At 39.4% G+C, this 72,089-nt stretch overlaps 3 protein-coding genes across 3 annotated transcripts; 1 reads left to right on the forward strand and 2 right to left on the reverse strand.

Moving 5' to 3' along the window:
- Positions 1–20,810: 20,810 nt before the first annotated feature.
- On the reverse strand, positions 20,811–21,740 carry LOC126071153 (olfactory receptor 18-like). The gene has a single exon (XM_049875412.1). The coding sequence runs from the start codon at positions 21,738–21,740 to the stop codon at positions 20,811–20,813; it is 930 nt and encodes a 309-aa protein (XP_049731369.1).
- A 17,147-nt stretch (positions 21,741–38,887) lies between these two features.
- LOC126072088 (olfactory receptor 7D4-like) lies at positions 38,888–39,826 on the reverse strand. Its single transcript, XM_049876754.1, has one exon. The coding sequence runs from the start codon at positions 39,824–39,826 to the stop codon at positions 38,888–38,890; it is 939 nt and encodes a 312-aa protein (XP_049732711.1).
- Positions 39,827–60,495: 20,669 nt separating this feature from the next.
- On the forward strand, positions 60,496–61,446 carry LOC126071154 (olfactory receptor 7D4-like; the record flags this gene model as incomplete). The annotated part of the gene is made up of 1 exon (XM_049875413.1): positions 60,496–61,446. A coding segment is annotated over one exon (951 nt), but the record flags the coding sequence as incomplete, so codon positions are not given.
- Positions 61,447–72,089: the final 10,643 nt, after the last annotated feature.

Here is a 72,089-nt window from a genome sequence, read left to right on the forward strand (position 1 = left end):
AGAAATGCCAAGCATGTTCTTCCCTTTTGGTTTTCTATCTCCAGCTCTTTGCACATGTCATTATAAAACTTTACTTTGTCTTCTCAAAGTGCCCTTTGAAATCTTCTGTTCAGCTCTTTTATTTCATTTCTTCCCTTTGCTTTAGCTACACAACATTCAAGAGCAAGATTCAGAGTCTCTTTTGACATCCATTTTATCCTTTTATTTCTTTCCTGTCTTTTTAATGACCTTTTCCTTTCTTCATGTATTATGTCCTTGATGCCATTCCACAACTTGTGTTCAGTCATTAGTGGTCAATAGGTCAAATCTATTCTTGAGATGGTCTCTAATTAGAGGTGGGATATTCTCAAGGTCTTACATTGGCTCTCGTGGACTTGTTCTAATTTTCTTCAACTTCGATTTGAACTTGCATATGAGGAATCGGTGGTCTTTTCTGCAAGTGGCCAGTGGCCTTTTTTTTGACTGATGATATTGAGCTTTTCCATCATCTCTTTCCATTGATATACTCGATTTGATTCCTGTGTATTCAGTCTGGTGAGGTTCATGTCTATAGCTGCCATTTGTGTTGTTAAAAATGATATTTGCAATGAAGAAGTCATTGGTCTTGCAAAATTCTATCATGTGATCTTCAGCATCATTTCTATCACCAAGGTCATATTTTCTAGCTACTAACCCTTCTTCTTTGTTTCCAACTTTTACATTCCAGTTGCCAGTAATTATAAATGCATCTTGATTGCATGTTTAATTAATTTCAGACTGCAGAATTTGGTAAAAATCTTCAGTTTCTTCATATTTGGCTTTAGTGTTTGGTGTGTAAATTTGAATAATCATTGTATTAACTGGTCTTCCTTGTAAGGATATTATCCTATCACTGGCAGAGTGGTACTTCAAGATAGGTCTTGAAATGTTGTTTTTGACAATGAACACAATGCCATTTGTCTTCAATTTACCATTCCCAGCATAGTAGACCATACAATTGTCTGATTCAAAATGGCCAATACCAGCTCATTTCAGCTCATTAAGGCCTAGAATATCAATGCCTATGCATTTCATTTCATTTTTGACAACTTTCAGTTTTCCTAGATTCATATTTTGTACATTCCACTCTCCACTTTTTAATGAATATTTGCAGCTGCTTCTTCTCATTTTGAGTTGTGCCACATCAGCAAATAAGATTCCGATAGCTTGACTCCATCCCCGTCATTAAGGTCGACTCTACTTTGAGGAGGCAGCTCTTCCCCAGTCATATTTTGAGTGTCTTCCAACCTGAAGGGCTCATCTTTCGGCACTATATCAGACAATGTTCTGTTGCTATCCATAAGGTTTTTACTGGCCAGTGTTTTCAGAAGTAGACTGCCAGGTGCATAGACTGCCAGGTCCCTCCAGTCTGTCTTAGTTTGAAAACGCCGCTGAAACCTGTCCACCAAAGGTGACCCTGATGGTATGATAAAGCTTCCCGTATCACAGTAACACACAAGTCACCACAGTATGACAAACTGGTAGACATGTGGCAGAGCCACAGCTTAGAACCTGTTAAATTAGAATCCCAATACATGAGGCCCTTGGTGATCCTAATGTACATCAGGTGTGAATCACTGCCTTAGGATATTGCCATGCACTCAATAAATGCTCCATTAAGGTTAGCTATTATTATTATCATTAATTCCCAGTACCCCTATTAAATATGTAAATGTTTAATAATATTTGCTTCAGAACTCATACTTTATAGAAATTTAAAATAGTCCCATTAACTTTTAAGTTTTCTCCTATCCCTGCTGATCTCATTCTCCAGAACACCCATCCCCAAATCCAGCCATTGACACAAGCTTAGGGGGAATATCTACCTGATAATGTTTCCTTACTGTTGGTATTTTTTTATATATCCATAAACATTTTTCTTAAAAAATTACCTAAGTAGTATCATGGTACTCGTATTGTCCCTGAAATGTCATTTACCATGACATTCTATTTTAAGTCTTGTCTGTGAAGCACATTCATCTGGTTAAAACCTAGTTTAAATAATACATAGTATTACCTGGGGGATGAACTTCATTTTATTTTTCAATTTCTTATTAGGACAATCCTATGACAATTCTTATGCCTCTTTCCATTCACACAAGTGAGAATTTCTATAAGATATATGAATAAGGGATCGTTGTTTGAGTTGTGACAACCAATGTGTATTCAATTTTTCTATTAAGTGTTAAATTTTCTTTCCCAATAGAATAATCAACTACATGTTCTTATCATCAGTGTATATCTCATTGCTGCTGAGCCAATTTCAACTCATAGTGACTCCATATAACAGAGTAGAACTGCCTCATAGGATTTCCAAGGCTGTAATCTTTATGGAAAAAAAAAAATGACGTAGTGGTTAAGTGCTACAGCTGCCAACTAAAGGGTCGGCAGTTCAAATCTGCCAGGCGCTCCTTGGAAACTCTATGGAGCAGTTCTACTCTGTCCTATACAGTCACTATGAGTCAGAATCGACTCGACGGCACTGTTTTTTTTTTTTTTTTTTTTTGGTTAATCTTTATGGATGCAGACAGCCACATCTTTCTTCCATAGAGCAGCTGATGGGTTTGTTCGAACCAACAACCTTTTGGCTAGCAGCCAAGTGCATAACTACTGTGTCACAAGTTATAGAATCGCAAATATCCCTGAAGTCTAGCTAGTAGTAGTCATCATTCCAGGGTAGCTCTACACAAAGTCCCTGTCTCTATAGGGAATAACATTTCCATATCTCAGATTTCCAGAGTGGGCTGTAAAATGAATTGCTACTCACAGAAAACCCTTTGACCACAATATCCATGCCACAAAGACTCCTATAAACTAGGGCCTCATCCGACTAATTCCCAATGAATTCACCAAATCCCAAGAGGAAAAATTGATGCCTCAGCCTCCATTTGCTATTTTGAACCAAAGCAGGTGCGGCAGGAAAAACATTCAGCTTTGGTGGAGGGGACAGAGCCCAGGAACAAGGTCTGAGTCCCATATCTTTCATCCACTGGAATGTTGGCACTTAATATTCAATCATGATTTTCTAACCAGAGTTGAAATCATTATTGGAGCAAACAGTTTATTGGTGAAATTCAATGCCATGAAAGATTCAGGCACTTTATTTGCAGTTATATGGCAGAGAGTTAAAACCTATCTTATCTGAAGAAACTTGAGCATGAATAAATGGAAATCCTAAAATATGTCTCAGTCCACATAGAAAGATTTTTCTTCCCCTTCTCTTTCTCCTTCTTCTGTTTTCATTTTTATGAAAATCTATTAAATTATTAAATATAATATTATCAATCCTATTAAATGGAAAATAATAGATATCATAGAAAATTCATGACATAGACACACACAAGCCCTATAACTATCTTATTTATGTATCTGAGCAGTGAGACTCCATTCACAGGCACCTAGCTAATAGATACTCTGACTTTCCTTTCCTCCTTCTTGGAGACTCCAGACAGAGAGATTGGAGGGAAACAGTTCAGTCCCATTCATCTCTCTAGTCCTACTGGTATCCCAGGATGGGAGGAAAGCACAGGCAGAAAAGCACCCAGTGTGTAGAAGCCACAGTGACTATGCTTTGTTCCTGTGAACTAATAACAATAATTAATATTTAACAGAGACATTTTGTTTTGGTGCCCTATACTGTGCCAAGTTGGTGTAGATTCTAGCAAAGCAGAAATGAGTAAGACTCGATCATATTTCCTCTGAGAACTTCAACTGGAGTGACTCAGGAAGAGAAATAGGAGGTTGGGATGACAGGTTAGAATATTGGGTAGGTGCTCCTTAGTATCACAGTGGTTAAGCACTTAGCTGCTAACCAAAAGTAGGCAGTTTAAACCCACCAGCCTCTCCACAGGAGAAAGATGTGGCAGTCGACTTCAGTAAAGATTACAGCCTTGGAAAGCTTGTGGGAAAGTCCTTTGTCCTATAGTGTCACTGTGAGTTGGAATCGACTTGATAACAATGGGTTTAGTTTTTGGCCCAGTGATAAGGGACAGTGATTTTTCAGTGGTACAATTCTTACTTTTCATGCAGAAGCCTGGGTTCGATTCTCAGCCAAAGTACTTCATGCACATTAACCACCCATCACAAGATGGAGCCTTGTGTGTTGCTATGATGTTGAAAACGTTTCAGTGGAGGATCCAAAAACCAGGCAGTGAAAACACTATGGATCACCATGATCTGATCCCCTGTGGATGGAATCCCACTGCCCAGAATCAAACCTGGATTCACCCCTCTCTACACCAAAATATTGATTAAAAACGTAAAATTGCTATGCTCCATTCCTCACCTATAAAATAATAATAATCTCCGCACCTATATCTTAGGGGTGATTATATAGATGAAATGAAAAAAAGCTACATAAAACATAGCTCAGAGCTTGGCACCAGGAAACCCTAAATACAGATTGGTGATACTGTAATTATTGTCATCATCACCATCATTATCATCATTGTCAACTTCATGATCATTTAGGAGTGCTTAGTGGACAGCTTAGAGGGACTTATTTCCTGCTCTGATGGTGGCAACATCTGTAGAAGCTAAAAATGGTGTTAGAGAAGAGCAGAAGTCTGAATGAAAGCCCTCAGATATCTGTACTACAAAGAACATAAACTTCATAAACCATATAGCTGAAACATTTTATTCTAGGCCCTCCGTCCTGACTATCCCAACTGTGCTGTTGGTCTTGATGATGAAAAACAATACCCTTGGCTGTTCCTCCTTTGTTCCTGTCTCCCTCAGCACTCACTGGGCTGCATGGTGTCTCTGCTGGAGCATGGCCAAGGAGTGTGAATCCATTGCTTCTCCCATGCTTGGTAGGCGATGAGGGCTGAGGCTTGTTCCTCAGGACTGGCAGGAAGAGAGATTCAGGCATAGGCAGCCTAATGTGGATGACAACTCTGGGAGCAGGAGACACACTTACATAGCCTGCTGAACTGGGACAGGCATACTGTAGGGCTGGAGGCACAGGCTAATAATTTATAATCGAATGGTATTGAGAATGCAACTCACAGAACTCATAATTAGCCTTACTGATCTATGTTCTCCCAGTCTCTGAGGTCTTTTTAACAGATGCAGGAGGAAAAAAGTGAATGTCCTGGAAGAGTCAGGGCTCTTCCTCTTCTCCAGAGGAATAAAACCTGTATTCTCAGTAATGTCTGGTAAACTGTAGGGATCTTAGCATGAAGTTCAGACTCTCTTTTTCCTAATTTGAAGAATAAGTGAGTGACTTTGATATCAACAAATACAGCAAATTGATGGAATGATTTAGGGAGAATGAGAGTGTCTATACTGAGAATCTGATACTACTCCCATATCTCATTTATAATTTCTATCTCTGAAGAGAACATCCTAGCTAAGTCAGTTCGTGGAAAAGAGGGTTGTAAAAAAGAAGTATTCAGGCACCCAGCACTGGGTCTATATTTTGGATTCAAGCAATTCACAAGTAAAGTACTCAAATATGATGTTCATAATCTTCAGCAATATTTCTCAGCTGTGACTAACCCATTCTTCTCAGAACTCTTTCTTTATTGGTTTCTCCACTAGTCATTTGTTTTGACACACATCTACTATAGGGACAGTGGGTGGAAGAATGTTAGAATACTAAGGACATTTTCTGATAACAAATCTATAAAGACAGTAAAATATCTTTATGAAAGAAACATATGGAATATTTAATATCCTTCTTTAAGAAAAAAAATCATTTGAATTAGAGGACATTATGAATCACTCAAGGAAGGCAGTGGTAGAATTATCACTTCCAACCTTTATCGTAGAATTTGGTGAAATTCCCGGCCAACATACCTCATGTGCAGCCTCCACCCATCTGTAAGTGGAGGCTTGCATATTTCTGTGATAACGAATGGATTTCAGTGAAACTCCCAGACCAAGACAGAGGAGGAAGAAAGGTCTGCCAACCAACTTCAATAATCAGCCAATGAAAATCCTATAGATCACAAGAGTCAAGTAATTTAGACCAGAAGTTTTAATCAAAGGTATTTCAAAGGTACATCTTTTAATTGATTTCAGTTTCCTGACTATAAATGGAGTCCAAGACTCTGAGTTATGTCTCTCTTTGAGATCGAGGGGAGTTAATTACAAGAATAGATGAATAAGTGGACAGCTGAGACAAAATCCAGGAGTAGGGGCATGAGAGAGGTCTGTCCAGAATTACCATTTACAAACTCTTTCTGTGATTCTCACTTGTGATCTCAGCTATCCTTCCAGTAGTTGTTGCAGCAAAGGACAATCACTGGAAGAGCACAATGAATAGCTTGTAGTGACCAGAGAATCAGAAATAACAGGGTGGATGGGCTGGAAAGAATATTGACTAGGTACCCTTTGTCTGGAGTACCTAGTCAATTAGGTACCCTTTGTCTGGAGTACCTAGTCAATTAGGTACTCCAGACAAAGGGTACCTAGTCAATATTCTTTCCAGCCCATCCACCCTGTTATTTCTGATTCTCTGGTCACTACAAGCTATTCACTGCCCAGATTAAAAAATGGCTTTGTCCCTTTCTAGTCCATGACCTGGTACGAGTTACATAAAAAGTTTTCCTCCTGTCCTCATCTGTTAAATGCTAATAATTTGTGTTGCTCTTTTTGGAAGGTGGTAGGGAAGATGTAGGAAAACTAGTTATATGGAATTTTAGCTCAGAGACTGGCACCAGGACACCCCCAGTAAAGGTTCCTGATAATGTAGTTACATCATCATTCTTACCATTAACCTCACCAATTATCATTATCACCCCCTTATGATAATTTTAGATTCTTAATCTTACATATTCTATTAAACTGAAAAAAAAAAACGATGTCATTGAATGTTCGTAATAATAAAAACAAACAAAGCACACATTTATTCTCTCAGGAGTTAACAGAGATCTATACAGAAGGTCTAATAGTACATCAGATACTTAATGTTTTGATATCAAAATGTCCTCACTTTTTCTTGAGTCAGTGAATAATATACTCAACATCAAACAAAGTGGATATGTACCAAATCTAAGCAAAATTCTGAGTATATAGAACAAAGATATTCAGTCTCCGCCTTTAAACTGCATAAGGATTCATTTTGTAAGGATAAAATTGTAAGGTCTTCTGTCAGGCATTTAGGTTAAATCACACGTTAGGTCTCAAAGTTTCTCATCAGTGAAGTTGGTTGAAGATATAAGCTTAGCCGTAAAAGGTAGAGTAACACAGTTACTGCACAGGTTTTCAGAATCCACATTGCTACATCAGGAATTATGTGTAGCATCTCTAAAGGACAGTCAGATATCCATGTAGTGAAAGACAGAAGGATCCCCAAGACAAATTCATCATGATAGAAGACAGAGAAGTATGGTTACAAAGTAGATTCCCAATGAGGCCATTACTAGAGAAAAGAATGAACCTCCCTTTGCTACCATTACAGTCACACAGAAACTGGAAATATGATCCACAATCTTAAGTGCCAACTGTATACTCTTAACTGAGGCATATGATTGGCAACTACCCTTTTTCAGGAGTACATTTGTAAACTTCCCATTGCAGACAGAAGATTTCGAAGAGCAGCTTGACAAGACAAAATATTCAAATGAAATGCACAAAGACCTGGAGTTAGAACACTAAAATGGAAAAACACATTGGACATTTATCAAGATGAAAGAACCGAAGAAAAAATCCAAGACTGAGTTGCAATACTGAAAGATTCTGTGGGCAAAATGTTGAAGGACACATGAAACATCAAAAGTAGATGGAAGGAAATAACAGTCACTGTACCAAGAATTTTTTTTTGTACCAAGAATTTGTCTACTTTCAACCATTTCAGGAGGTAGCATATGATCAAGAACCAACAGTACTGAAGAAAGAAGTCCACACCGTGCTGAAGTATTGGCTAAAATCGAGCCTCCAGGAAATGACAGACTACTACCTGAGATGTTTAAAAAATAGATGCAATGCTGGAAGTACACACTCATCTACTAGAAACATTGAGAAAAATCACAGGATATCAATGTTTATGCTTTCCATTTCATATTTGATAATTTCCAATTTTCCTAGATTCATATTCGTATATTCCACATTCCAATTATTAATGGATGTTTGCAGCTATTTCTTCTCATTTTCAGTTGTGCACATCATCAGATGTAGGTCCTGAAAGCTTGACTCCATTCAGGCCATTAAGTTTGATTGTACTTTGAGGAGACATCTCTTCCCCAGTCATCTTTTGGGTGCCTTCCAACCTGAGGGGCTCATCCTCCGGCACTATATCAGACAATGTTCCACTGCTATTCATAAGGTTTTCACAGGATACTTCTTTTCAGAAGTAGGCCACCGAGGCTTTCTTACTAGTCTGTCCTAGTCTGGAAGCTCAGCTGAAACCTGTCTACTGTGGGTCACTCTGCTGGTATTTGAATACTGGTGGCATAGCTTCCAGCATCACAGCAGTACCCAAGCCCCCACAGTATGACAAACTGATATGTTGGGGATGGACACTAAGTAGCTATAAAGGGGGGCTTGGTGGAGCAGTAATTAAAGTACCTGGCTGCTAAGCAAAAGGTCAGTAGTTCACACTCACCAGCCAGACCGTGAGAGAAAGATGTGACAGTCTGCTTCCGTAAAGATTACGGCCCTGGAAACCCGATGGGGCATTTGTACTTTTCCCTATAGGATTGAGGCTTGACAGCAACAGGTTTTTAAACTGCTCCCTGGAGCCCTGGTGGCAGTGGCCAAGAACACGGCTGATAACCAAAAGGTCAGCAGTTCTAATCCACCACTGCTCCTTGGAGACCCTATAGGGCAATTCTACTCCGTCTTATAGGGTCACTATGAGTCCAACTGATGGCAATTTTTTTTTTTTAAGGAGCCTTAATGGTGCAGTGGTAAGCACCTTCTCACTGAAAGTTCCTTGCTTTGAACCAGCCACTCTGCAGGAGAAAGATCTGGCAGTCTGCTTCCATAAAGATTGGAAACCCTGTGGGGCAGTTCTACCCTGTCCTGTAGGGTCTCTGTGAGTCAGAATCCACTCAAGGGCAATGGGCTTAGGGTTTTTTATCGTTGTTGATAGGCAAACAGTTTTAATCTGCTGTAAAATGTATTTTAGTTCTTCAAAAGGCAACACAATAAGTTCCTTCGATTTGGAGTGTTTATAAATACCCTATAAGAGCTGTGTAATAAAACCTCTGCCTTCATTTTTTGGGATGTTTGACTGCTCTTAAGCCTCACTTTCCTGTTGCTTTCTGCCTTACCCCCGAGTAAACTGATAAAACAACCCAAGTGCTCACTCTTTTGTCCCTGGCAGTAGATTCAAATTGGGCAAGGCCCTGCTGGTGTGCTGGAACTCTCAATCCCGGCCCACCCATAACCACAGTAACAATTCCAATGAGGCACTTTCTTTGCTGTCTTAAGGCACATTTGGACCAGCATGAGAACCTGCCCTGGTCTCCCTAGGCAGCCTGCTTATATGACTGATAAGCCTTTTCATATAGTCTGTGTGAGTGTGGCCTCATCAGTCACACTACCTTAACCAAATTTGGGGAAGTAAGGGTGTCCACCCTAATTCTGCAGAGTGTTCACAACAACTAGAACCACATAAGCTGGACTCTAAATTAGAACCCCACCATGTGTCTGTCAGTTTGCCATACTATGATGGCTTTCATGTTACTGAGATAATGGAAGCTTTGCCACCGATATTTCAAACACCAGGAGGGTTACCCTTGGTGGACAGGATTCAGCAGAGCTTCCAACTAAGATAGACTAGGAAGAAGTACCAGGCAGTCTACTTCTGAAAAAAACTGGCCAGTAACAACCTTACAAATAGCAATGGAACGTTGTCTGATATAGTGAAGGAAGATGAGCTCCTTAGGTTGGAAGGCATTCAAAAGATGACTGGGGGAGAGCTGCCTACTCAAAGTAGTCAACCTTAATGATGTGGATGGAGTCAAGCTTTTGGGACCTTCACTTGTTGATGTGGTATGACTCAGAATGAGAAGAAACAACTGCAAACATCCATTAATGATTGGGATATGGAATGCATGAATTATGAATCTAGGAAAATTGGAATTCATCAGAAATGAAATGGAATGCATAAACATTGATATCCTAGGCATTGGTGAATGGAAGCGGACTGATATTGGTCATTTTGAATCAATCATATGGTCTACTATGCTGGGAATAATGACTTTAAGAGGAATGGTGTAGCATCCATCATCAAAAAGAACATTTCAAGGTTTATCCTGAAATACAATGCTGTCAGTGATAAGATAACATCCATATGCCTACAAGGAAGACCTGTTAATATAACTATTATTCAGATTTATGCACCAAACATTAAGGCCAAAGATAAAGAAATTGAAGATTTTTACCAACTTCTGCAGTAGGAAATTGATCGAACATACAGTCAAGATGCATTTGTAATTACTGGCACTTGGAATGCAAAAGTTGGAAACAAAGAAGAAGGATTGGTAGTTACAAAATATGGCATTGGTGAAAGAAATGATGTTGAAGATCTCATGGTAGAATTTTGCATGACCAACAACTTCATTGCAAATACCTTTTTACAACAACATAAATGGCAACAATACAGGAATCACATTGACTACCTCTGTGGAAAGAGACAATGGAAAAGCTCAGTAGGAGTCAGAATAAGGCCAAGGGCCAATTGTGGAACAGCCCATCAATTACTCATATGCAAGTTGAGCTTGAAGAAAATTAGGACAAGTCCACAAGAACCAAAGTACAATCTTGAGTATATCCCACCTTAGAGGCTATTTCAAGAATAGATTTAACTCATTGAACACTAATGATCGAAGACCAGAGGAGTTGTGGAATGACATCAAGGACATCATACATGAAGAAAGCAAGAGGCCATTAAAAAGGCAGGAAAGTAAGAAAAGACCAAAATGGATGTCAGAGGAGGCTCTGAATGTGGCCCTTGAATATTGAGTAGCTAAATCAAAAGGAAGAAATGATGAAGTGGAAGAGCCGAACAGAAGATTTCAGAGGAGATCAAGAAGACAATTTAAAGTATTATAATGAAATGTGAAAAGATCTGGAGATAGAAAACCAAAAGGGAAGAACATACTTGACATTTCTCAAACTGAAAAGGCTGAAAAAAAAATTTAGGCCTCTAGTTAAAATATCGAAGGATCCTAGAGGGAAAATATGAAATGACGCAGGAAGCATCCAAAGAAGATGCAAGGAGTAAATGGAGTCATTGTACCCAAAATAATTGATATGTGTTCAACCATTTCAAGATGGATCGAGAACCGATGGTACTGAAAGAAGAGGTTCAAGCTTCACTGAAGGGATTGGTGAAAAAAATAAGGCTCCAGGAATTGATGGAATACCAATCGAGATGTTTGAACAAATGTATTAAGAAAAACACTAAATCAGCTCTGGTGGGGGGAAGGAGGCTAGGGTGGGAGTCAGGAGAACAAGGTCTGAGTACCTTAAATTTCATCTGCTGGAAGTTTGGCATTTAATAACAAAGAGAATATTTAATATCTTTTTCTCTTTAAGAAAAAAAAATCAATTAGAGTTCACCATGAAGCGGTCAAGGAGGGCATTTGTGGATCAGTGGTCAAATTCTCACTTCCTATGTCAGAGGCCCAGTTGAAATTCTTAGCCAATGCACCTCATGCGCAGCCACCACCCAAATGAAAGTGGAGGCTTGCGTGTTGCTATGATACAGAAGAGATTTCCTTGAGCTTCCAGACTAAGACATAGGAGGAAGGATATCCAGGCAATCAGCTTCCAAAATAGCCAAATGGAAATCCTGTGGATTGCAACAGTCTCACCTGCAACTGCTCATGGGAATGATACAGGAGTAGGCAGCACTTCCTTCTGTTACAGGTGGGATTGCCATGAGTCGGGAGCTAGCAACAGCAACACGACCAAATGCGCTTTATTTCATCCATATGTAATGCAGTATATTTTCTGATTTGGAATATTTATAAACAACCAATAATAGAACCATGTTAACTGGATTTTAAATTAAAATAAAGAATTTCTAATCAGAGATCATTTTTGTATGCCAATTCTCTTCACAGACTGTGAGTAAGCAGTCCTTTGGATGAGCCAACACCTGTGGTCTTCCCTGTTCCTCCCCTGTTAGCCTCTATGGGCTTTAGAAACAAACCATCATACCACAATCCCACACACAAAAATGTTTGTCCAAATGTTAGCAGGGTTAAGGAGATAGAATCCTAGGCAAGGTGCCAAGGTATCTGAGTGCCTTTTCATTAGGTGGTCAGACAGGAAAAATTTCCATGTAATAGTTCACACAGACTAGGGGTATAACATAGCTGGGGGAGGGCTTTTTCTCTGTCTCCTCAGCTATGATGCTAATGGGCAGCATGCGTACCTTTGAGCTTACAGCCCTACCTGTCCGGGGGAGACTGGCAGTAGGCAGGCTTCTAGGAAACTACAGGTAGGTTCCATTTTGTTCCTCGGTTATGATGTCAAATGGGGGGCAGGTAGATAGTAGGCATGGAAGAAAGTGTATCCACTATGACAGCTAGGGGAGATAGGAGGGTCGTATCACTATCCTGTTTAAGTCTCTCACCCATGACACAAAATGGAGTGTGCATGAAAAACTAGTCATCACTGCCTGGACAACTTTTGAGCCAGGGGGTCTGCTCTCCTGTTGTATACTGTCCTCTTTGTATTGTATGTAATAAAATCTGCTTTCCATGTGTTATTGTGTGTTCAGGCTCTGATCACAAGGACATGATGTTTATGGAGCAATCCATTTTTCATTATTGATGCCTTTTTCTAATGTCCTCCTGGTTCTTTGGAAATCAGGTACAACGTGGGAGTGCATTGCAAATTTGCGATGTTGCACTGCAGTTGTGGCACAGCAGATAATGTTGTCCCTCAGGGATTTTCAGCATTCTTTGGTTTTCTGACATTCATCTTCCATAAAGATACGTGCTCACTCAAATATGTAGGTTGTCTTTAAAAATCTTTCAAATATAAATCCTAATCCTTGGCTTGAATGGACATTATATTTCGATAAATGTGTGTTTTCTAAATGTGCAAAATCATACAGCACCCTTGAACCCAAAGATGGCAGTAATGTACATATGTCAATGAGTAAACAATAATTAACTTCTAAGAACCACTGTTTTCCTATGTTTCAAAATATATTTGTATCACTGCTAAACCATCTCAGGAAACTTGATGCTGAGTTCACTTTATCTCCATTTTGTATTGGCTTGAAAAAGTATATTAAATGTATTTATATCCTAAATATTTGCCAAGCCTTATTTTCTCATTAAACAACTCTCTTATTTACAGCTGAAATATTTAGAATCAGGGAGTTACCACAGCCATACCTGAAACCTAGCCATCTTATGCCGATTTAAGAGCTTTTCAAGTCAACCCCTTCTGATACGGAGATTGCAATTTTCCTCTTTTCAGCCTTCTGATGACAACTCAGGTCTTCATTTTTCTTGGAATATCACAGTATGGTTTAATTTGGGAAAATAAGAGTGAAAATAGCAGAGAACAATACGAAAAACACCTGGGTAGTTTGCACATTCATAAAAACACTCATCTTAATTGAACTTAAGTTTTAGGGTTGTTGTAAGAAATTAAATAATACATATAAAATGTTGAAACCAGTGCTTCTCAATGTTAGTTGATCGTTATAATTACCTACAGATCTTATAAAATATACTAATGAACTGGCCACAGCCAAGAACCAATTAAATTAGATTCTTTGCATGTGAAACCCTTAGTCATCAAAAAGCCCAGCCAGGGTTGAGAACCATTACTTTATAATATTGCCAGGCACTTAGTAAGCACTCCAATAATGTTACCCGTTTCTTTTTTTTTAAGATTTACACTCACTGACCATATTATGTTAAATGTTATATTAAAAATAGAATTATTTAACAGTATTTGCTTTAAAGCCCAAATTTTATAGGCACTTAAAATATTACCAATAAAAACTTGAATATTGTAGATATCCCTGCATGATGCCATTCCTCCAGGTAGTTGTTTGTCAAAGGCAAGCACTGCCATACATTTGGTGGGTACACTTCCATTCAATGTTTCCATAATATTAGTATGGACTTATGTATTCAGAAGCATTTTTCTTGAAAATGTGCCTAAATAGTATATACTACACACCTCGTCTCCCAAGAATCCCCATTTACTACACCATCAGGTTGAAAGTGTCCCTGTGAAGTACATATGATGCATGGTATTATCTGAGAGAGGGACATCATTTTATCTGCCCATTTCTTATTGTGACAATCCTATGAAAATTCTTGTGCCACTCTTCATATCACACAAGTGAGAATTTCTATATGATGTGTGCTTGGAGTGTAGTTATTTGAGGTATATAAATCAATGCATGTCTAAATTTACTCTGAATTACCAAAATTTATTTACCCAAAAGAATAATAAGACAACCAACTACATGTTCTTTTTGTCAAGGCAGAGAATCACAAACATCCATGAAGTTGCATTACTAATGGTCATTTCATGATAGCTCCAGATAAAAATTATCATCCTGTATACCCAAAACAGTATTTTCTTATCTCAGAGATTTTCAAGGTATATAGTAAAACGTTTTACTATTTCAAGACAATCTTACAATAAACAAGATTCGAGCTATAAAGTACCCTGTAAACCATTTGGCCCATTCCCTTAATTCACAGACCAACTCACCAAGTTGTTTAAGAAGAAGAATCATTCATTCAGCCTCCATTTGCTCATCTGGAACCAAAGCAGGTTTGAAAAGAAATGCAATCATTCTGCTCCAGCTAAGGAAACAGAAGATTGCAATAGGAATCGTGAGACCATGATCAGAGTCCAGATATTTCAGACATTACATTTGGAGTGCATGTAAATCTCTCAACTTCTCTGAGCTGGATATGGGGAGAATAATACTCATCTTCAAGATAGATGTGGCAGCTAATGAAGCTTTGGCACTTAATAAATATTTGCTTGTTGTTTATTTAATCAGAGTTTGAGTCATTATGGGAGTCACGTATTTAGTGATGAAATACTATCCCAGAGAATATTTAATGTCCTTTTTTCTTTATTTGATTATACGAGAGTGGCAGATGCCCGTCATTTCCTAGGAAAGTGGAGCATAGAATGCATTGAAATCTTAAAATGCATTTAGGTCCACACCATAAGTTATTTCCCCCTTCTCTTACTTCTTTTTTTTTTTTTATCTTTATGAAAAATAATTGAATATTGTACATTCTATTAAATGGGCAATAATAAGTCCCATAAACAGTTCATGATATAGATACACTCATGTCCTGTTTTATCTTGTCTCCAGTCCTATGGGACAAAGTTGGAGGGATGAAAGCTCAGTGTGTGAACTCCACACAGCCTACACTCTGTGAACCAAGGAAGGGTCTATTCCATATTTAACACAGCTTTGTTGTCGTTATTGTTGCCTAATCTGTGCCAAGCACAGGATAGGCTTTGGGAAATCAGGAATGAATGAAACCCAGTTGTTTCCTTTCAAGCATTTGATATCTACTTGTATAAAAATGAAAATAAAATGTTCTATTAGGGATCTAGAGAAAACCAAACCTTTAGATCGCAAGATATTTTAGTCGAATAGTATGAATCTCAGACTAATAATATAAATAATAATACTTAAAGATCCCTGCAATGTGAAAGTGAGAAGGATAGGCAAGTTCCCCCTGAGAAAAGGACATTTGTATTTCTCTTCTCCCTCATCCATTATTATCAACAAGTCCTCAAGGGTTATGATAACATGAATCCTTTTGGTTAATTACGAGCTCTCAGCATTGAGTTCTCAAGGCCACAAGCTCAAGGTGATAAATCTAATTTTGTTTTACTATTACATCATGCATCCATCATATATCAAATCACAAAGATAGCTTTCATTATTTATTTAACAATCACTCACTGAAGTTGTACCAACTAGGCATCAGCTCAGGTGACAATGTTAAGGCCTAGAGATACAAAGAACTTGCTCCATGGCACACATTTCACAAGTGGAGCAGAGAGAATTCAAAACTAAGTTTTCAATCTCTGACACCTTTTAATTGATTCCAAATTCCTGACTAGATATGTCTCCCTTTGATACTGAGAGGGGCTACATTTAAAGAATAGAAGAAGTGGATAGCGAAGACTAAGTCCAGGAGCAGGGGAAAAGAGAGTGGTCTGCCCAGAATTATCATCCACAAATTCTTTCTGTGATTGCCACCTGCGATCTCTGATATCCTTCCTATAGTTAATGAAGCAGAGGATACCCTCTGGAAGAGTACAATTAATAGCTTTCGGTGACCAGGGAAGAGAAATGGCATTGTAGGTGGACAAGGCAGAATATGGCCTGGTGTCCTTTGTCTGGAGTCAGACTGTGCAGATTCAAACTTGGCTTCACCCCTTTCTAGCCCAAGACCTGGTACAAGTTATATAAAAAGGGTGTGTCCCTATTCTCATTTGTAAAATGACAATGATGTGTGTTACTCCTTTTGGAAGCTGGTGGTGCAGATGCAAGAAAATAAGTTACATGGAACTTTTAGCTCAGAGCCTGGCACAACGAAGCCCTAAGTAAAGGCTCCTGATAATGTAGTAACATCATCATCCTCATCATTAGTATTATCACCCCCGCGCCTTATGATCAGTATGGAGTCCTTGGGTGGTACAAACAGTTGATGTGCTTGGTTGCTAACTTAAAGGTTGGAAGTTCAATGTTACACAGAGAACCCCTTGGAAAAAAGGCCTCGCGATCCAATCCCCAAAAAATCAGCTATTGAAAATCCTATGGCACACAGTTCTACTCTGAGACACATGGGTCACCATGATTTCAAATCAACTCAATGGCAAATATTGGTGGTGGTGATCTTATTTGTAGAACTTATAAAAATCCACCCATTATTCTATGGTTTTTAATCTTGCATGTACTATTAAATTGAAAAAAAATTGATGTCATTGAATGTTCATAATAATAAAAACAAACAAGGCATACATTTATTATCTCAGGAGTTAACAGAAATCTATATAGAAGGGCTAGTAGTCCATCCAGTACTGGATGTATTGATATCAAAATGTCTTCACTTTTTCTTGTGAGTCAGTGAGTGACTTCTTCAATTTTAAACAAAGTGTAGATATACCCAATCGATGCCCTAACTAAGGTAGCTTTTGAGTATAAAGGCCAATGATACTCAGTTCCTGCCCTAAAACTGCCCAAGGTCTCACTATGCAAAGATAAAATTGTAAGATCTGCTGTCAGGCATCAGCTTGAGGCACACTTCCAGTAACAAAGGTCCTCATCAGCAAAGTTGACTGGAGATTCAGCTTAGTGGTAAGAGGCAGAGTAATTGAAAGTAGTTGCTGCACAGACTTTCGGAGCCCACGTTGCTGTATCAGGAGTTCTGTGTGGCATCTCTAAAGGAAAGACAGAAGACGCCCCAAGACAGATTCACCAAGACAGAAGAGAGTGAAGCATGGTTACAAAGTGGAATTCCAAGCAGTCTGCAAATAGAGAGATAAAAGGACTCCCTTTGCTGGAGACATCACCCTTTTCTATGTTAGAGTAATGAAAAACAGATAAAATTAAAGTTATTCATAGTGACTTGGGTAACAATGATTCTCAGGAACAATTAGAGTCGTATAACAACTGGAAATATGGTATCTCCAGCTTCAACTTCAATTGTACACCCTTCTCTAAGGCATATAATTTACAACCAAACTTTTCCCTGAGCACATTTGTAAGCTTCCAATTGCAGGCACATGACAATGTATCTTTATTCTCCATGTTATGATTTATCAGTCAGAGTTCAATCAAGACGAAACCACACTAGTAATTTTAATGAAAATGATTTAATTTAGGTAATTAGTTAAACAGTTACTGAAAGAATAAAAGGTATAAAAGAAAAAAGTGGTAACCCAGAGATACTACCTGCAGGAAGTAGCAACCACACCAAAGGATAAGAAGAATAGTGAAAAGGTTGGGGAGAATAGTGAAAAGGTTGGACTTTTTTTTTTTTTTGGAGTGGGGGTTGGTTATCTTGACAGATGACTATAGAAAGAGCCTGGCAAGAAAACCAGGTGGAAAATCAGAGCAGTGGTATGAAGATTTCCACACTGGCATCACAAAATATAGTACAGAAAGGGGAATTTGGAGCAGAGAGACAAGGGCTCAATAACCAGCACATGTGATCCACTCTATGGCATATGGTCGCAATGAGTAGAAACCAACTAGGCAGCACCTAACAACAACAACAATATGGTGTAGAAGGAGAAGATATATGAAGAAATATTACCAGGAATATTGAGAAAAGCTATATTGCCAGTTGCTAGGGTAAGTTCCCTCATATCTTCTCTCTTGTGAGCTCTGATGACTTTAAGATCTTTAGCATCTTCTCATGAGGAATAAAGGACACAAGACATATTAGTCATTTTTGAACTATGGCTCCACTGAGATCAGTAGTCTTCAACCTTGGCTGCCACTAGTACCTGCCAGGGTGCTTTGAAAAATACTCTGTCTTACCCCACACCCCACTCTAAATAAACCAGACGCTCTGGTGTTGACACTCAGGCATGAGTATTTTTTAAAACATTTTATTGTGTTTTAGGTGAAAGTTTACAAAGTAAATTTGATTCCTATATAAAAATTCTTATACAGCTTGTCCATGACTTTAGTTACGTTTTTAACAATGTGTCAACATTCTCATTATTTTCATTCTTTTTTTTCTGTTTCCATTGATCTATCTCCCCTTCCCTACCTTAGCATCTCATCCTTGTTTTAGGGTAAATATAGACCATTGGATTTCATACAGTTTGTTATTTAAGGGATCAGGTGTGTGTATTTTTAATGTGCACAAGCTGATACCAATATGAAGCCAAGATTGAGGGAACAGTAGTAAGGATCACATGTCTGTCAGTCTGTCATATTGTGGTGACTTCTTGTTGCTGTGATGCTCTAAGCTTTGCCAGCAGTGTTTCAAATACCAGCAGGGTCGCCCTTCATGAACAGGTTTCAGTGAAGCTTTCAGACTAAGACAGACTAGGAAGAAGGACCTAGAAGTCTACTGCTGAAAAAATTGGCCAGTGAAAACCTTATGAATACCTGTGATATGCAGATGATACAACCTTGCTTGCTGAAAGCAAAGAGGGCTTGAAGCACTTACTGATGAAAATCAAAGACTACAGCCTTCAGTATGGATTACATCTCAACATAAAGAAAACAAAAATTCTCACAATTGGACCAATAAGAAAAGTCATGATAAATGGAGAAAAGACTGATACTGTTAAGGATTTAATTTTCCTTGAATCCACAATCAATGCCCACGGAAGCAACATTCGGGAAATCAAACAATGTATTGCACTGAGCAAATCTGCTGCAAAAGAGCTCTTTAAGTGTTAAAAAGAAATCACTTTTTAAGAGAAATGCAAATTAAAACTACGATGAGATTTCATCTCACACCAGCAAGGCTGGCATTAATCCAAAAAACACAAAATAATAAATGTTGGAGAGGCTGCGGAGAGATTGGAACTCTTATACACTGCTGGTGGGAATGTAAAATGGTACAACCACTTTGGAAATCTATCTGGCGTTATCTTAAACAGTTAGAAATAGAACTACCATACAACCCAGAAATCCCACTCCTCGGAATATTCCCTAGAGAAACAAGAACCTTCACACAAACAGATATATGCACACCCATGTTTATTGCAGCTCTGTTTACAATAGCAAAAAGCTGGAAGCAACCAAGGTGTCCATCAACGGATGAATGGTTAAATAAATTGTGGTATATTCACACAATGGAATACTATGCATCGATAAAGAACAGTGACGAATCTCTGAAACATTTCATAACATGGAGGAACCTGGAAGGCACTATGCTGAGCGAAATGAGTCAGAGGCAAAAGGACAAATATTGTATAAGACCACTATTATAAAATCTTGAGAAATAGTAAAAAAGAAAAAAAAAAAAAAAAGAAATCACTTTAAGGACTAAGGGACACCTAACCCAAGCCATGATATCTTCAAACACTCCATATGCATGCGAAAGCTGAACAATGAATAGGGAAGAGTGAAGAATTGCTGCCTTTGAATTATGGTGTTGGCAAAGAGTGTTGAATAGACCATGGGCTGCCAGAAGAACCAACAATTTTGTCTTGGAAGAAACACAGCCAGAGTGCTCCTTGGAAGCAAGGATGGCAAAACTTCGTCTCACTTTGGACATGTTATCAGGAAGAACCAGTCGCTGGAGAAGGATATCATGCTTGGTACAGTAGATGGTCAGTGAGAAAGTGGAAGACCCTCAATGAGATGGATTGATACAGTGGCTGCAACACTGGGCTCAAGCATAACAACACCAATTGTGAGGATGATGGAGGACTGGGCATTGTTTCATTCTGTTGTACATAGGGTCACTATGGGTCAGAACTGACTCAACAGCACCTAAAAGCAAGAGCAAGCATTATCACACCCAAATTGTTTAAATAAATGAGATAGATATAAAAGTTTTATGGACAGAATCATGAACTATGGAAAAGGTGGAGGATTATATTTTTTTTAAAGAAACTGCATTTCACCAGGATGCCTGTCATAGATGAATACAGAAGGCACTATGAGTGTCGTGTGACTCAGTTGGGCAGATACTATGTTGTACAGCAGGTTCCAGAACACTGTGCAGTCCCAAAAAATGTCCCAAATAAGCAATATAATATTGTGATATGAAAAATCAAGAGGAATGAAATCCATGGGACTACACAAATTATGAGACCAAAGGAGCAAGTATTGCAGCACCACATGTTTGGTTTCCCTGCCAAATATAACACACTCACCACAAAAAAAGCCACAGGTCTTCAAATTAAGACATTCTGCTAAGAAGTCTCTGCAGTGCTCTCTTGATGTCTGTGTTCCTCAAGCTGTAGATGAAGGGGTTCAGCATGGGGGTAACAACAGTGAACATCACTGAGGCCACTGCACCCATCCTGAGAGAAGGTGAGACAGCTGAGCTCAGGTATAATCCAGCGGCCGTTCCATAAAACAAGCAAACAACTGACAGGTGAGAGCCACAAGTGACAAAAGCTTTAGACTTTCCACCTGATGATGGGACTCTCAGAATGGAGGGAACAATTCGAGTATAAGAGAAAAGAATCCCTGAGATTGGAACACCACCAAATATAGCACCAACTAAATATATTAATATGGTATTAGTGGAGGTGTCAGAACAGGCAAGACTGAAAAGTTGAGGAGGGTCACAGAAGAAACTAGGGATTTCCACATCTGTGCAGAATATAAGTTGTGACACCATTATGCAGTGTAGCTGGGAGTCAAAAAAACTGATGAAAATTGACACCAGGACCGGCACACCACATAGACGGGGGTTCATGATTACTGGGTAGTGCAGGGGATGACAGATGGCCACAAACCGGTCATAGGCCATCACCATCAGAAGTAAACTGTCCAGATATCCAAAAAGATACAAAAAAGCCAACTGAATCGGGCAGCCTGCGTAAGAAATGTCTCTTTGGTGTGAGTGAATATTCATAAGCACCTTTGGGACTGTGGTAGAGGTAAAACCAATGTCAGCTAGGGACAGGTTGGAGAGGAAGAAGTACATGGGGGTATGCAGGTGGGGGTTGGAGATCACAGCCAGGATAATAAGCAGGTTCCCAGCAATTGTGACCAGGTACATGGACATGAACATTCCAAAGAGGAGGGGCTGCAGTTCTGGATCCTCTGAGAGACCCAGCAGGAGGAATTCAGAGATACGTGTAAGATTCTGAGGTTCCATGTTGCAGAGACACCTTTTGGGAAAGAAGATAAAGGATTGTAAAAGGAAACAAGCAAATGGTCACCTAGCTCTGTGTTTCTATTTTTAATTCAGAAAATTCACAAGTAAAGCATTCACACTTAAGGACCAAGCTCCACGTTCAGCAATGTTTCCCAGTTGCGGCATACCCCATTCTTCCTAGAACCCTTTCTCCTTCATTTTTGTACTATTATTCATCCTTTTCTATCCATACCCACTTCAGAGACACTCAACTGAAGAATGTTAGAGGAGCAAGAACATCTAGAGACTCCAAATCCATACAGTCAGTAAAATATCATCCCTATGTCATGGATTGAATTTTGTCCTCCAAAAATATCTCTCAACTTGGCTAGGTCATGATTACCAGTATCGTATGATTGTCTACTATTTTGTCATCTGATGTGATTTCCCTGTGTGTTATAAATCCTATCACTATGACGTAATGAGAAGGATTAATGGCAGTTGTATTGATGAGATCTATAAGATTATATAGTGTCTTGGACCAATCTCTTTTGAAGTATAAAAGAGAGAAGCGAGCAGAGAAACAAGGGGACCCCATACCACTAAGAACGCAGCACCAGGAGCAGAGCACATCCTTTGGACATGAGACTCTTGTGCTAAGATGTTCCCAGATCAAGAGAAGATTGATGACAGGAACCTTCCTCCAGAGCTGACAGAGAAAGTCTTCCCCTGAAGCTGATGCCCTGAATTTGGACTTGTAGCCCACAAGACAGTAAGAGAATAAAGTTCTCTTTGTTAAAGCCATCCACTTGTGGTATTTCTGCTATAGTAGTAGCAGTAGGTGACTAAGACACCCTCTTAATGAAGGAAGTGTATGGAATAAGAAATATCTTTTTCCCTGTAAGAATAAAATCAGTCTAATTAAAGGACACTAAAACACTCTAAAATGTATTCTATTTCATCAAAATTCGATGCAATAAATTCCTTTGACCTTCTTTAGGCTTTCAAAACATACTGGATTCTAATTTTTTTATTGACATGGAAAATGTATTAAACATTTTCCCCAACAACAACAACAATGAAATCCTTCGGGATATTTATAAACATCCTTTTTTTTTTTTTTTTTATAAGGGCTATTTAATTTAAAAAAAAAAAAAAAAAACTGCCTCTATTTGTTTGAAAGTTCTATTGCTGACAGCTCTTAAATCTCACCCTCCCTGCCTTCTGCCCACATCTGGGCAAGCTGATAAGACAGTCCAGGTGCTCTCTCTTTTGACGTTGGCAATAGATTCAAACCGGGCAAAGCCCTGCCGATGTGCTAGAACATTCAGGCCAGATTCATCTCCTAACCACAAAAAAATCCCTTTCCAGGCCCTTTGTTTGCTCTTTCAAGCCACATTTGGACCATCTCGGGAGCCTGCCAGAGTCTCCCTAGACAGTCTCTTTTTTGAGTAATAAGCCTTTTCATCCACTTTTGGTAGGTATGTGTGTGGTCTCATTAGCCTCAACATTTGAGCCAAATTCTGCGTAGAAGGGAGTCCATCCTAACTCTGTAGAGCGCTGAGTCTCTTTCTTCTCTCTAGTCCTGCTGGACCCCTCTGGGAGGGAGGAAAGCAGAAGCAAAAAAGCAACCAGTATGTGAACAACAAATTGACTACACTTTGCTCATGTGAATTAAAAAAGGACAATCAATATTTAACAAAAATTTCTTGTTTCGGTAGCCTACACTGTGCCAAGTGTGGTGTAGGCTGTGTTGTTGTTGTTAGATGTCTTTGAGTCCTTCCCAACTCATAGTGACCTTATATACAACAGAAAAACGTGCTGCCCAGTCCTGCACCATCCTCATAATTATTGCTGTGTTTGAGCCCATTGTCACAGCCACTGTGTTGATGCATTCCGATCAGGACTTTTGTAGGCTCTAGGGAAGCAGAAAGGAGTGAGACTGTCATTTCCCTGTAAGCCCTCCACCTGGGATGAACCATATGGATAAATAGAAGGTTGTGCTAAGAGGTTAGAATATTGGCTAGGTGTCCTGTGAGTGGAGTCTCACTGCCCAGGTTCATACCTGAATTCACCCCTTTCTACACCAAAATTTGATTAAAATACAGAAAATTGCTGTTCTCCATTCCACACCTATAATATACTAATAATCTGTGCATCTATATCTTGGAGGTGATTGTGCAGATGAAATGAAAAAAAGCTACATAACATATAACTCAGAGCTTGGTAAAAGGATGTCCTCAACACAGTTTGGTGGTATTGCAGTTGTTGTCATCATCACCATCATTATCTGCTTCATGATCACTTAGGAAAGCTTAGGGTCACTTTGGGTAGGAATTGACTTGACAGCAATGGCTTTTTTTTTGGTTTAGGGGTTAGCTTGGAAACCCTGGTGGTATAGTGATTAAAAGGTATGGCTGCTAGCAAAAGGTCAGCAGTTCGAATCCACCAGGCACTCCTTGGAAACTTTACAGGGCAGCTCTATTCTGTCCTGTAGGATTGCTAGAGTAGGAATTGACTCAACAGCAATGAGTTCTAGGATTTTTTGTTTTTGGTAGGGGACAGGTTAGAGGGACTTATTTCCTGCTTTGATGGGGGTAATGCCTATGGAAGCTAAAAATGGTGTTAGAGAAGAGCAGAAGTCTGAGTGAAAGTGTTCAAATACCAACAGTACAAAGAACGTAAACTTCGTAAGCCACTTAGCTGAACAATTTTATTCTGGGTCCTCCATCCTGACTACCCTGACTGTGCTGTTGGGCCTGATGATGAAAAACAATGCTCTTGGCAGTCCCTCCTGTGCTCCTGTTTCCCTCAGCACTCACTGGGCATGGTGTCTCCACTGGGGCATGGCCAAGGAGTGTGTGTCCACTGCTCCTCCTGTGGCTGGTGGGTGATGAGGGCTGAGGCTCCTTCCTCAAGAATGTCAGGAAGACAGACTCAGGCATGGGTGTCCTGATGAGGATGATGACTCTGGGAGGAAGTGACACACATATGTGGCCTGCTGGACTGGAACGGGCTCCTAGAATGGCTGGAGACACAGGCTAATAATTCTTAGTCTTATGGTTTTGAGACCGCAACTCACAGAGCTCGTAATTAGCCTAACTGATCTATGTTCTACCGATCTCTGAGGGTTTGTTAAATTACCAGATGAGTGAGGAAAAAAGTGAATGTTCTGGAATGTCCTCTTCTCAGGAGGAATCACACCTGTATTCTCACTTTTCTCTGTAAATTGCAGGGATGTTATATATTTTTTTTTTTATATATGAAGTTCAGACTTCTTTTTTTTCTCATTTGTAGATTCAGTAAGTGATGTCAGCAAATGCAGTAAATTGATCAATTAATTTAGGGAGAATGAGGATTTCTATACCATTTCCATATCTCATTTAAGATTTGTCTCTCTGGAGAGAAGATCCCAGCTGAGACAGCTTTAGGAAAAGAAAATAGGGTTGTAACAAAGAAAGCAAGAATACACATACCCATCACTGGGTCTATAATTTGGATTCAAGCAATTCACAAGAAAGGACTCAAATTTGATAATCTCATAATCATAATATCCTTAAGCAATATTTCTCAGTTGTGACAAACCCATTCTTCTTATAATTCTTTCCTCCTTGGTTTCTACACTGTTCATGTCTTTAGGGACACTGGACTGCAGAATATTAGAATACTAAGGACATCTTCAGAAACCCTGGTGGCATAATGGTTAAGAGCTACAGCTGCTAACCAAAAGGTCAGCAGTTCAAATCCACCAGGTGCTCCTTGGAAACCCTATGGGGCAATTCTACTCTGTCCTATAGGGTCACTATGAGTCAGAATGACTCGACGGCAATGAGTTTGATTTGTTTTTTGTTTTTGGTAAGGATACCTTCAGATAACAAATCTATAAAGACAGTAAGATATCTTTATTGAGGAAACATAAGAAATATTTAATATCCTTTCCTCTTAAAAAAAGAAAGGAAAAGAAGTCAATTAGAGGACTCTACAAAGCAGTCAAGGAGGGTATCGATAGATCAGTGCTTGAATTCTCACATCCCATGTTGGAGACCCGATTGAAATTCTTCACCAATGCACCTCTTATGCAGCCACCACCCAAATGAAACTGGAGGCTTTCGTGTTGCTATGATGCTGAACGGATTTCCCTGGGCTTCTAGACTTAGACAGAGGAGGAAGGATATCCAGTCAATCAACTTCTAAAATCAGCCAATGGAAATCCTATGGAACATAACGGCTCTTTCTTCTTTCGGTTGCATGCATTTATTGATATAAATTGACCTTTGATATCTGCTTTTGCTGTGCCCCAAAGGCTCTGATGGGAAGTGTTTTCATTCTCATTGAATTCTATGAATTCCTTTATTCCATCCTTAATTTCTTCTATAACTCAGTAGTTTTTGAGTGAGGTGTTTTTCAGTTTCCATGTGTTTGATTTATTTTCCCTGCTTTTTTCTGTTGTTGATTTCTATTTTTATGGCTTTCTGATAAGAGAAGATAGTTTGTAATATTTCAATGTTTTGGATTCTGTTAAGGCTTGCTTTATGACATAATATGTGATCTATTCTAGAGAATGTTCCACATGCATTGGAAAAGAAACTTTACTTGGTTGCTATTGGGTGGAGTGTTGTGTGTATGTCTAGGAGGTCAAGTTGGTTGATCGTGGCATTTAGATCTTCTGCGTCTTTATTGAGCTTATTTCTGAATTCTCTGTCCTTCACTGAAAGTGGTGTGTTGAAGTTTCCTACTATTATCGTGGAGCTATCTATCTTGCTTTTCAATGCTGTTAGTTTGTTTTATGTATCTTGAAGCCCTGACATTGGGTGCATAAATATTTAATATGGTAATAGCTTCCTGGTATATTGTCCCTTTAATCATTATATAGTGCCCTTCCTTTTCCTTTGTGGTAAATTTAAGTTTGAAGTCTATTTTATCAGAAATTATTATAGCCATTCTTGCTCTTTTTTGATTGTTGTTTGCTTGATATATTTTTTTCCATCCTTTGAGTTTTAGTTTGTTTGTGTCTTTAAGTCTAAGGTGTGTCTCTTGTAGGCAGCATATAGACAGATGATGTTTTTTCTTATCCATTTTGCCACTCTCTGTCTCTTTATTTGTGCAGTTAGTCCACTTGCATTCAGTGTAATTATGGATAGGTATGAGTTTAGTGCTGTCATTTTGGTGTCTTTTTTTTGTGCCTTGTTGACAGTATCTTTTTCCCACTTAATTTTTTGTGCTGAGTCATTTTTCTTTATATTGTGTCTTTTCCTCTTATTCATTGTTGTTGATTTTATTTTTGCTGAGTCTTTATGTTTTTCTTGTATTTCCTTTTGATGTGTAGGATTGTTAATTTCCTTTGTGGTTACCTTATTATTTACCCCTGTTTTTCTCAGTTTAAACCAAACTGTTATCTGTTTATATGGCCTTGACTTCCTCTCCATATGAAAGATCTATGACTACATTTTTTAGTCTCTATTGATTTAATGTTGTCATCATTTACATAATGACATTGCTGTTTCCCCATTTTGAGTGGTTTTGTATCTTGATTTATATTGTGTTTTCCCTACCTGAGTTGGTATCTGCTTGTTCTGTCCTGAGTTCTAGTCTTGGGTTGTTATTTGATGTTATTGATTTTCTAACTGAGGACTCCCTTTAGTATTTCTTGTACTTTTGGCTTTGTTTTTGTAAACTCCCTAAGTTTCTGTTTATCTGGAAATGTCCTAATTTTGTCTTCATATTTGAGAGACAGTTTTATTGGATATGTGATTCTTGGCTGGCAATTTTTTTCCTTCAATGCTTTATATAAGTCATCCCATTGCATTCTTGCCTGCATGGTTTCTGCTGAGTAGTCCGAGCTTATTCTTATCGACTCTCCTTTGTAGGTGACTTTTCCTTTATCCCTAGCCACTCTTAAAATTCTTTATCTTTGGTTTGGCAAGTTTGATGATAATATGTCTTGGTGACTTTCTTTTGGGATCTACTATTTATGCAGTTCAATAAGCATCTTGGATAGATATCTTGTCATCTTTCACAATATCAAGGAAGTTTTCTGCAAACAATTCTCTCTGTATTTTCTTTATCTCTCCCTGTTCTGGTACTCCAATCACTTATAGGTTATTTCTCTTGATAAGTTCCACATGATTCTTAGAGTTTCTTCATTTTTTTTTAATTCTTTTCCCTGATTTTTCTTTGAGTTTATTGGTTCCAAGTATTTTATCCTTAATCTTACTAATTCTGGTATTCGTTTCATAAATTCTGCTCCTCTGACTTTCCATTTAATTGTCTAATTCTGAAATTTTATTGTTAATCTTCTGAATTTCTGTTTGCTGTCTCTCTATGGATTCTTGCAGCCTATTAAATTTTTCATTATGCCCTTAAATAGCATTCTTAATTTCCTTGACTGCTTTCTCTGTGTGTTTCTTGCCTTGTTATGCATCTTGCCTGTTTTGCTTCTGACCTCGTGAAGAGTTCTGTGTATTTAACTTTTGTATTCTACCTCTGGTAATTTCCAGAATATATCTTGAAGAGATCACGGTCTACTTCTTTATGTGATTTGATATTGACTGTTGTCTCTGAGCCATCTATAATTTATTGTATTAATTTATTTTATGTTTGCTTACTGTGTCCTAGTTTTTTTCTTTGCTTTGTTTTGATATACCCAAATACGCTGCTCGAGTGTGCTAGCTTGATTCTTGATGCCTTTGAAGATCTGATGTCCTGTCATCAGATGCATAGAGCTGTTATCAAGTATATGAGCTTAGGAGTCTATTCATTTTCCTTGTAATGATTCAGCTCAGGTGTCCAGGTAGTCAGTCACCAAGTGTGTGGTTTAGACTCTCACCTACAGTCTTAGAGGAGCAGGGGTGATTGGTGTAGGCACAGGTATCTGGTTGCAGCAGGGGGTCACACTCTGAGCAGGGCAGGGGGCTGACAACCATCCCCCAAGTGTCTGTGAGGAAAGTGTGCACAGGTGGGTGGACTCTACAGCCAGACCATGGGAACCCAGTGCTTTTGGCAATAAGGACTGGGAGGCATCACTTATCCTTGGACCCCTGTCACAGAGGGCTAGGTGGCATGGGTGGAGCTACCAGTCCTCAGGCCCCTGATGTGGATAGGTAAGAACCCTGCTTAATAGGCACAGCAGTGTCAGATGTCAAAAACGCACCTTTCCACCGCACAGCTGAAACAGTTGAAGTCAGACCTCAGGTACATACACTGTGCACAGTGCCTACAAGGGCCTAAGTTGCTGAAATGGGCCCACACATGTCCATGCAGGGGTGAAAGGCATTCAAAGTCCATGGACCACTTGTGTCTGCACAGGAGCTGCTTCTGCCCTGAGTTTCCAGATTAGGGGAGATGGCAGGTTATTTTTCCCCATTTGTTAGTTTGTTCCTTCTCTAAGGGTGGGAGAATGGCTTAGAGTACGTTGCAGGACTTATCTCAGGCCCAGGGAAATCCACCCTCATTGAAGCTGGCTTGGGGCCTGGGGCTGGAGGAGGAGGGATCAGATAAATTGGAGAGTGTTCTTTCAAAAATGGTGCTTTTTGATCCACATGGTAAATTAGATGTAAGCACTTATCTTTTGCTGAGAGCCCTGTTCTTAGCTGATTCCAGAGATGTGAGTAGGCTGTGTGCCACTCGCTCTTTCTGGCTGTGAAAAAGGCATCCCGAATGCTATTGCCAGCCCTGCCAAAGTTATGCCAGGGGATCAGGGCTGAGGGGCACTAGTTCCCGCCGAGTCACGTCTGGCATTTCCTTGGTGCGTCTGAACTGTCCATTCCTCCCTCTGTTGCTCCGTTTGATGTCTTAACTTTGCCTTTGATGTTAAGGGCTTCTAGCTTGTCATACATATAATCAATTCGCTTGTTTTTTGGGGTCTTTGTTGTAAGAGGCACCACTGGAAACATCTGATTACTCCGCCATCCTGGCCCCGCCCCCATATAAGTCCATTTCTTATTGTGACAATCTTATGAAAATCCTTGTTCCACTTTTCACATCACAGAAGAGACCATTTCTATATGATGTGTGCTTGGATCATAGTTGTCTGAGGTGTAAAAACAAATGCATGTTTAAATTTACTATCGATTACCAAAATTTATTTACCCAAAACAAAAACAAGACAATCAGCTACATGTTCTTTTTGTCAAGGCAGAGAATCACAAATATCCATGAAGTTAGTCTACTAATGGTCATTTCATGATAGCTCCAAAGGAAAATTATCATCCTGTCCATATTTTCCAAATATGCAGTAAAATGCATTACTATTTTTAGAAAACCCTACAATCTACAAGATTTCAGTTATATAGTAACCTGTAAACCATTTTCCCCATTCCCTTAATTCACATACCAACTCACCAACTTGTAAGAAGGAGAATCATTCATTCAACCTCCATTTGCTCATCTGGAATCAAAGCAGTTTTGGAAAGAAATACTATCATTCTGCTTTATTTAAGGAAACAGAGGACTGCGATAGGAATCAGAAGTCCAAGATCTGAGTCTGGTATTTCAGGCATTGTATTTGGACTGCACATAAATTTCTCAACCTCTCTGAGCTGGATATGAGGAGAGTAACACCCAACTCTAAGACAGATGTGGCAACTAACGAAGGTTTAGCACTTAATAAATATTTGGTCATTGTTTATTCAGTCAGAATTTGAGTCATTATGGGAGTCTTATATTTATTGATGAAGTACAATCCCACAAAATATTTAATGTCCTTTTTTATTATATGAGAGTGGTAGATGCCTATCATGTCCCAGGAGAATTGAGCATAGAATGCATTGAAATCTTAAAAGATGTTTAGGTCTACCCTATAAGTTATTTCCCCCCTTTTCTTCCTTCTTTATTTTTCTCCAGCTTTATGAAAATTTTCACAATTTAAAAAAAATTGAGTATTGTATATTCAGTTAAATGGACAATAATAGGTCCCATAGAAAGTCCATAATATAGATACATTCATGTCCTATTTTATATTATCTTTTTTTAGTCCTAGGAGACATCCTTGAAGGGAGGAGAGCTCAATGTGTGAACTCCATACAGCCTACCCTCTGTTCCTGTGAACCAAGGAAGGGTCTATCCATATTTTACACAGCTTTGTTGTTGTCATTATTGTAGCCTACACCATGCCAAGCATGTGATAGGCTTTGTGGAATCATGAATGAATGAAACTCACTTGTTTCCTTCTAAGCATTCAATATCTACTTGTATAAAAATGAAAAAAAACTGCTCTATTAGGGATCCAGATCACAAGATATTTCAGTCGAACAGTCTGAATCTGAGCCTAATAACAAAAATAATAACAATATTCAAAGACTCTTGCAACTTGGAAGTGAAAAGGGTAGGCAAGCTCCCCCTGAGAAAAGGACATTTGTTTTTTTTCTCTTCTTCCTTATCCATTATTACTAACAAGTCCTCAGAGACTGCAATAACATGAACCACTTTGCCTAATTATGACCTCTTGGTATTGAGTTCTCAAGGCCATAAGTGCGTGGCCATAAATCTAAATTTTATTTTACTATTATTACATGCATCCATCATATATCAAATCACAAAGATAGTATTCATTACTTATTTAATAATTATTTAATGAAGTTGTAGCTACTAGACATTAATGCAGATGACAATGAAGAGGTCCAGAGATACTAAGAACTTGCCTCATGGCATTCAATTCACAAGTAGAGCAGACAGAATTCTAAACTAACTAGTCAATCTCTGAGGCTCATGTACTAATCTTTTTCACACCTTTTAACTTATTCCAGATTCCTAACTAGAAATCAAATCCAAGACTCTGAGATATGTCTCCCTTTGTGATTGAGAAGGCCTACATTTAAAGAATGGAAGAAGTGGCTAGCTAAAACAAAAATCAGGAACACGGGCAAGAGTGAGGTCTGCCCAGAATTACCATCTGTCTATTCTTTCTGTGATTCTCACTTGAGATCTCAGATATCCTTCCTATAGTTGAAGCAGCAAGGGATACACTGCAGAAGAGCACAATGAATAGCTTGTAATGACCAGGGAAAAGAAATGGCAGGGTAGGTGGACAGGGCAGAATATGGCCCAGTGTCCTGTGCCTGGAGTCAGACTACTCAGATTCAAACCTGGCTTCAGTACTTTCTAACCCAAGACCTGGTACAAGTTCCATTAAAAGGGCTGTGCTCCTGTCCACCTTTGTACAATGACAGTAATGTGTGTTACTCTTTTTGGAATGTGGTGGTACAGATGCAAGAAAATAAGTTACCTGGAACTTTTAACTCAGAGCCTGGCACCATGAAGCCCTCAGTAAATGCTCCTGATAATGTAGTAACATCATCATCATCACCATTATTATTACCAACCCCTTATGACCAGTTTGGGTGGTATAAACAGTTGACAGGCTCAGTTGCTAATTTAAAGGTTGGAAATTCAATGTCACCCAGAGGTGCTTTGGAAGAAAAGCTTGTTGACATACTTCCGAAAAATCAGCTATTGAAGACCTATGGAACACAGTTCATCTCTGAGACACGCGGGTTACCATGAGTCAGGATCAACTGAATGGCAACTGGTAGTAGTGTTGACGTTCTTTGTAAAACTGATCAAAATCCACCCACTATTCTATGGCTTTTAATCTTGCATATACTATTAGTCTGAAAAAAAAATGATGTCATTGAATGTTCATAATAATAAAAACAAACAAGGCATACATTTATTATCTTGGTAGTTAATAGAAATCTACAGGGAAGGGCTAGTAGACCACCAATACTGGACATATTGATATCAAAATGTCTTCACTTTTTCAGTAAATAACTTATTCAATATTAAACAAAGTGTAGATATATTCAATCCATCCCCTAACTAAGCTAGCTTTTGAGTATAGACACCAATGATATTCAGTCTCTGCCCTAAAATTACTCAAGTTCTCACTGTACCAAGATGAAATTGTAAGGTCTTCTGTCAGGCACCAAGCTTAAAGTACACTTTGAGTATCAAAGGTTCTCATCAGCAAAGTTGACTGGAGATTCAGCTTTGTGGTAAGAGGCAGAGTAATTTAAGCTAGTTACTGCACCAATTTTCAGCGCCCATATTGCTGCATCAGGAGCTATGTGTGGCATCTCTAAAGGAAAGACAGAAGGAACCCAAAGACAGATTCATCAAGACAGAAGACAGTGAAGCACGATTCCAAAGTGGAATTTCAAGGAGGCTACAGCTAGAGAGATGAAAGAGCCCCCCCTTTGCTGAGGATATGACCCTATGGTAACTTAGAGTAATGAAAGACAGATAAAGTTAAATTTATTCATAATAACTTGAGTGACTTAAGGATTCTCAAGAACCATTAGAGTCACATAACACCTGGAAACATGACATCTCCACTTTCAACTTCAATTGTACATAATTGACCAAGGCATATCATTTAGAACCAAACTTTTTCCTGAGCATATTTGTAAGCATCCAATTGCAGACACATGACAATATATCTTTATTCTCCATGTTATAATTTATCAGTCAGGGTTCAATAAAGAAGAAAGAAACCACACTAGTTATTTTAATGAAGATGATTTAATATACATAATTAGTTAAATAGTTATTGAAAGACTGAAAGGCATTAAAAAAAAAAGAAGGAAGAAAGTGGTAACACAGAGATACTACCTGAAGGAAGTGGCAACCACACCAAAGGACAAGGAGAGTAGTGAGTAAGTTGGGTTTATTGGGGTGGGTATGGGTGTGGTGATCTTTGTGGACAACTATTGGATGAACCTGACAAGAAATCCAGATGGAAAATCAGAGCAGTCTTGTATTTCTACACTGGCATCACAAAGTGATGTATAGAAGGGGGAGTTTTTTTGAAGCAGAGACACAAGAGCTCAATAACCAGCACATATGACCTGCTATATGGTATATAGAGAGAACATATATAAAGAAATATTACCAGGAACATTGAGAAAAGACATTTTGCCTGTTGCTGATAAGTTGTGACCAAACCTTGTGGAATGACATCAACGACATCCTACATGAAGAAAATAAGAGGTCATTAAAAAGACAGGAAAGAAAGAAAACACCAAAACGGGTGTCAGGAGAGTCTCTGAAACTTACTCTTGAACATGGAGTAGATAAAGCAAATGCAAGAAATTATGAAGTAAAACATCTGAACAGAAGATTTCAAAGGGTGGCTTGAGAAGACAAAGTATTATAATGACATATGCAAAGACCTGGAGTTAGAAAACCAAGAGAAGAATACATTCAGGATTTCTTAAGCTTAAAGACTTGAAGAGAAAATTCAAGCCTCAAGTTGCAGTACTGAAAGATTCTATGGGCAAAATGCAGAACAGCCAAGGAAGCATCAAAAGAAGATGGAAGGAATACACAGAATATCTATTCCAAAAATAATCTACAATCATTTCAGGTGATAGCATATAACCAAGCACCGATGGTACTGAAGAAACAGGTCCATGCCGCACTGAAGGCTTTGACAAAAACAAGGCTTCAGGAATTGATGGCCTACCCATTGAGATGTTTCAACAAAGCGATGCAGCCCTGGAAGTGCTCACTTGCCTATGCCAAGAAATTTGGAAGACAACTACCTGTCCAACCAATTGGAAGAGATCCATATCTGTGCCTATTCTAAAGAGAGGTGATTCAACAGAATGCATAAATTATAGAACAATAGCTTTAATATCAAACACAAGTAAAATTTTCCTGAAGATCATTCAAAAGCGGTTGCAGCAGTACGTCAACAGGGAACTGCCAGAAATTCAAGCCAGGTTCAGAAAAGGACATGGAACGAGGGATACCATTGCTGATGTCAGATGGATCCTGGCTGAAAGCAGAGAATACTAGAAAGATCTTACCTGTGTTTCATTGACCATGCAAAGACATTCAACTGTGTGAATTACAACAAATTATGGATAACATTGCAAAGAATGAGAATTCCAGGACACTTAATTATGCCCATGACGAACCTGTACATGGATCAAGAGGCAGGTGTTTGAACAGAACATGGGAATACCATGTGGTTTAAAATCAGAAAATGTATTTGTCAGGTTTGTATCCTTTCACCATGCTTATTCAATCCGTATGCTGAGCAAATAATCCGAGAAGCTGGACTATATGAAGAAGAACGTGACATCAGGATTGGAGGAAGACTCACTAACAACCTGCATTATGCACGTGACACAACCTTGCTTGCTGGAAGTGAAGAGGACTTGAAGCACTTACTAATGAAGATTAAAGACCCCAGCTTTCAGTATGGATTACACATAAACGTAAAGAAAATAAAAATATTCACATCTGGACCAATAAATAATATCATGATAAATGGAGACAAGATTGAAGTTGTCAAGTATTTCATTTTACTCAGATCCACAATCAACATCCATGGAAGAAGCAGTCAAAAAAGCCAACAACGCATTTCATTAGGTGAATATGCTGCAAAAGACTTCTTTACAGTGTTAAAAGCAAAGATGTTATTTTAAGGATTAAGGTGTGCCTGACACAAGCTATGGTGTTTTCACTTGTCTCATTTGCATGTGAAAGCTAGACAGTGAACGAGGAAAATGGAAGAAAATCAATGCTTTTGAATTATGGAAGTAAGGATATTGAGACTTCATCTCAAATATTTTGGACATGTTATCAGGAGAGATTAGTCCCTGGAGAAGGACAACATACTTGGTGAAAAAGAAAGTCAGCAAAAAAGAGGAAGACTCTCAATGAGATGGATTGACACACTGGCTGCAACAATGGGCTCAAACATAGCAAAGCTTGTGAGGATGGCACAGGACCAGGCAATGTTTCATTCTGTTGTTCATAGGGTCACGATGAGTTGAAACTGACTCAACAGCACCTAACAACAACATCAACAGTTCTCCTGGAAGCCAAAGATTGAAAGAGATTGTAAATAAAACAAAAAGGACAGATATTCTCTCTACTCTAATTAAATGTTTACAAATACACTGATTTTTTCCAAATACTATTAGGAAACAGTTCCAATGATAAGTACATTTTAGTTAACAAGTCTTAGAAGATGAATCCAGAACTCCTGGGGTTCTTTCAATAAACCATTCAATATAAAAGAACAGAGAGCAGGAGGGCACTCTTCTTATCTACTTGTTTTCTTTATAGTTATGGAAAGGAGGTAGGTACTGGAGGAGACTAGGAAAACAATCTAAAATATTGGTTTATAAAATATTTGTCGAAGCTTTTTGACAGGACCTGGAGCACATCCTGACTTCTGTCATTGTGAATGCCATATACTCAACACAATGTAAGATTACTCTGACCAAATGGTCTCTGTCTTTGTACTACATGGCTTCCTAAAACTGGATTGAGGTGACGTTTGTACAACTAAAGAAATTTAATTAAGCCATTGAATTATAACAATGAGCTGGTTTTATGATTTGTAACTTATACCTCAATAAAGCTGTCAAAAATAAATTTTTAGAAAATTTTCCATGGAATTATTCAAGGTGAGTTGAAAATATTTATTTTTTTTTTTTACAACTGTTTCTACTACACATCAATATGATTATACTTACCACTCTAAATTGAAATCTTTTTTTTTCTTTTTTTATGCCTCTCCAGTCTCCTTATCAATTTGTACACAGTAAATAGGAAATACACATTTGAGTGCCCAGCTACCACCACTGACTGATCTGACAGGGATCACAATAGAAGGTCCCAAACAGAGCTGGAGATAAATTTAGAACAAAATTCTAACTGACAAAAAAAGACCAGACTTACTAGTCTGACAGACACTGGAGAAACCCCAAGAGTATGGCCCCTGAATACCATTTTAAGTCAGTACTGAAGTCACTCTTCCCTTCAGCCAAAGATTAGACAGGTCCACAAAACAAAATGAGATTAAATGGGCACACCAGCACAGGGCAAGGACAAGAAGTCAGGAGGAGACATGAAATCTGATGATGAGGAACCCAAGGTGGAGAAGGGGAGAGTGTTGACAGGTCATGGGGCTGGCAACCAATGTCACAAAACAATATGTGTACTAATTGTTTAATGAGAAACTAATTTGCTCTGTAAACCTTCATCTAAAACACAATTAAAAAAAAGAAACACACATTTGATTAGACTTAATGAAATCAAAGTGAATTGAACTCATATTGAACAAGACTTTTTTCACTAACCAATTATGATTTTTTAGTAAATTGTTTCTTCCTTCTTTTTTTTTTTTTTTCAGTTTTGTTTCGGCCCCAAAGTCCCCAGTTCCTTTCATGACTCCCTTAATACCTATTATAGCCTTTACCAACTGTCTTAGTTTTGGTTCCCACAGAAGCAGACACTGAGACAAGAATTCAAGAGTAAGCAATTTACTTGAAGGATCAAGGAATATAGATGGGAGAAAGGAGAAGAGACATAGGGAAGAAAACACATCCAATAAACCTTGTATTAAGTCAGCTACCTCAGTGAATGAGCAGAGTTTATATCCTGTGGGAAAATTTCAGAAAACATGCTAAACCCACATTCAGAATTATCCCAGGTAAGATGGTATGTCCTATACCTCTCAATGAAGGCTTCCCCTGGAAGTACATAAGTCCCAAACACTTCTGCAACTATGCATTGGGCAAAGTAGGTTCCAGCTGGTGCTGTCCATTGCATGTCAGACTGGCGTGCAAATTAAAGATAGTGAGAGGATCCAAGGAATGTGGGAGGAGCATTGACAGCATCTACTACTCCACCTTTCACTGGACAGAATCAATTCTACCAATATTCCTTTCGAAAAATGAAGTTCTGAATGCATTCCATAAGTGTGCAACTACCATTCTTGCTAACACTTAGAGTTTCAGAAAACTAAACCATGTGTGGGAACAACTCATATTCCATTGTATTCATTACTACCTGTTTTCAGACTTGGGGGAGTATATCTTAAAACAGCAATGATGAGGCATAAAAGTTAAATAAAATAAGGAAAGGGAGAAAGTAAAGAACAAGGAAGGAGAGAGGAAGAAAGAATAGAAACAAGGAAGGACCAGAAAGAATGAATCAACATGTCAGATTATCCTAGGCAGTATATTACTAAGAATCATCTCAAAAAAATCATCTATCAAATCTAGATTCCCACCCTTGAAGTTGAAAACCATAATCATTGTTCTTTTGAAAAGAAGGATAGAAAAGGTAATGACAGGTTGCTAGGTTTAAATCCATCTGTCTTAGTCATCTAGTGCAGCTATAACAGAAATATCACAAGTGGATGGCTTTAACAAAGAGAAGTTTATTCTCTCACAATCTAGCAGGCTAGAAGTTCGAATTCAGGGCACTGGCTCCATGGGAAGGCTTTCTATCTCTGTCAACTCTGGAGGGAGGTCCTTGTCATCAATCAGTCTTCAGCTGGTCTGGGACCATCTCAGCGCAGGAACCTCAGGTCCAAAGGATGTGCTCTGCTCGTGGCGCTGCTTTCTTGGTGGAATGAGGTCCCCAACTCTCTGCTTGCTTCCCTTTCCTTTTATCTCTTGTTAGATAAAAGGTGGTGCAGGCCACATTTACACTGGGTCAGGGATGTGACCTGAGCAAGGGTGTTACATCCCACCCTAATCCTCCTTAACCACAGGCAGAGATTATGATTTATAACACAGACAAAAATCACAAAATGGAGGACAACCACATAACAATGGGAATCATGGCCTAACAAGTGGACACATATTTTTTCTTTGTGGGGGGGCACAATTCTATCCATGACACCATCTTAATCTCAGACTCTTCCTCTGAAAAATGGAGTGAATGAGACTATATCTCAAAGAAATGTTATATGTAAAGCAATGAGCACAGTTCACATGTGGCAAGCACTTAGTTATGACTGTTGTATTATTTTAATTTTATTTCTTTCAGGAAAAAAACACACAACCAAATTAAAGTGAAGCACATGAATGCTTGAGAAATTAACTTTTGGAGAAATTATGTCAGCACTTAACATGAAAAATGCAATGCAACAAACCTAACATTGGAATTTTCAGGAATGGCACTAAGAAAGTTGACCAAAGAATTTTATGGGCAACATGGGGAAAAAGAGTCAAAAGGATTTACCAAGGAAAGAGTTGAGAAAAAATAGTCCAATAATAAGTAGAAAGCAAAGTTATAGGTGCTTTGGGATTGGAAGAAATGATGCATGTCTTTTTGGAAGGAAAAAGAATCAGAATACTAAAATCATGCTATTTGGCTTTGGGGACCGTGAACTCATTTAGCCCTGAGACCAGTGACCATCATCATAGAAAAGAGGCTGCTCTACAGAGGAGATTTCCCAGAGCTCCCTTCACATCCTTATTCCTTAGGCAGTATATGAAGGGGTTCAGCATGGGTGTAACCACAGTGTACATCACTGACGCAATAGAATTTCTCTGGGAAGAATGAGTTACAACAGAGCTGAGGTACACCCCAAGTCCTGTCCCATAGAACAAGAAGACCACAGAGAGGTGAGACCCACAGGTGGAAAATGCCTTATACTTGTCCCCAGCAGAAGACATCCTCCTTAAAGAAGAGACAATCTGATAATAAGAGACGAGGATCCCTGAGAAGGGAAACATACCCAGCAGGGCAGTTGACACATACAAGAAGATGTTATTGATGAAGGTATTAGAGCAGGCCAATTTGATAATCTGAGCCAGTTCACAGAAGAAATGCGGTACTTCAGTGCTTATACAGAAGTTCAGGTGCATCATCAGTAGAATATGAAGCAGAGAGACCCAGAAAATGATGACCCAAGACATCAGAACCAACAAGACACAGTGGCGCGGATTCATGATGACTGTGTAGTGCAAGGGGTGACAGATGGCCACAAATCGGTCATAGGCCATCAATGACAGGAGAAAATTGTCCAGTCCAACAAAAATCACAAAGAAATATACCTGAGTGAGGCATCCTATGTAGGAGATGTCTTTGCTCTGTGTCTGGATGTTCACCAGCATCTTTGGGACCGTGGTGGTGATGAAACAGATGTCAACAAAGGACAAGTTGGAGAGGAAGAAGTACATGGGGGTGTGGAGGTGGGGGTCAGAGCTGACAGTCAGAATGATGAGCAGGTTCCCAAGGACAGTGACCAGGTACATGGACAGGAAGAGTCCAGAGAAGAGTGGCTGAAGTTCAGGATCCTCTGAGAGGCCCAGCAGGAGAAATTCTGAAACTTTTGTTTGGTTTTCTGCTTCCATATAGCTAGTGTGAAGGCTGGAGAAAGTAAAAGCAACATTCAATGAACTGCCAACTGGCATTTCAGTTAGTCATCCCCTTTAAATTACCACCTGCCTTTTGTTATTGAGTCCTTCCAATGACAGTGACTGCAGACCAGAAGAGTTGTGAAATGACATCAACAACATCACCCATGAAAAAAGCAAGAGGTCACTGAAAAGACAGGAAAGGAAGAAAAGACCAAGATGGGTGTAAGAGGAGACTCTGAAACTTGCTCTTGAGCGTCGAGCAGCTAAAGCAAAAGGAAGAATTCATGAAGTAAAAGAACTGAACAGAAGATTTCAAAGGGCCTCTCGAGAAGACAAAGTATTATAATGACATGTGCAAAGAACTGGAGATGGAAAACCAAAAGGGAAGAACACACTCAGTGTTTCTCAAGCTGAAAAAACTGAAGAAAAAAATTCAAGCCTTGAGTTGCAATAGTGAAGGATTCCATGGGGAAAATATTAAATGATGCAGGAAGCATCAAAAGAAGATGGAAGGAATACACAGTCATTATATCAAAAAGAATTAGTCAATATTCAGCCATTTCAAGAGGTGGCATATGATCAGGAACCAATGGTACTGAAGGAAGAAGTCCAAGCTGCTCTGAAGGACTGACGAAAAACAAGGCTCCAGGAATTGATGGAATATCAATTGAGATGTTTCAACAAACAGATGCAGCACTGGAGGTGCTCACTCGTCTATGCGAAGAAATATGGAAGACAGCTTGTGGGCCAACTGACAGGAAGAGATCCATATTTATACCTATTCCCAAGAAAGATGATACAACCGAATGTGGAAATTATAGAACAATATCGTTAATATCACATGCAAGCAAAATTTTGCTGAGGATCATTCAAAAACGGCTGCAGCAGTATATCGACAGGGAACTGCCAGAAATTCAGGCTGGTTTCAGAAGAGGACATAGAACCAGTGATATCATTGGTGATGTCAGATGGATCCTGGCTGAAAGCAGAGAATACCAGGAGGATGTTTACCTGTGTTTTATTGATTATGCAAAGGCATTCCACTGTGTGGATCGTAACAAACTATGGTAACACTACGAAGAATGGGAATTCCAGAACACCTAATTGTGCTCATGAAGAACCTTTACATAGACCAAGAGGCAGTTGTTCGGACAGAACAAGGGCATACTGATTGGTTTAAAGCCAGGAACGGTGTGCATCAGGGTTGTATCCTTTCACCATACCTATTTAATCTGTATGCTGAACAAATAACCTGAGAAGCTGGACTATACGAAGAAGAACGGGGCATCAGGATTGAAAGAAGACTCATTAACAGCCTGTGTTATGCAGATAACACAACCTTGCTTGCTGAAAGTGAAGAGGACTTGAAGCACTTACTAATGAAGATCAAAGACCACAGCCTTCAGTATGGATTACATACACCTCAACAAAAAGAAAACAAAAATCCTCACAACTGGACCAATGAGCAACATCGTGATAAACGGAGAAAAGATTGAAGTTGTCAAGGATTTCATTTTACTTGGAACTACAACCAACAGCCCTGGAAGCAGCAGTCAAGAAATCAAAAGGTGCATTGCATTGGGTAAATCTGCTGCAAAGGACCTCTTCAAAGTGTTGAAGAGCAAAGATATCACCCTGAAGACTAAGGTGCGCCTGACCCAAGCCATGGTATTTTCAATCGCATCATATGCATGTGAAAGCTGGACAATGAATAAGGAAGACCGAAGAGGAGTTGACACCTCGAATTGTGGTGTTGGTGACGAATATTGAATATACCACAGAGTGCCAAAAGAATGAACAGATCTATCTTGGAAGAAGTACAACCAGAACGCTCCTTAGAGGCAAGGATGGCAAGACTGCGTCATACATACTTTGGACATGTTGTCAGGAGGAATCAGTCCCTAGAGAAGGACATCATGCTTGCAGAGTCCAGGGTCAGCGGAAAAGAGGAAGACCCGCAACAAGGTGGATTGACACAGTGGCTGCAACAATGAGCTCAAGCATAACAAGGATTGTAATGATAGCACAGGACCGGGCAGTGTTTCATTCTGCTGTGTGTAGGGTCGCTGTGAGTTGGAACAGACTTGACGGCACCTAACAACAACAACAATGGCAGTGACTCAGTCACAGGTAGCCATTTTCCATTTTAAGTGTGTGTGTAATTATTCAGACACTTAGATTCAGCACAAATCTCTCTTTTTAGCTTCTATTCACTGGTTACAATTCTCCTATTTGAATCTATGCGCATGAAACAATTTCTTCTTTGATTTGACCCTTCCAAGCTAATTGGAAACATGTTATGTGAACTCCCAAGTATGTTCTCTTCCCTGAGAATGTCCATAACCTTCTTCATTCTGGTCATTCTTTGTTAGTGATTAAAGGTCATCTGAGCTGAAAATTCAAGTCTTAAATGTGACCTGGCACATTCTGTTGATATGACAGTTAACTCTTGGTGCCTTATTTTTTTTCTTGTTTAAAAATCTGGTTATTACCATTACCTTTTTGTGAAGTTTAGAAATGCCTTTGTGAACAGGAGGACCTCAATTCATAACACCAAATAAATAAATAAATAACCCAAACTCATTGTCATTGAGTTGATTCCTACATGTAGTGACCCTACTGGACACAGTAAAACGGCCTTATACTGTTTCCAAAGCTGAAATATTTATGGAAGATTGCCATATCTTTCTCCCATGGAGCAGATGGTGGGTTCAAACCATCTATTTTTGATTAGCAGCCACATACTTAACCCCTGCACCTCCAATACTCCCAATTCATAATAGCTATTATTATTCTTATTATTAATCTGGTCCTTTTATGACAATTTTTTTAGATATATAATTCTTCCAAGCTACAGTATAAAGCTATGATTACAAAAATGAGTGCTTGAATCATACTGCATGGAATAGAATATTCGGTTTTCCAACTTACTATATGACTGAGAGAAAGTTACTCAATCTCTCTTAGCTGCAGATACCTCACTTCTCCAATGGGAGTAGTAAATATTCCCTACGTAATGAGATTGATGAGTGAATTAAGTGAGATGATGCACATCATTTTTCTAGTGCGGTTCCTGTGATATGCTGTAGCTACTTGGTGATTGTGATCACAATAAATCTGTCTTCATGTCTATCATTTATCAATATTCCCTTTATACTGGGCCATCCATCAAGCAAGGACGGAATTGTGATGATTACAAACACAACAGGTCTGTTACCTCTTTTAATGTCCATGCAGCTCTTCCAGTTAGTAAAGATCACTATGGCTCCCTATTTCAGAAACCACTTTCCTGATGGATTCTTCCAAGAAGAGGAAAGGCCACGTGGATTCTGTAGATAAGAGGAGGAAATAAAAGCACACAATCATTAGAATCAAATACAAGGCATGTATGTGCTCATGTGTACATGCTCTTGAACAAGAATTTGTTGTATTAAACTCAGAGCAGATAATTTTAAAGAATACAATGGATAGAATAGCTCAAAATTATTAAAAACTACTATACAGCAAATCATGCTAAAGAAAATTACCCCTTGGACACTCTTTTAGCTCAGTGATGAAGTCATTCCTGTGGGCCACCCTTCAGCCAAATATTAGACATGCCCATAATAAAACAAAATGAGAACAGAGGCAAGGCTAAGAAGGCAGGAGGGGACAGGAAAGCTAGTAATAGGGAACCCAAGGTTCAAAAGGGAAGACGGTTGCTATGTTGTGGGGTTGGCAAGCAATGTCACAAAAGAATAAGTGTGCTAATTGTTAAATGAGAAGCTAGTTTGTTCTGTAAACCTTCACCTAAAGTTGAATAACATAAAGAAAATTAAAAGTCAAACTTAAGATTCGAAAATAAATATTTACTTTTTACATAAAAGAAAAATAGTTTTGTCCATGAATAAAGAATGAAAATTAACTAAAAAGAGAAAAAATCATAGAGGAAATATAATTTAGTCTGGTCAGGTGAGTAGGAAAGGCTTCTCTGAAATAGGATTATCTGAACTAAGAGAGGAAAAATAGGTAATTGTCATTCAGAGGAAGTAAGGAAAGGACAAGCACAATAGACTGAGAAAACAGAAGGCTTGGTTCCCGGTGGGGCACTGAGCTTGGTAGTGGAAGGGGTTACAGAGGCCAGTGAGATGGAGAGCACGGAATGAGGGCTAGGAAGGTCATAGCTTGTGGGGCCTACAAACAAAACATCTGGTAGTATTTTTTAATGTGTCTCTTATGCGGGTAATTTTATGTTTACTTGTGAGCCAGAGGCTGTGACTTTGTTTGCCCACCATTGCCTTAACCCAATATAGAATAGCTGTTTTAAATCCATAGCCAACAGGATAATCTACATTAAAATACTAGAATATTTGTGCTAAATTCATGAATAAGTCAAGACAGTCTAGTCTCAGTCTAGTCATTCTCCTGAACATTTACGATGAGAAAAGGAAATAGGTCTGAGTACTAAAACCTCAGAAATAATTATACTATTTGTAGATGATACTGTACACACTAAGGAGAAATAGCATAAAAAAATATAACTTTTAAGTACTATCAGTAAGTTGGCTGGATATTAAAGAAATATTTTGAAACCAATAGCTTTTCATTTGGAGCAAAAATAGGGAATATATAGAAAACCCAGTCAGGCATTAGGAACCAGATAGATAATACTTCCTGTATAATAGATGTTTATCCAGTAGGTAATGGATAAAGTCCTGGATATAGGAAATCTGACCCATACCCATAGCTGTCGAGTCGATTCCAACTCATAGCAACCCTGATAGAGTAGAACTGGAAATCTGACAGCAATCTACAATTTATAAAAGAGAGTGGAGAAGTGATGTCTGGTGAGAGAGATAAGATAAAATGTCAAAACTGGTTGAGTCCGAGGTTCTCCGGAAAATTACACACTCAAGAAATGGTCATTACCAACTCTCGTCTTGGAGAGAGGCTCGAGATTTCAGAAAGACAAAAAGGAAACAGAATGAGAGCTGGAAAAGACTGGCTGCAATGGAAACTAAAGAGAGTCCACCTTCCTAAACAAGTATGGGAAGTTTAAGTGTCCTTACCAGAGAGAGGAAGCCCAGTACTCATTTTTCCTCCTCTTTTCCTCCTTTCTCCACCAGTCCTGAAGGGGACACACTAACTCTTTCTGATGGTATCACTGAAGCTGTTTCCCTTCTCCATGTTCGGTCCCTGGGAAGCCCAATTTGGTTTTCACCAAGGTTGGGATCAAATATTTACAGGGCAAGGGTCAATGAGGACATATTTAAAGTTTCCAGAGTCTCCAGGGTTGAATCTCAGAGTTCTTCATTTAAAAAAATTGTTCTATTGTGTTTTCACTCTCTAAACAATTCAGTTCCCTTAGGTAATAAGAAGAAAAAATGGAAAATTTTCTGCCAATTTTGTCTATTTGTAGATATAGGGCTGGGGGGGTGGGTGAGATGGATTTATTTCCTCCAAGGAGAAATTCATCTAACTTGTGTCTGATTTTAAATGATCAAGCTGTCCTCTAAGGAAAGCTTAACTTCTACAAGGAATCAAACCTAGGAACCATCTGTCTTAGAATGAAATCCCACCCTGGGAAGTATTTGCCTTAAAAAATATTTGGAGTTTTCCTGGGCCACTTGATGTCCTCAAGGTTATGGAGACAAAGCGGTTCTCTCTGAAGGAAAGTGAACTAGTCCATAGTTTTAATGCTGTTAAAGAACTAATAAGATAAGGGATGAAATATATTCCTTGACATACACTTACTGCATGGAAAACTTTGTTGATCTTAAAGAGGACTCCATTTATTTCCTGGTTCTCTAAATAAACTAGTAGGGACAGAAATAATTTAGGTAGGGTGTTTGAAGAGTGATTGAGAATTGTGGAAATGTAGGTGGCAGGTATAGTTTGTCAGGAAAAAGAAGAAGAGACATAAAATTTACCCTAAAGTGAACAGGGAGTATGGGAGAATTTTATTTTTTTAATTAGAGGAAGATATGGGAAGATGATTAATTTCAAAGGGATTCATTATATATAGTGCAACATTTGAATACAGAGGCAGTTATGGCTACATAATTTGTAGGATGCAGTATACACTGAAGGAGCCCTGGTGGCACAGTGGTTAAGAGCTGCTGCTAACCAAAAGGTCTGCAGGAGAAAGATGTGGTAGTCATCTCTGTGAAGATTATAGTCTTGGAAACCCTGTGGGACAGTTCTACCTGTAAGTTGGAATTGACCCCACGGCAACAGGTTCGGGTTTGCTTTCGCATATACTGTAATCCAATGACAATAATAATCTGTATCCCCAACATGTAGAATACCTGGGTCCAGAAATCAATAGGTGGATGTATAAATGGCCCAACATAATGTCGCTCCCAGTGAAGTACGTGGGGAACTTGTGCTTCAGTTTTCCTTATCTCTGGCCTCTTCAGGTCTATAGGTCGTAAGTTCTCAAGGGAGAGTTCTTTCACTTTACATTCCCACCAGAAATATCTCCACATTCTCACCAACACTGATTTTCTCTTTATTGTTACTATTAAAGTCATCCTCATAGAAGTTGTGGTTCGATTTGAATTTCCTTAATAACTAATGATGTTGAGCATCTTTCATGATTCTTGACCCTTTGTATACCACTTTTAAAGAAATATCTATTCCCGTTATTTACCCATTCTTTATTAGGTTATTTGGATGTTGTTGTTGAATTTTAAGGGTTTCGTTTATTCCTTTTTTTACCAACTTGTTCCCTTTTACACCATCTTGTTACCTTCCAACATAGCGCTGCTGAACTAATACCTTGGAACCACCCTGTGGTACAGCCTAAAGTAAACTAACTATGGAAGCATCAAAGTTATGTGAGACTGCCTGACGCCTCATTGCCCAGGTTCCTTTGACTCTGCTCATTTTTATAAGCCACGTTTCTCACTTTGTTGTTGAGTCCGGAAGTTAGTAGATATTAATCCTATGACATTTATTTCCCTCTTAATTTTTGCCAAGAGGCAAGGGCAAAGGTAGTATTTTCTATAAATATCTTTTAGGTCTAGTTGCTTTATAATGTTATCAAGTTCCCTATTCCTTACTTTTTTTTTTTTTTTTTTTTTGGTCTAAATGTTCTATCATTATTGAAAGTTGTGTACTGAAGTCTTTGACTATTACTGAAGAACTTTCCATTTTTCATTTCAATTTTGTCAATGTTTGCTTCATATATTTTGGTACTTTGTTTTCAGGTGCATATGTTTATAATTGTTATATTTTCTTAGTGAATTGGTTCTTTTACCATTATTTAATGTCCTTTTCTGTCTCATTTAACAGCTTTTGACTTACAGTCTATTTTTTCTAATGTTTGTATAGCGGCTACATCTTTCTTTTAGTGACAATTTACATGGAACATTTATTCAACTTATTTGTGTTCTTGGATCTAAAGTAAGTGTCATTTACTGCATGATGTTGCATCATGTTTTCTTTTGAGGCTTTGTTTTTGTTTTTTATTCTTTTATCCATTCTGCCTATCACAGTGTTTTTATTGGAGGTTTAATCCATTTACAAAATCTGATGAGAGACAAATAAAGGGTTATATAATGATAAAATGAACAATTATCAAGGATATATAACAATTATACACACACCAGCACCTACCAAATATCTGAAGCAAACACTGACAGAACTGAAATGAGAAATAGACAGTTCTATGATAATAGTTGGGGACTTCAAAACACCACTCTCAATGATGGATGGAATATCAAGAAAGAAGGTCAATAAGGAAATAGAATTTGAACAACACTAGAAATATATCACTAACTTCCATATCACTAAACTTTCACATCAATATTGTTCATACTTTTCACTTTAGAAATATTACCTTAGTTAAATTGTATCAAGCATGAGAGATTTGTGTTAGACTAGAAACTGACATAAAGAAAGTTTCACAGTTAATTACGCCTTTGCAAATCTCACCTCCTTTCCTGCAATTGCTTTGATGTGAGGTTGTTATCTGTACTCACTCTACTTGTAAAATATCTCTTTCTTTTGCCTGTAAGGCAGAGCATACCATTACAGCCAAACTGAATACATGCTCTCCCTTGGTTCATTCCTTTAGTAAATTTGATTTGTTTAAATAACAAATCAACGTTGGTCCAGAACATTATTTGGCAGCACCATGAAGGAACCCAAAGGATTTCACCTCTGCAGCATCCAGGGCATGGAGAAAATCAGAGCTTCTGGCGCCAGCAAGTCCTATTGGACCTGTGTGCTCTTTTTGAGGGATCTGCTGGGTCTGAGCCTGCACGCTGCGTAAAGGCTTCCCAACTTTTATTGAAGGATTCGTTTTCTCTTCTCTGTGCCTTTTTGTAACAGAACATAAGTTCTTTCATTTTAGGTACCGCAGGGTCATTGCTTAAGGACCTCAGAATCATGAGAAGCCACATTTCCAAACTCCGTGGCACTCTTTTTTTCTAAAGAGATTAGCTGGCTCTGAGAAGCTGAGAGCTCTGACTTTTTGTCTGAAAAGATTCTAAAGCTAATTTACACTGCCTCTGGAATTATGGGGAATGCCAATTCAAAGAGCAACACAGAGTTTCCTCTGAAATCTCCCGCTCATGATATGAATAGGCATTACGGTTCTTCCTCTTGCTTATTTTTGTCTGCTTGGCTTGACTTAACTAAAGGCAGTTTGGATGAATTGTCAAATTGTGGAATTTTTTAACTTTCTAGATTGAGTCATCTGCTTGGTGATTTAGAACAGAGAAGGGCTCAAGTAAAAAAAAAAAAAAAGTTGCAATGGAACATTTTTTCAGACTGGCAGTTTTGAATCCAGAAAAAGCCACCTGCAGAGTATAGTATCTTCTTTGCAGAATTCTGTGTCTAAATTGACTGAACAGAATAAATAATTACAGAATTCAGTTTCTGAATTAACTGAGAAAAATAGTTAGAAAGCCAGAGTTCTGCTGCATTTACACCCTTCACTGCAGTTCCCTCTGCCCCCTGCCAACAACCTCTTCTCTGTATCATCCTCTGCTTCCGTGTTCTCCTAGGAATTCTTGCCTGAACTTCCTTTCTTTTCAGGAGAATCTACTAAGGATTCAAAGACAGTGGATCCTATTCATGGAGTTTCTAATTCAGAGAATGTGGTATCAAAGAGCCCTAAGCTAGTCAGATCAAGGTCAGAAAGTTTACAGCCTGTCATTGAAATGCCTTTTAAAATTCACCCTGGAGAACCTAGAGTAGGCACTAGAGAAAACCCAAAGAATTCTGTTATTACTTTCGTTCCTTGGAGTCATACAGGACTACATGGTATTGCCAAACACATTCCAAATTGACATGAGGGTCCTCATAGATTTGCTAAAGAATTCAGGGTCCTTATTAATGCTTATCAATCTGGTTTGACTGATTTATATCAATTAATCCATATGTGAGTTGGCCCTGAGGATACAAATTTATGGTTAGAATATGCTGAATGGAAAGATCGCCAAAATGATTTACCTTTAGATACAGGCAAAACAGCCAATGTCCTTCTCAAAGAAGCTAAAGACAAAGCCAATGAGCTGCATGACACAATCCTTAAAGCCTTTTGCCCCCAAATAAAAACTGGACAAAAGTCCATCTTGTACACAACACAGAGATGAAAATGTTTATCAATCTATATTATTTCAGAAGTTCTCCGAACATTCTGGGATGAGCCCATCAGATGAGGAAATGAAAGGAGCTTTTAATGCAGTATTTGTTTCTGACCTCAAGCCTGAAATTTCAACATTGGTTAACAGATACAGTTTAGATTGGAAAGCTGCTCCCATAGAAGAATTTACTTTAGCTCAGGAGCTTGCCCAGACGTTAAAGACAAACCAGGCTGTTCAAACTAACAAATTAAATAAGTTGATGGCCTTTCAGTTACAACAGTTACAGGGGCCTACTCAGAAAAATGGGCTTAAATTACCATCCAATAGGCCCATAAAGGCCAGTTTCTGCAACTATTGTAAAAACACTAGCCATTGGAAAAACGAAGGCTTTATGTTAAAAAATAAACAAGGTTTCTACCTCAGCTGCTCTTCCTCCCTCTGATTTAGAATGAAGGGGTTTCAAGGACATAACAGGGACTTTTCCTATGGTACCTCTAAACTCTCAAGGAGAAACGACTGTGCATAGTAATGGAGAAATTTGTAATTTTTTTGTTCATTCAGGGGTTACTGTATCTGTGATAAATTCCAATTGCTTAAAAAAGCCACTGTCCCAGAGTAAAAATAGTTCAATTATAGTGGTAGTAACCAATAAAAAACAAGCACTATTCTTGACTTGTACCAATCTCTGTTAGCTCTATGGAAGATTTTCATTCCTTCCTCTGAGCCTTGAAACACCTGTTAATTTATTAGGAAGAGATATTTTATCTAAATGGAATTGCCATCTACAATTTAATGAAAAGGGAGAAATATTATTAATCCTGCCTGATAATCAAAACTCAGGAATACAGGACACTCAAAAGAAAGAGGTTATTTGTTATATATTGAAAGTCTTGCCACTGGTATATCAAATAACAGCATGGTCACCCTTGGGGGACAGATTTCAGCAAAACTTCCAGACTAAGAGAGACTAGGAAGAAGGACCTAGCAGTCTACTTCTGAAAAAAAAAAAAAAAAAAATTGGCTAGTGAAAACCTTATGAATAACAGCAGAACATTGTCTGATATGTTGTTGTTAGGTGTGATTGAGTGGGTTTTGACTCATAGAACCCTATGTCCAACAGAACGAAACACTGCCTGATCCTGTGCCATCCTTGTAATCATTGTTATGCTTGAGCCCATTGTTGCAGCCACTGTGTCAATCCATCTTCTGGAGGGTCTTGCTCATTTTCACTGACCCCGTACTTTACTAAGCATGATGTCCTTTTCCAGGGACTGATCCTTCCTGATAACATGTCCAAAGTATGTGAGACATGGTCTCGCCTTCCTTGCTTCTAAGGAACATTCTGGCTGTATTTCTTCCAAGACACATTTGTTCCTTCTTTTGGCAGTTCATGGTATATTCAATATTCTCCACCAACACTATAATTCAAAGGCGTCAGTTCTTCTTCGGTCTTCCTTATGCATTCCCCAGCTTTCATATGCATATGAGACGATTGATAATGCCATGGCTTGGGTCAGGCACACCTCAGTCTTCAAGGTGACATCCTTTCTTTTTAACACTTTAAAGAGATCTTTTACAGCAGATTTGCCCAGTGCAGGATGTTGTTTGATTTCTCAACTGCTGCTTCCATGGGTGTCGTTTGCAGATCCAAGTAAAATGAAATCTTTGACAATTTCAATCTTTTCTCCGAATATCGTGATATTGATTACTGGTCCAGTTGTGAGGATTTTTGTCTTCTTTATGCTGACGTGTAATCCTTACTGAAGGCTGTAGTCTTTGACCTTTATCAGTAAGTGCTTCAAGTCCAGTTTCAGCAAGCATTGTTGTGTCATCTGCATAACGCAGGTTGTTAATGAGTCTTCCTCCATTCCTGATATGCCCCATTCTTCTTATATATTCCAGCTTTTTGGATTATTTGCTCAGCATACAAATTCAATACGCATGATGAAAGGATACAACCCGGAACCACAACTTTCCTGACTTTAAATCACACAGTAACCGCTTGTTCTGTTCAAATGACTGCCTCTCGATCTATGTACAGGTTCCTCAAGAGCACAATTAAGTGTTCTGGAATTCCCATTCTTCACAATGTTATCTGTAATTTGTTATGAGCCACACAGCCAAATGCCTTTGCATAGTGAATAAAACAGAGGTAAACATCTTTCTGGTATTCTCTGCTATCAGTTGGGATCCATCTGACATCAGCAATGATGTCACTTGTTCTACATTGTCTTTTAACTCCAGCTTGAACCTGTGGCATTTCCCTATCAATGTACTGCTGCAACCGCTTTTGAATGATCTTCAGCAAAATTTTACTTGTGTGTGCTATTAATGATATTTTTCAATAATTTTCACATTCTGTTGCCTCTAGAGAATAATACATTTCCTTGCACTTTCATGCTTCTAGATGTCACTTGCATTTCTTGGCTCATGGTGTCTTCTTCCGCCTCTAAGACCAGACGCATAGCATCTTCAAATCTACTTTGCTCTTACCTCTATTTCCATCATCACATCTCTTTTTCTCATGCTGACTATCCTACTTCCCTCTTACTAGGACTCTTGTGATTACACTGGCTCACTTGGGTAATCCGTGATAATCTCCTCATCTCAAAATCCTTAATATAGGGTCATCTGCAAAGTCCATTTTGCCATGCCCTTTTTTTGTTTATTGTGCTTTAAGTGAAACTTTACAAATCAAGTCAGTCTCTCACACAAAAACTTACAAACACCTTGCTATGTAACCCTAGGTCTTCCACCCCTAACGTGACAGCACACTCCTCCTCTCCACCCTGTATTCACCGTGAGGGATTAGGATATCTTTGAGTCATCTTTGTTGTTGTTAGCTTCTGTTGAGCTGGCTCTGATTCATGGAAACCCTACATACAGCAAAAAGAAATATTGCCACTCCTGTGCCATTTTCATAATCATTGGTAATTGGAAAATATTTTATTATGATCCATAGAGTTTTCATTGGCTAGTTTTTGGAAGTATATCACCAGGTCTTTCTTCCTAGTCTGTTTTAGTCTGGAAGTTCAGCTGAAACCTGTATACGATGGTGACCTGCTGGCATTTGAAATACCTGTGGCATAGCTTCCATTATCATAGCAACACACAAGCCACCTCAAAGGACAAACTGACAGATGGGTGGTGGGTCATCTTTGAGGGGCCATTACTTTGCCAACCACAGTCCCTGTTTCCTATTCAGCCGTAAGCCAGGGAATGCTCTCAACTGCTAGAGGCTACTGACATTCCTTGACACATGTAATTCCTTCCTTCTTCAAACCAGCAATGATATGTCAAATCCTTCTCTTGCTTCTAATTTCCTGCTTCCTTTTCTTTGGCCAGCTGGAGAAGACTTTGCTTTTTAAAAACTCATTGCCACTGAGTTGATTCTGACTCTTAGCCACCCTATAGGATAGAGTGGAACTGCCCCATAAGGTTTCCAATAAGCAGCTGGTGGATTTGAACTGCCAACCTTCTGATTAGCAGCTGGGCTCTTAACCACTGTGCCATCAGGGCTCATGTAATTAGGTCAGGCCCATCCAAATAATCTCCTATATTGAGGTTATCTGGGTAGATTGGATACCTGGGAGAAAACGTGTACACTAGGTACTGGAAATCCTGGGGAGCTCATTTTAGAATTCTATTGGGGGCCCTGGGAACACTCCTCAGCAGAACATTCTTTTGTCCATGATAAGTTTGATATTTAGATAACTCCAGTGGGTAGCAATGGTAAAACCTGGCTGCAGTGCGATGGATCACTTTTGTGTTCCCTTTCTCGCCATGGTCTTGTAATTCCCAAAACAGGTGATTGGGTCGGACCGGGCAAATAGAGTAATTGTAATCCACCAAAGGGATTGGTCAGTTTTGCCATCCCGGTAGGCTTGAAATGAGTCATCCCAGATGCAGAAAGGAGAGGATCCCACCACTACTAAGAAAGGAGAGCCAAGAGCAGAGTGCTTCCTGGGATACTTGTGCAAGAAGCTCCTGGAACCAGGAGGCTGAGACAGAGAGAGCTGTAACACTGAAGGTGGCAAGAAGCGGTGGTGGAGAAATGGCAGCAGGAGAGGCCACAGGAAAGACTGGGCAGGAGAGACCAACAGGAGACATCGTGGTAGGTTCCCTAGCCCACAGAGTGAGAAAGCTGAGTGCCTTTGGGAAGGTGGCTTGCTGGTGGAGTACAGTTACCCCAGAAAACTTGGTGGATACAGGTTTGCCGACCTACAGAACTAGAGCTGAGCGCCTTTAGGGCATGGGTTACTGGCAGAGTGAGGCACCTTTGAGAACTTATCAGCAGAGCTAAAAGAGCTTTATAATACTTGCCCAAGTAGGGCAGAAGCCAAGGGCCAAGGAGAGGTGTACATGTGAGCACAGCTGAGAAGAAGCTGTCCGGATGGAAGAACTGTATCCTGAGTATTCCAGAACCTGAATTGTAACCTGTTGCTTCCCTAATAAACACCACAATCCTAAGTATTTTCTGTGAGTTCTGTGTGGCCAATGCAATGAATTATTGAACCCAGCAGAGAAGTAGAGAGTGTTGTGGGAGGGACAGTTGGTGTCAGAATTGGTAAAGATGGCAGTTGTTGTTGTTGTTACATGCCCTTGAGTCGATTCCGACTCATAGATGGCAGAGGAGGAGGCATGCTTAAACTCCACCTCTTAGGAATCAGCTTTAGGCTGTTGATCTTGATTCTCCTTCCCCCTTGTGAATTTAAAGAAGGTCAGACACCACCTCCACACCATTTTTACACTGGATCTTCTTTCAGTACATTCGCTTCTTGCTTGCTCCTCCTTGGGTGTCTACAACTTTGTATTTACACATTAGAAAAATCAAGTTTTCCCTATGTAATTTCTTTAAGAATTCCTGTCCTCTGGACTACCTGTAAATTTCTGTCTTTGGTCAACTTTCCTACATCTATACCAATGTATAATAACCTTAGATTTCAAGCATCTCCGAGTATCGCAAGAAATTAGAGCGCACAATGATAATGTATATAATGATGAAAATAATAAGACTACCTAAAGTTATTGATTTTAAAAATCGTTAGTTCTGTGATGGAGTGTGTCTCTATACACATTGCTTCTGTGTCTACATATTTTTTTTTCTGTGCACACTGTAACTGAGACCATTATAATAGTAAAGAAATCAAAAATTATTAACTGCTATGTGCCAGATTCAGCGCTAAGCTTGCATTCATTGCTTATGACAGGTTAAAGATTCTTACAAATTCTCTTCCATAGAGAGGTGGTGTCTATTCCTCTTTCCTTTAAACTGGGATAGCCAATGACTGCTTTGACCAATGGAATTCAACAGGAATGCTGCCACACTTCCAAGATAAGGTTATAAAAATCTTCAGATTCTTTGTACATTCTGTTTGGTGACCCAGAGCAACCATATAAGAATTCTGATTGTGTTCAGATTGGCAGGCCGGAGAGGCCATATATGGACACTCCAGTCCCCAGTCCCAGCCGAGTCTAGCCTCCCAGATATCTCTGATAAGGCACCAGACATGTCAGTGATGCCACCTTGGGCTTCTAGACCAGGCAAACTGCTAGCTGAGCACCACTGTGATGTTAGTCAATGCCACATAGAGCAGAGCCTTGCCTAAACTTTATAATGAGATGAAATAAAATGGTTCTTATGCTAAGCCATTAAGTTTTGGCTTGTTTTCTCATGCAGCAATAAATAGCTGGAACATTACGTTATCTTATCCTCTATCTAAAATACATAGATAGATACAATGATCTAGCAATTCCACTCCTGGGCATATACTCAAGAGCCTTGAAAGCAGTGATATGAACAGACATATGTGCATCAATGTTCATTGCAGAACTGTTTAAAAAAAGTAGAAACAACCTACATGTCCATCAGCAAATGAATGGAAAAGCAAAATGTAGTCTATACATAGAATGGAATATTGCGGTCATATAAAGAAATGAAGTCCTGATACATGCTACTACATGGATGAACCTTGAAACATTATGCTGAATGAAGTAAGTCATTCACAAAAGGATAAATACTACATGATCTCACTTATATGAAATATCTAGAGTAGGCAAATGTATACAGACCAAATTTTATTTATTAGGGGTTAATAGGGTGGTAGGGACGATACAAAAGGGAGTCATTTTTTAGGTGGCACTGAGTTTCTGTTAACGACGATGAACAATTTGGCAATGGATATTGGTGGTGACTGTACAATATGATTGATGTAACTAAACTGTACACGTGAAAATGTCAAATTGGCAAATGTAATGTTATATACATATATTAATGACAATAAAAAAAATTATGAATCATATTTAATATTGGCCCCATTTTATGTCTAAGAAACTGAAATTTAGACAGGCTGGAAAACTTACCCGAAGTTTACAGAAATAGTAAGTAATTTAACTGTGATTCAAACCAAGACCATGAGACTCTCTCAGTGAAACACCTACCTGCACCCTTTCCATGAGGATGCTTGGCTTGCCCACAGCTTGGTGAGTGAGTTACAAGAATGAGTGTCCCAAGAGACAATTCCCACTCATAATGACCCTACAGAACGGAGTTGAACTACCCCATAGGGCTTCCCAGGAGGGGATGGTGGATTCAAACTGCCAACCTTTTGGTTAGCAGCCAATCTCTTAACCACTGTGCCACCATCCTACCATAAATATGTTCTTTGCTTACGCTTGTGATGTTAATGCTAGTTAATTAAAGAAAAAGAAAGAAACCTGCCTGACATCTCTTGGGAGAGTTGCTAATTTATAATTCGGAAAACATATCTGCCCTCTCTCTGAAGGCATTAGGTTTTTTTTGCTGTATGGTGGACTGTCCCTCGTGTCTTGTTCACTTGTGATTCCTTGTGATCCACAGCGTTTTTACCGCCTGATTTTTGGAAGTAGATCACTAGGCCTTTCTTCCTAGTCCATCCTAATCTGGAAGCTTAAGTTTTATAGTACCTGGCCTAAAGCATTCAGTCAAGACTTCATGAATCAATTCATTAATGCATGCCTGGGTGCAATGCCCCTATCACAATCTCCCAGATCCACTAATCCAACATCCTAATTCTTTAGCTCTTCAGTCTTCTTCTAAGGATTACCAAAAGGGGGCGGAGAGGTCATTGGGACTTTCTGGAATGTGCCGTTTAATGCCCTAGGGCAATATTTCCATAAATGTCTGATCATTTGGCATGCTTTTAAAAGTAGATCCTCAGGCTCTTTCTCTGGAGATATTGATTAGGTAAGTCTGAGATAGGGTGGGATAGCATGGGAAACTATATATTAACAAAAGCCCCAGCTGATTCTTTTGATAAAGGTAAATTAAGGAAACACTGTCCTAGGGCACTGACTCTCAAAGGATTGTCTCTGGGGACCAGCGGTGTCAACACCCCCTGGTAACGTATCAAAAATACAAGTCATTATGCCCAAACTCAGACCTACTGAGACAGGAACTTGGAGGTAGGCCCAACAATCTGAGTTGTAACAAGTTCTCAAGGTGATCCTGGTTCAGGCTAAAATTTGGGAACCACTGCCTTAGTGAATCCTGGGATGCTTGCTTCTCAGCCACCTACCTGATGAGAAAACTACAACTCAGAAAATGCTGAAATTTGTCCCCAGGGGGACATACATGCAAAACTGGAGTAGTTTTTTCCAGGGGGAAGGGATCCGGGAGAGAAGGACCCAGCTGAACCCATAGCTGACCCCATAGCTGACCCTTGGGATAGAAACTGGCAGGTCACAGACCCCTCCCTTTGTGGCCCCTGTCCCTGAAAAGGCAAACTGATCCATTGACCAATTTATCTAATAAGCTTCAGAGGGCATTCAGCCCCTAGGGTCACCTGTAACACATCAATTTATAGTCACCAAGGCTCCAATGTACCAGACCCAAGACACTCATGCCATTTCCAGGAGAAATCAGCCAAGCCTTATACCACACTCCTGGCTCTGTCTCCCTGCTCTTCTGGGTGGGAGATCTATGGTCTTCATTACCCATTCTCCATAAGACAACAAGATTCAGAAGAGTTGGCCCCTGTGGTGGGTCTATGTTGTCAAGCTTACATAGTCCAGTAAGTGTTGTGGGAAAGAGGGAAAAGGATGGTTGGGGGGAAAGGGCATTGACTATTGTTAGCATAGGGCAGGGACAATCCTACCTATGAAGGGGCTTCAGAGGCTAATTGCTTAGAAGGGAGAATGGCTAGAATACTTGCTTGCATAGCAAGCTTTCACTTCTTTTGATATTATTGGATGGTTGACAGAGATTGTGAGAGAGGGCATCAACCTCCAAGCCACTCTTTGATGCCATAGCACTGCTCTGAACCTCACTGTCTAGTGATATAGTGACCACTCTGAGTTTCCCCCAGGTACTGATAAAAGAGTCTTGATCTCTTCTAGTTCTTTTCTCCTATTACCTGGCACAAGGACTCCAGAGACTAGACCAATCTTTTCTGATATCTTCTCTGTTACTCTCATTTGCTTGGGAATTTATTCTTGTTTTTCCAAAACGTCTTTCCCTTCCCCCTCCTTCCTCACCTCTATCCATGGTTCCTACCAGAGACCTTAAGAGAGAAATTTGTGTTCACTAGTATCTTGGGCTGTGGCGTATAAAGATTGGGGTGAGGTGGCTGAGAGAGGAAGGCAAAGGACATAGGCAAGTCCAACGTTTCCCCCCTATTGGCATCCTCTCCTTTTGCTCTGAGAACATTCCAGGTGATATTGGAACTTGCATGTCCCTTTCCCATTGCTGTTGTTGTTAGATACCGTTGAGTTTATTCTGACTCATGGTGACTCCATGCATACAGAATAAAACTGCTGTTTTCATGGCTGTGACCTTTCAGAAGTAGATCACCAGGTCTGTCTTCCAAGATGCCTCTAGGTGGGTTTCAACCACAAACCTTTTGGCTAGTAGTCAGATGCTTAACTCCTTGCACCACTCAGGGACTCCACCCTTTCCCATAGTTGGCCTTGATTTTGCTTGGGTGTCAGGTCTCATCCTTAAACACAGAATGCTAGCAAAAACTGGTATCATTTCTTCACCTCTCCTGGCCTGTATTTCTCTTCTGTAAAATAAAAGAATTGTTCCTTCAATTATCTGAGAATTTTCCATCCCTCCCTTGGCCCTTAGTTTTCCCTGCCTTAACTCTATCTTTTACTCCAGGCACAAGAGAACACTGTGAGTTGGATCATGCTACTCCTTTGCTGCAGCCCCTCCACAGCTCCCATCCTGTATCCATTATTCTCTTCAAGGCTTCCCAGAGATGTGATCCCTGCCCATCTCTCCAACCACATTCTTTACCATTTCCATTTCTCACTTTGTGTTTTAGCAACTGCAAGCTGCTAAGAGTGCTCTGTGCCATACTGCTTCATGCTCCTAGACTTTTCCTTTGCTATTTTTTTTTTTATATATACACTGCTGGAAAAGCCCCCACTCAACCCTCTACCTGATAACTCTTCACCAGGTGTTTCTTCCTCCAGGAATCTTTCCCTGGAATTGGGGCATCTTCTCTGCACTCCATTCTTCAGATCACACTTATGTTAGCATTTAACTCATTGTACTACACTGGCCTGTTTCTGCATCTGTCTCTAACTCTGAAAGGGAGGTTTCCTAAGGGCAAACACCACAGCATTAATCTTCCTACCCCCAACAGCTAAGACTTGCTGTAGTTTTTAGTTGACATGGAGTTGGCTCCAACTCTTGGTGCCCTTATATGTAACAGAACTAAATGTTGCCTGGTCCCGTACCATCCTCATGACCGTTGGTATGTTTGAGTCCATTGTTGTGGCTCTTGTGTCATCCCATCTCACTGAAGGTCTCCCTTATTTTTGTTGGACCTCTACTTTACCAACCATGATGTTCTTTTCTAACAATTGTTTTTTCCTGATGAGTCCAAAGTAAGCTAGTCAAACTAGGCTGCTTGTCAATCATTGAAAAAGTCCCAGAGCTATTTCTGGTGAAGTGTTTCTTTAGGACTGGCTAAGTATTAGCTTCTGAACTACTTGAACAACCTATATAAATGACAAATGACCTCCCCAACCTCTAAGCTCTAACCCCTGATTCTAAGATAGAAGGTTTTGAATGTGTGGGAAATTTCATCTTTTTTTTTTTAATTGGAGTAAAATTCATATAACATCAAATTAATCACTTTAAAATGAACAATTCAGTGGCTTTTAATAGATTCATAATGTTGTGCAGCCACCATCTCTATGTAGTTTTAAAACATTTTCATCACCCCAAACTAAAGCCTCATACTTGTTAAACAGCCAAATCCCTCCTCCCTCTTCTCTCAGCCCCTAGAAACTGTGAATCTGCTTTCTGTCTCTGGATTTACCTATTCTGGACATTTCATGTAAATGGAACCATACAATGTGTAATTTCTTCTTATGGTGATTGTTATTATTCACAATATCATGACCCATTTGTATAATAATTTAGATACTGCTACTGCAATCCCAGATGGCAGTTTATGAAAGAAGTAATCATTGCAGTGCATTTGAATCCCGGGAACTCTGAACAAACTCTGCAGCAGCCAGACCCCTTGTTTTGTCCATCAAAGCAAGGTTGATTATCTGTAAATATTACAGCCAAGAAAAGTTTATGGAGCAGTTCTACTCTGTAACACATGGGGTCCCCTCCTCACTCTGAGAAACAAACCTAAATCCTACTCATCCTGCAATACTTTCTCACATTTCTTCACCACTCAGACATGGTTATTTATTCTCCTCTAAGTTACAGCTCTGCCTCCAGGAAGGCAGATGACTTGGAACAAGTTACTAAGGTTCACTGGGCCTCACATTCCATATGTGTGTTAGAGTGAATGTAGACCATTTTATCTCCAAGGTTCAATGTTGTCCTCAAATTAGTAGATTCGGTGACTGTAGACCAGAGATAAAGGGGATAAGTGAGTGTCCCAGAGGCCAAGGGACAAGATTTAGCCAACATTATGAAATGTTGTGTGCAAAAAATGACAGAAAGTAGGATTCCTAAATTTTGTAATGTTAAAGCTTTTATACTTAATTCTTGACTTGAAGAAATAAAGTAGGGAGAATGTGGAGTCTACCCAGTGTCTATTTCATGTTCTTTCCCCTCCTCAATTTGCTAGCTGAACTACTGGCAACACGGAACCAGAAAATCAAACAAGCATTTCAAAATTTTTCCTCCTGGGATTTTCCCAGGACCCAGAGCATCAACCAATTTTATTTGGAACATTCTTGTCCATGTTTGTGGTCACTGTGCTTGGAAATCTGCTCATCATCCTGGCCATCATCTCTGACTCCCACCTCCACACCCCCATGTACTTCTTCCTCTCCAATCTGTCCTTGGCTGACATTTGTTTCACTTCCACCACCATCCCAAAGATGCTAGTGAACATCCAGACCCAGAACAGATCCATCACCTATGCAGGCTGCATCACTCAGATGTATTTTTTCATGGTTTTTGGAGGCATGGACACATTTCTCCTGGCTGTGATGGCCTATGACCGGTTTGTGGCCATCTGTCACCCCCTGCACTACCTGGTTATCATGAACCCCCGCCTCTGTGGTCTGCTCGTTCTTGTGTCCTGGTTCATCAGCTTGATGTACTCCCTAATGCAGAGTTTGTTGGTGCTGCGGCTCTCGTTCTGCACCAATTGGATAATTCAACTCTTTTACTGTGAACTTGCTCAGGCCCTCACAATTGCCTGCTCTGACACACTTGCCAATCATATCCTGCTATATATAGTGACTGGCCTTCTTGGCATTGTTCCCTTCTCAGGGATTGTTTTTTCCTATACTCGAATTGCCTCCTTCATCATGATAATCCCATCAGCTGATGGGAAGTATAAAGCATTTTCCACCTGTGGGTCTCACCTCTCAGTGGTGTCTTTATTCTATGGGACAGGCCTTGGTGTTTATCTCAGTTCTGGAGCATCACCTTCTTCTTGGAAAGGCATGGTTGCCTCAGTGATATACACTGTTGTCACCCCAATGCTGAACCCCTTCATCTATAGCCTGAGGAACAGGGACATCAAGAGGGCTCTACAAAGACTTCTCAGGAGAATACTTTATGTTCAGTGCTGAGAAAATTGGGTCTTGGGTTTTTGAGCTGCTATTGAAGTAAAGAAATCTTGCTTCTTAAACACAGAGGAGAAATCCCTGGGTGACACAAATGCATTGGCCGAAAGGTTGGCAGTTCATACCTACCCAAAGAAGTCTCAAAAGACAGGCCCAGCAACCTGTTTCCAAAAGATCACAGCCTGGAAAGCTTTACAGAATACAGTTCTACTCTGCATGTATGGGGTTCCTGTCAGTCAGAATCAACTCAACAGCAATTAATAACAACAATCGCATAGAATTTTGCTTCTCACCAACCCTCCAAAACTTTCTTTGGTCAAGTTTACCTTGCGACTGCTTCTTCTGGACCTCTTATCATGACTCTTCTGTTCTCCTCAACTCTACTTCCCTCATCTCCTTCTTTGATGTTTTTACTTGGTGAGCCTCAGCCTAGCATTTGCCGTCCTGAATGTCAATACCAGACACCTCAAGTACTGACTCGGAACTGTTACACAAGACTTCATTTTATTGATAACCATTGCTAGGGCTTGCCAAATCTATTTATCCAACATTTATTAAGTACTTACAGTGTGCCAACATTTTTTAGCTTTCTGGGATACAGCAGTGAAAAAAAAAAATAAAAGACAAAAATTCATGTCTCTTAGAGAGCTTAAATCTGGGATTGTGGAGTTTATCAGATCAATTATATGTCCAAACATAAAATACAGTGAAGGATAAATTATTTAATTGGTCACTAGTGAGGTTGAAACTTTCTTCATATGTTTATTTGATTTCCAGAATAAGCTATCCAAATGTATCACTAGAGATAGAAAAACCATAGTATCTAGAATATTAGAGCTAATCGGGCCTAATAATTCATTCGATCTACTTACCTTTTTTTGCAGGTGAATTCATCCAGGCCCAAACACAGGAGTACAGCCAGTGACAATGCCTGGCTGAAAGGGCACACATTTTCAAATATGTTGCTAGGACAGAGCACTGGCTTACAATTAAGGACAGCAACAGTTGAATCACAGAATTGCCATACCCTATGTGATAGATCCATGAGTGGTGCAAACTGTTTGTACTCAACTATTAACCTAAAGTTTGGCGCTTCAAATTCACCTAACGACTTTAGAAGAAAGATTACAGCCAAGAAAACCCTATGGAGCAGTTCTACTCTGTAACACATGGGGTCCCCTTGAGTCAGAATTGACTTGATGGCAATGGGTTTTAGATATGTTATGGTGATACAGAATATGTTAGGACCAGTGGAAACCATTATACATGTCATTTTCATACTCCAGCACCATGAAATGGCTAAGGCAAAATTAATGAGACTATCCTGACAATAAATCAGACAATCTATGAGTTTTTGGGTAATGGTGTATGCTGAAGCATCACAGGCAGGAAAGGAAAACATCAATACATAAATATTAATCTCAGTAAAGATGAATTGCTGCCCTCTCTAGGTTGGAAGGTATGTAATGCAATCAACTTGCAAAATGGTGTCCTCAGGCCATATTACCATTTGGAGGAAGTATGTAATGGCTTCCAAAAGGGGACTTAGGTTCCCCTTCATTTGTAGAGTCTGAAAACAGGCTCAAGTCTGAAACTGGGAAAGGAATCATAATTTTTTGATTGTGGCAGCTGATATCAGACTTCTGCTTGCATGCTCTTGATACTTGTGGTTATGTAAGAGCCCTGCTGGTTCACTGGTTAAAGCTCTTGGCTGCTAACAGAAAGGTTGACAGTTCAAACCTACCAACTGCTCCGTGGGAGAAAGATGTGGCAGTCTGCTTCCATAAAGATGTACAGCCTTGGAAACTCTATGGGGGCAGTTCTGCTATGTCCTATAGGGTTACAATGAGTCAGAATCGACTCAACAGCAGTGAGTTTTGTTTTGCTTTGTTTTTAAGTGAAACTGCTAGAATGCGTCTCAGAAGTGAGAATGGCAAGACTTAAGCTTGCTTACTTTAGACACGTCACCAAGAAAGACTAATTACTAGAAAAAGAAATCATGGTTGGTTTGGTAAAGTGGAGGGTCAGAGAAAATGAGGAAAACTCTCAGTGAGATGAATTGACACAATAGCCAAAATGATGGACCCAGATATAACAACAATCATGAAGATGGCGCAGAACCAGGCAATGTTTCATTCTATTATAGATATAATCATCATGAGTCAGAGCCAACTCTATGGCACCTAACAACAAATCAAACAGAACCCCTCATGTCTATTCATCTGCAGTGTGTTAGCCGTCACCACAGATCCCTGATTGCTATGCCAGGTTTGTTGCCTGATACTGTAATTACATCTACCTTGCTTCTAACTGTGCTGCCATTTGAGTTTACATCTCAAAATACTCATAAAAATAATTTTAAACTTCTGTTTTACTATAGTTATTAGCTAATAGGGCCAGAATTCGTCTTTTCTATATTTATATACCAAGAACTGTAAAGTTTGAACAGCAACAGAATTTTGAATATCAACCAACAACTTTCCATACTTCATTACAAATTTCTACCAATGAATGTATTGTTTTGGTAATGGAATTGTACAATCTCTTGCTTGTTTAAGTCCGTGATATCATACCGCACAAAGGGCTTCAACCTGGAAGAGGACCAAAGCTTGCTTTCTTGGTGACCTGTATAAGTTTAATTTGGAATAGAATAGTTGAGAAGGCCTAGTACAAAGATCGTCCCTTATAGCACTCAAAACATTTGCGTTCACTTCAAAGACAATGATAGTAAAAGAGGAATAGAGATGAACTTGATGGAAAGGACTTCTGGGAAATTTAGTCGGGCAGTCAGGGAAAACATCTTTAAGGTGGTAACAATTCAGTGAAAAGTTTAATAATAAAGGGGAAGAATATTCTAGGTAGAGAGAATGAACCGTAATAGCCTAGAGACTGACCTATTTGAAGAACTACAAGTGGGCCAACCTGTCTAGAGTATTGCTTCTCAAATTTAAAGTGCATTAGAGTCACCTGGAAAGCTTTTTAAACTAGAGATAAAAGAGTTGCAGCCCCAGAGGTTCAATTGGCCTGGGGTGCAGCCTGAGAATTTAAGGTGATGGTTCTTGTTCAGAAGCAGTGAGTAAGTTGTAAAGAGATGTTGTCAGCCCTTGAGTCTGACTCATGGTAACCCCATGTGTGGAGAGTAGAACTGTGCTCCATAGTGTTTTCAAGGCTGTGATCTTTTGGAAGCACATTGCCAGACCTTACTTCTAAGGGAACTTTAGATGGGTTTGAACTGCCAACATTTTAGTTAGTAGTCCAGCACTTTTAACAATTTGCACCATCCAGGAACTCCTTGCAAAGGCATACAGGAGACTAAATAATGAAGGACCTTAAAGACCCTAGCAAGGAGTTCAAATTTTATTCTAGAAGTAATGGGACATTCTTGGAGGGTTTTAAGCAGAGGAGTAATTAGTTTAGATTACATCTAAAAATCAGTCTGGCTGCTGTGTAGATGAAACTATTCTTTCTCTGTTGCATGGACCTGGTAAAACCCAGTGCCGTCGAGTCAATTCTGACTCATAGCCACCCTATAGGACAGAGTAGAACTGCCCCATAGAGTTTCCAAGGAGCACCTGGCAGATTCGAACTGCTGACCCTTTGGTTAGCAGCTGTAGCACTTAACCACTATGCCACCAGGGTTTCCTATGGACCTGGTAGCCAAGTCAAAAATCAATTGACCGTAATGTATGGGTTTATTTCTGAACGCTCACTTCTGTTCCATTGGTCTATATGTCTATCTGTATGATGGCACCGTATTATTTTTATATATGTAGCTTTATAGTAAGTTTTGAAACCAGGAAGTGTGAGTCCTCCAACTTTCTTCTTTTTCAAGATAATTTTAGCTATTCAAGACTCCTTGCAATTCCATATGAATTTGAAGATTGGCTTTTTCCAACCCTATAAAAAAGGCTCTTGGAATTTTCATAGGGATGATGTTGAATCTATAGATTGCTTTGGGTAGTGTTGCCTTCTTAACCACATGAAGTCTTCCAATCCACGATCACAGAATGTATTTCTATTCATTTAGGGCTTCTTTAGTTTCTTTTAGAGATGCTTTGTAGTTTTCAGTGTACAAGTCTTTGACCCCCTTAGTTAAATTTATTCCTAGGTATTTTATTTTTCTCAGTTCCTTTTTTGGATTGTTCATTGCTGGTGTATAGAAACACAATTGATTTTGTGTATTGATATTGCACACTGCAAATTTTTTTGATTTATTACCTCTAGTAGTTTCCTTATGGATTCTTTGGAATTTTCTTTGCCACTTTAAGGGCTAAGGTGTGCCTGACCCAAGCCATGGTGTTTTCAATCTCTGCATATGCATGGGATAGCTGGACAATGAATAAGGAAGACCAAAGAAGAATTGACATCTTTGAATTATGGTGTTAGTGAAGACTATTGAATATACCATGGACTGCCAAAAGAATGAACAAGTTAGTCTTGGAGGAAGTACAGCCAAAATGTTCCTTGGAAGCAAAACTGGTGAGACTTTGTCTCCCATACTTTGGACATGTTATCAGGAGGGATCAATCCCTGGAGAAGGACATCGTGCTTGGTAAAGCAGAGCATCAGCATAAAAGAAGACCTTCCACATGTTGGATTGATACAGTGGCTGCAACAATGGGCTCAAGCATAATAACGATAATGAGGATGGCACAGGACTGGGTAGTGTTTCGTTCTGTTGTACATAGGGTCTCTATGAGTTGGAACTGACTTAATGGCACCTAACAACAACAGGATCATGTTATCTGTGAATATAGATAGTTTTACTTCTTCCTTTCCACTTTAGATACATTTTATTTCCTTTCCTTACCTATTTGCTCTGACAGAACTCACAGTACAATATTGAATAGCAGTGGTGAAAGTGGGTACCATTGTCTTTTTTCTGTGCTTAGGGGGAAAGATCAGAAAGTCTGTTAGTTTTTTACCATCGAGTTTGACATGATCGCAAGGTTTTCGTAAATGTCCATCTTGTGGAGGAATTTCACTTCTAACACTAGTCCGCTGAGTGTTTTAACAGTCCAAGCAAGTTGGATTTTGTCAAATATCTTTTCTGCATCAATTGAGATGATTATTTTTTTTTCCCCTGTTGTATTACAATGGTTATTACATTAATGGATTTTCAAGTAGCCTGTTTATTGATTCAGCATTTGCTTGGTTGCTGTATACTATTGACTGTTTCCCATAGTTCTGACAAAGTTATTTCTGACTGTTTCTGTTTTTCTTTTTGATGTTTCTATGGTGGCATAGGAGCTTGGATCTGCCTACTCCACTATCTTGCAAACATCACTCTATGCTAATGAATTTTTCTTGTGGAAACAGGAAGAAAGCTAAGTAGTGTGTCTGCAGACACAAAGTTAAAGCATCTTTCACCTACTGGTGTCACCTGCTTGTAAATCTCTTTATTTTATGGGACTAGGCTTCTTGGAATGTCTCTCAGTTCTTCAGAAACCTTCTCTTCTCAGAAGAGCATAAATAGCCTTGGTGTTAACACTGTGGTCATCCTCATGCTCAATAACCCCGTTGCTCTCCAGCTGATTCTGACTTGTAGTGACCCTATAGGACTGAGTAGAACTGCCCCATAGGGTTTCCAAGGCTGTAATCCTTACAGAAGCATATTTCTACCTAAGAGCAGCTGGTGGGTTTGAATTGCTGACCTTTCAGTTAGCAGCCAAGTGCATAAGCATTGTACCACCAAAGCTCCTTCATGCTCAGTACCTTCTTATAAAATCTAAAGGACAGATGAACCAGAGGGGACTGTCAAACCTGTAACAGGATGCAGAAGACAGTTGCTTATGGTTGGACCATTGGCTCCAAGAATTTAAGTAGGAGTGACAGCAGGGGCCAAATAAGTTATCATTATTAAGTCTTATTTATTTACATTATAGGTGTTTAATATTTTAAATAAATCTCTTTTACATGCATAAAAATACTATGACTTGGGTCAGGTACATGTTAGTCCTCAAAGTGACTTCTTTGCTTTTTAACAGTTTAAAGAGGTCTTTTGCAGCAGATTTGCCCAGTGCAGTGCATCGCTTGATTTCTTGACTGCTGCTTCTGTGGGTGTTGATTGTTGATTAAAGTAAAATGAAATATTTTATAACTTCAATATTTTATCCATTTGTCACGATGTTGCTTATTGGTCCAGTTGTGAGGATTTTTGTTTTCTTCGAATGCTTCCTAATAAACCTTTGCCTGAGGATCTACTTCTAGGAAACCCAACCTAAGACACTTGTTTAAGTTTCTCTCTGGAATGCCATTCAGAAATAACCATCTAAAAACTCCGGTTTATCTTTTCCCAGTACTTTTCTGAAGATCAAACACCACAGCCTTCAGTATGGATTACACTTCAACAAAGAGAAAATAAAAATCCTCACAACTGGATCAATAAGGTATATCATGATAAATGCAGAAAAGATTGAAGTTGTCAAGGATTTCATTTTACTTGGATCCACAATCAACACCTATGGAAGCAGCAGTCAAGAAATCAAAAAGATGCATTGCACTGGGTTGAAAAGCAAAAATGTCACCTTCAAGACTAAGGTGTGCTTGATCCAAGCCATGGTATTTTCAATTGCATCATTTGCATGTGAAAGCTGGACAATGAGTAAGGAAGACTAAAGAAGAAATGACACCTTTCAATTGTGGTGTTGGCAAAGAATATTGACTGTACCATGGACTGCCAAAAGAATGGGCAAGTCTGTCTTGGAAGAAGTATAACCAGAATGCTCCTTAGAAGCAAGGATGACAAGACTGTGTCTTACATGCTTTGGACATAGGTGGTCCCTGGAGAAGGACATCATGCTTGGTAAAGTACAGGGTCAGCGGAAATGAAGAAGATGCTCAGTGAGATGGATTGACACAGTGGCTGCAAGGATGGGCTCAAGCATAACAACATTTGTAAGGATGGCATAAGACCAGGCAGTGTTTTGTTCTGTGGTACATAGGGTCGCTATGAGTCAGGACCGACTCTAGGGCACCTGACAACAACAGCAAATACTTTTCCTCTGCATGATGTTTACCATACAATTGCAATTCTAACAGGTCTTGACATTTAATGAGGTATTTCACAGAGTGGAATGTGGTCCCATGTGATGGTAAATCATTGGCTGCCAAAATTAATTGAGTGTCTTAGACTAGGTTAAACCTGAGAAGAGTTATTGGTATCTTCCAAATTCAAGAGATGGCTGCATGCTTTTTTTTTTTGGTGAACTGAAAATTTCCAAATTGTATTTTATTTTCATGACTTTCAGTTGCTATCCTTTACTTTCTAGTGGTCACTTTGCTGTTTCTTCCTATTAAATGATAAGAACAAACATTTCCACTTCCATGACTTTATTATTTTGGGTTTGATGTCTCCCCTTCTTACTGACCATTCTCCTGTCATCGACAGTAATGCTATTCAATAGCAATGTAATGTGACCTCTGTGTACGTAATTTTAAATTTTGTAGTAGCCACATTAAAAAGTAAAAAGAAACAGATGAAACTAATTTTAATAATGTATTTTATCTAACTCAATATATCAAAAATATCAATATTTTTAACGCATAATCAGTACAAAAAATCATTAGTACAAACGATTTGCCCTCATTTTGAAGAGAAAGAATGAAGGTAAAGAACTCTGCCCTTTGGAATTCTACAGGCAGGAAACAGGCTAAAGGAACTACATCTGTTGTCCTCCAAGAAAAGTAAAGGACCATCCCTGGAGCAGCTCAGATATCATGAAGATTGTTGGAAGGAGCATGGGAAGCAGAATCTTGTCAGTTTCGAAGAGTGGGGCCAAGATCTCTTGGATCTCAAACGTAGGGTCACAGCCTTCTAGGTTTCAAAGAGTTGGATCTGTGCTACTTCAGTTCCAGAGTGTGGGGCTCCCCTTAAGGTGTGCCAGGGGGATGGAGCTGCTGCCCAAAGCTGAGGAGGCAGAGCTACCTTGCCCAAGGGGCAGACAAACAGGGTCTGCCAGAGCAGAGGAACAGGGGTTGACACTCAAATGGACTAGGAAAATGGGGGGCTACCCAAAGCCAAGGGAGTAGAGTTGTTGTTCGAATGGGCCTGGAAGATGGCACTAAAGCCCAGGGCCAAGGAGCCTCTACTCAGAATCCAGAGGGCATGGCTAATGTCCAGAATCTGGAAGGCAGGGCCATTGTCTAGATGGTCTCAGAGAAGAGAGGATTATTTTCAAGCCTTGAGAGCTAATGTAATTTGTTCTGCTAGGTTTTAGACTTAATTGGTGTCTGTTATTCCTTCTTTCCCTCCAATTTCTCCCATTTGTAATGGAAATATCTAACTTATGCCTGTTCCACCATTGTGCTTTGGAAACAGATAACTTGGAATCTAGATTTCACAGGTTCACAGATGAAGAGGAATTTCCCACCCAGATGGGATATGCTTAAAATCTCATCCATATTTAATTTAGATGTTTTGGAAGATGACACATTGGCCTTAGAGTTGATTTAATACTTTTGGAGTGATGTAAAAGAGTTTTGCATGTGGGAAGTACATGAATTTGGAAGTGCCAAAGGGTGGAATGTTATGCATTGAGTTGTGTCTCCAAAAAATATGTGCTGTAAATCCTAACCTCTATGCCTGTGGCTATAATCGCATTTGGGAACGGGTTATCTTTGTTTTGTGAATGAGGTAGGATTCATGTAGGGTGTGTCTAAAGTCAATCTCTTTTGAGATGTAAAAGAAATTAAACACGCAAGGAAGGAAGCAGAGATGAGGGAAGAGTGATCTACATGAATATTTCCCAGAAGCAGAAGCTCAGAAGAGACAAAGACCTTCCTCCAGAGCCACCAGAGAGAGAAAACTTTCCCTTAGAGCCGGCACTTTCATTTCAGACGTCTAGCCACCTGTCAATAGGTAGGACTCAATCTACAAGATTAGGTTTCATTTTAAATCTGTCTCTTTTGTGGTATAAAAGAGAGAAGCAAGCAGAGAGAGAGGGATGTCATATCACCAAGAAAGCAGTGCCAGGAGCAGAGTGCATCCTTTGGACCTGGGGTTCTTGTACTGAGAAGCTCCTTGACTGGGAAAGATGGATGAGAAGAACCTTGCCCCAGAGCTGACAGAGACCCTTCCCTTGGAGCTGGTACCCTGAATTCAGACCGTATAAATTTCTCTTTGTTAAAGCCATCTACTTATGGTATTTCTGTTATAGCAGCATTCGATGACTAAGACAGAATTTGGTACCAGGAGTTGGGTGCTGCTCTAATAAAGAACTAAAATGTGGAAACAGTTTTGAAACTGAATGGATAGATGCTGGAAGAGTTTTAATATTTCTTTGAAGAGACTGTTGGTGGAATTATGGACATAAAAGAAAATTCAGGTGAAGACTCAGAAGGAAGTGAGGATAGCTGTTTCATAGATGGTGAAAAGCAGCAGCAAAGAAACAGCAGAGTCACAGAAACGACAGCAGCATAACCAGGAGACCAGCAGAGCCAAGAGACAAGGAGACAGTGTTGGAGCCAACCCAAGGAGGGAGAGTGGAGTGCCTTTGTGCAGGAGGCTTCCTGTAGAGTTGGGTGCCTTTGGGCACTCATTGGTGGAGCTAGGCTTGCCAACCTATGGATCAGGAGAGTGGAGTGTCTTCTGCTTAAAGATACCTGGTGGAGTGGGGTGACTTGAGGCACTTACTGGTGGAGCTACAGCGCTTTGGAACATTTGCACCAGCAGGGCAGATGCAGTGGAGAGGCCCAAGGGGCTGAGAGGTCAAGGAACCAGGAAGCAGAAACTGAAGAGGCAAGGAACACATGAACCAGAGCTGTCTCAGTCTCAAAGGGTATGGCCAAGATCTCAGGGGTCTCAAAGGGTGGAGTTGCCGCACATATGGACTAGGAGAATGGGGCTACCCAAAACCAAGGGATCAGAGTTCCTGTTTCATTGGGCCTGAAAGGTGAAGCTGAAGCCCAGGACTAGAAAGCTTCCATTCAAAATCCAGACAGTATAGCCAGTACCTAGACTCTGGAGGGCAGGGCCATTGTATAAATGGTCTTGGAGAACAGAAGATTATTTTTAAGACTTGAAGGGTAACGTAATGTGTTCTGTGGCTTGCTTGGTGCCTGATATTCTTTCTTTCCCTCCAATTTCTCCCATTTGTAATGGCAATCACTAGATTGTACCTGTTCCATCATTGTACTTTGGAAGCAGATAACTTGTATTTTAGATTTCACAGATGAAGAAGAATATTCAAATTTCGGACTCTGAGTTAATTTAAGACTTTTGCTATTACATGGTGGGGTGAATGTGTTTTACACGTGGCAAGGACATGGATTTGTTGGTGCCAAATGATGGGATGCCATGGATTAAATTGTGTCCACCAAAAATGTGTGTCAACTTGGCTGGACCATGATTCCAAGTATTGTGTGATTGTCCATTTTTGTTATCTGATGTGATTTTCCTATGTGTTGTAAATCCTACCTCTGTGAGGTTAATGATGCAGGATTGGAGGCAGTTATATTAATGATATTAATGAGGCAGGACTCAGTTTACAAGATTAGGTTTTGTCTTAAGTCTACCTCTTCTGAGATATAAAAGAGAGAAGCGATCAGAGACACAGGGGGACCTCACATCACCAATAAACAGCGAGGCGTTTGTACCCGGGGTCCCTGTACTGGGAAGCTCCTCAGCTGAAAAGATTGATGACAAGGAC

Source organism: Elephas maximus, chromosome 3, assembly GCF_024166365.1.
Source record: "Elephas maximus indicus isolate mEleMax1 chromosome 3, mEleMax1 primary haplotype, whole genome shotgun sequence".
NCBI classification, from domain to species: Eukaryota; Metazoa; Chordata; class Mammalia; order Proboscidea; family Elephantidae; genus Elephas; species Elephas maximus.

Coding starts and splice junctions, on each gene's coding strand:
- LOC126071153 (XM_049875412.1), bottom strand. CDS start 21,740: ATGGAACCTCAGAATCTTACACGTATCTCTGAATTCCTCCTGCTGGGT.
- LOC126072088 (XM_049876754.1), bottom strand. CDS start 39,826: ATGGAAGCAGAAAACCAAACAAAAGTTTCAGAATTTCTCCTGCTGGGC.